Raw genomic sequence first — 72,089 nt, forward strand, 5'->3', positions numbered from 1 at the left:
TAGCCAATCCATGCCCAAGATTACCTCAAACCCATGCATGTCTAAAACCACCAGATTAGCCAACAAAAACCTCCCCTGAATATCCACTGGACAGTCCCTGAGTACCTTTCTACATACCCCTACGGCCCCAGTTGGCGTAGCAACAGACAAACTAATTTCTAATTGCTGAGGCTCAAACCCACACAATTTTACATAATCCCGAGCAATAAATGAATGTGTCGCCCCAGAATCAAATAAAATGGTAGCTTTAAATGACAGTATTGAAACCGTACCTGTCACCACATCTCCCGCCGCCTCAGCATCCCCAGGCGTCAGTGCATAAACTCACGCCGGTGAAGTATTCCTCTGCTGTCCACCTTGAGGTGCCTGGTAGCCTCCTCTATATGGTCGAGAAGCAGCCGCTACCGCTGGTGATGCCTGGCAGTTTCTCATGATATGCCCAGGCTGGTGGCACTGATAGCAGACCACCTCTCTCGCTCGACACTCTCCTGGGTGCCTTCTCAAACATCTGGGACATGTAGGGAGCATCTGTCTACCTTGTACTGCTCGCTCTCCTCCTCCCTGTCGTCATCCTCCTCCGATATCATATCTCCTCCATGGCCCATGACTGGGCCCTGCCTGAAAATCAGAAGGCGCAGGCCTCTTCCTCTAGCTCTGGGCTGCTGCGCCTCGCTGTATGCTGCTCTCAATCACCGCAGCCCTATCCACTATCTCCGAGAAAGTCTGAGCTCGGAAACCTACCACCTGCTCATACAGGTTCTGCTTCAAGCCCTCCTCAAACTTCCTCGCCTTCCTCTCCTCATCTGGCACCATATACGGGGCGAAGCAGGACAGGTGAACAAACCTCGCTGCGTACTGCTGCACTGTCATAGACCCCTGCGTCAGATACAGAAACTTCGACGCCTTTGCACTCCTGACTGTAGCGAGAAAGTACTGCTCGAAGAAAATTTCCCTAAAGCGACTCCACGTCATCGCTATAAAGTCAGGCCTCTGTTCCTCCAGTATTCTCACTGACCTCCACCAGTGCTTTGCCTCCCCGGTAAATTTAAAGGTAGCAAATAATACTTTCTGCTCGTCTGTACATGATAGGATTGCCAGAATGTCTTCTATGTCTTGAACCCAGTTCTCTGCTACCAATGGGTCCGCTCCTCCAGCAAAAGATGGGGGTCGCATACGTGTGAACTACTCGATCGTGCAGCTCCGCTCCCCCGAGCTCCTGGCCATCTCAGCCATCTCCTACTGAGTGACGCTACGTAACACTGCGTCAGGGTCTGTACCACCCATACTAGAAGGTCCTGCTCCATCACCTCCTGCATTCGTGTTAATGTTTCCCCGATCCATCCTGCAAAGGAAACAACTAATCTTAGCATACAATCACTATCACGCAACCCATACACTACAATAACTCATAAATTATTCTTTTATCCACATCTTTAATCCCCATTTAAGATTCAATCCTACCACTCAGAATGGTTTTCCTGAAATCGTCACCCCAGGAAAAACACATAAACAACCTCGGTACTCCTGCCTCTAGGCCGCAAGATAGAATCCTAAATTCTCACCTCATCCTCTAATAACCACTAACTCACATTTCAATCTACCCATCTCCTATTTCTCTCAAAATCCACTCCTATACTCTGGTATTGTATTCCGCTGTCTACTAAAGTCTACAGAACCTAGCAAACTTGGCTCTGATACCAAACTGTGACGACCCGATTTTCGCACAATTTTTTTTAAATAAATAAATAATCACGTCATAAATCCACAACATCCACAAATCGGCCACGTCAACAATCCTAGTACCATTCATACGACCCGACCCGCATTGGATACCGGGTAAAAAGTATTTTATTAAACAACCTAACAGCGGAAGCCAGTATATACACATAAGTCAGAATACAATACCCAGAGTATCAACATACATAAATACACAACACTATCTCATACCCAAAAATAATACAATCCTAGGAAACCACACCTCCCTAGTCAAAACTCACCCTGTATCTCAGGGTCCCAGCTCCCTATGATAATGGAGCTCTACCACCTGGCCTATCTTTGTTCCCTGAAAAATTTAGATAATTTGGGTGAGACACATCTCAGTAAGAAGGAATAGATTATTTACAGTGTGTGGCCAAATGAGTAACGAGAATTCCGTCCCACTAGACTTGTAGAGAATCATCCCTAGATTCTCGTGGTGGTGTCCGTTCGTCAATTGGGCTTATATTTTGCAAGAAATTAAAGAAAAGGGGGGAAATGGCTTACCCCAAGGAATACGCTTACGCCGCTCCTACCACCGATCCGCTCCGGTAGAAATGACGGCAGCGACGAATAGAGTCCAGTGGTATTTTCGGATTTTCGATCGGGCGAAAATCCGTCATGAAATCGAGGAGAGAGGGAGAGAGAACGTGAGGAGAGAGAGAGAGATGCAGAGAGTTACAGAGAAAAGAAAAGAAAAGAAGAAGAAGAAGAATAATAATAATAATAATAATACTTGAATCTCCTGAAGCTTGTTGAAGATTCAGGAGGATAAATATAATAATAATAATAATAATAATAATAATAATAATAATAATATTTAATTAATATTAATAATATTTTTTTTAATAAAAAAAATTAATTTTAATTAATTAAATTTTTTTCTTTTTTTTTAATTCGTTTAATTAATTAATTAATTAATATTTTTTTAAAAAAATATTTAATTTTATTATTTTTTATTATTTTTATTTTTATTTTTATTATTTATTATTTATTATTTTATGTTTATTTTTATTTTGGAAATCAATCCGCTAATCTTTTATATATCTTTTTGGGGTTTTTACATTACATGTACCTGCAAAAGAAATATTGTATAATTACTTACATTTTCCTAGTTATATTTGAACTTCTTGGAACAATTGTGGGTATTTCTATCTGATCTATTCCTCAAACTCTTAAGAAACCTCTTCTATTGCATGATTCCTCCATAGAACCTTTACTAAAGGAATCTTCTTATTATGTAATTCCTGTTCTCTTCTATCCAAAATTTGTACTACTACCTCCTCATAGACTAGCGAATCATTAAGCTCTAATTCACCATAACCGAATATATGAGAAGGGTTTGGCACGTATTTCCTCAACATGGAAACATGGAATACATCGTGCATCCTGGATAACATAGGTGGTAAAGCTAACCTGTAGGCAACCAGTCCCACTTTCTTTATAATCAAACAGACCGATAAACCTAGGGCTAAGTTTACCCTTCCTTCCAAACCTCATAACCCCCTCTAACGGAGCTATCTTCAAAATACATGATCACCAATATCAAATTTTAATTTCCTGCGACGATTATCGGCATAACTCTTTTGTCGGCTCTGAACTATACTGATTCTATATTTGATGAGCAAAACCTTATCGTATGCTTGCTGCACTAGCACTGGTCCCACAACTCGTCGCTCACCCATCTCTTCCCAATATAAAGGAGAACGACATCTTCTACTATACAGAGCCTCAAACGGTGTCATACCAATGCTGGCTTGATAACTGTTATTATATGCAAACTCTACTAGCGGCGTGAACTGAGTCCAACTACCCCCAAAGTCTAGTACGCATGCTCAAAGCATATCTTCTAATATCTGTATCGTCCTCCCAGTCTGCCCATCTGACTGAGGATGGAATGTCGTGCTAAAAGATAACTGAGACCCTAAAGCTTCCTACAAGCTTCTCTAGAAACGTGACGTGAAATGCGGGTCTCGATCTAACACTATAGACACAGGTACTCCATGAGAATGGACTATTTCCTGAATGTAAATCTCTGTCAAACGAGTAAGGGAGTAGCTGATCTTGATAGGAAGGAAATTGGTGATCTTAGTCAAACGATCTACAATCACCTAGATTGCATTCTGGCCATCCAATGCCGACGGCAACCCTGAAACAAAATTCATAGATATGTGACCCCACTTCCACTCTGGGATAAAAAGTGGCTGCAACTGGCCTGCCGGCCTCTGGTGCTCAACTTTTACCTGCTGGCACGTCAAACACTGTGTTACATATTCGATAATCTCTTTCTTCATACCACTCCACCAGTAAAACTCTTGCAGATCCCTGTACATTTTCATACTGCCGGTATGAACTATGTACAAAGATATGTGAGCCTCCTTTAAAATGGTCTTCTTGATGTTAGTATCGGCAGGAACACATAACGTGGAACAAAACCGCAAAGCTCCGTCATCTGACAAACAGAATTCCTCCCCCTGACCATTCTGCACTCTGACTAATATCTCTACTAATTATGGGACTTCCTTCTAAGTAGCTTTAATCCTTTCCTGTAGAGTAGGCTATACCACTAAACTGGCAATACACACTGAAGGATCACTCTCCACCAACTCTATGCCGTGTCTCTCCAGATCCATTATAATTGGATACTGGATATCCATAGTTGCTAATACTGATCTCATAGACTTCCTGTTCAATGCATCAGCTATCACGTTTGCTTTTCTTGGGTGATAACTGATGGTACAATCAAAATCTTTAATAAGCTCCAACCACCTTCTTTGCCTCATATTAAATTCCTTCTGAGTGAAGAAATACTTCAAACTCTTATGGTTGGAGAAAATTTCACATCGTTTGCCGTACAGATAATGCCTCCAAATCTTCAATGCATGTAACACTGTAGCCAATTCAACATCATGGGTAGGGTAGTTCTTTTCATATTCTTTCAACAGTCTGGAAGCATACGCTACCACTCTACTATGCTGAATTAGTACACAACCAAGTCCCTTCAAGGATGCATCACTATAAACAGTATAACCCTCACCCCTTGACGGGATGATCAGCACTGGTGTCTTGACAAGTCTCTGTTTCAATTCTTGAAAACTCTGCTCATAGCTGTCATCTCATTCAAATCTGACGTTCTTCCTAGTCAGTCGTGTCAGAGGCCTTGATAACGCTGAGAATCCCTCGATAAAACGACGGTAATAACCAACTAATCCCAAGAAACTCCTGATCTCCTGGACATTCCTTGGTCTGGCCAATTTACTACCGCATCAATTTTATTAGGATCCACATAAATTCCATCCCTTGAGATAACATGCACCAGAAACACAACCTTCTCGAGCAAGAATTCACATTTACTGAACTTGACGTATAACTTCGTTTCCCTGAGCGTTTGTAAAACTCGCCTCTAATGCATTTCATGCTCTTTATAGCTCCTCGAATAAACCATTACATCATCGATAAAAAAAACAACAAACTGGTCTAAAAATGGATGGAAGATCATATTCATTAAATCTATGAATATTGCAGAAACATTCCTCAGAGCAAACAACATAACAAAGAACTCATAATATCTATACCTGGTCCTAAAGGTCGTTGTAGACACTCTATTTTTGCCCTAGCCAAATAAAACAAGGGGTCCTTTCTCATTGTATTATGATTATTATTATTACCTTATTTTCACTATTATTATTATTATTATTATTATTATTATTATTAGTATTATTATTATCATTACAGTGATTTCTATTGTGGTTATTTACACATTATTATTATTATTTTTATTTTTCACTATTATTATTATTGTTAACTATTTTTCCATATTGATATAAGTAACTTATTATTATTATTTTATTATTATTATTTTCCTATATTGTTATAAGTGGCTTATTATTATCACTATTATTTATTTATTATTATGTTTATTATTATTATTATTTGTTATTTTTACCACTATATTCACCATTATTATTACTATTATTATTATTATTATTATTATTATTATTAACATTCTTATTATTTGGCTAATTATCATTAATTTTTATTACTCTTATTGTCATTTATTATTATCTTTATTTCTATATTCACTTTATTATTATTTTTACCTTATTATTATTATTATTATTATTATTATTATTATTATTATTATTATTATATCCTTATTACCATGATAGTAATTATACTCATATATATTATTTCCAAAAGAAAAAATATAATAAAAATACAATAAACCAAAAAGGAAAAGAGAGAGTTAGGGTTTCTAAATTTTTTTTATATAATGACCCTTTTGGCTTCTCTCCAAACACAGCCGGGGCCGCAGAAAAAACAGAAAAAAAAAAAAAAAAAAAATCCTTGCTGCGCACCCTAATTCTCTTTCCCCGGCTCGATCTCTTCCTCCTTGATTCTCCCCCTCTGCTCTCTGTCTCTCACGCTGCCCCCTCCGTTCCCACAGATCTGCAGCATCAGCAGACTCCCACACCACCACAGGACCACCCAGTGCCTCCAGCAATCCTCACTGCCCTCCGCACGGCAACAGGCCAACAGCACCCGAAGCCAGCCTCTGGCTATCCAGGCAATAGGCCAGCACACCCGACAGTCCAGGCATCGCCGCTGCCGTCACTCCATCTCCTCCGTCTCCATACCAGCCCCGCCATCGCCATCGAGCACTCATGGATTAGTATCTTACGCTCACAGCAGCCATCGTTCATACCATATCAGCACCCACCACTGCACACTCCAGACGAGTCAGCCAGCCCTCCGACCAGCATCTCCGGCGAGCCAATCCCACTCCGACAGCCTCTGCAGATCTCCCCGACGAGTCCCTTTGTAAGTACCCACTGCAATCTCCTATACACACACACCACACACACACGCACACACTCACACCCTGCACACACACACTCTGCTGCCCACTGCAATACACACACACGCATACATAGAACACGCACACATTAACACACTTGCTACATACACCAATTACTCATGCTTTATTTTTACCAAGATTTAGTTTTTGTTTGCAGGTGTTGTATTCAAGTATATATATATATATTGAGAGAGTTTTTTTATTATTATTAATATGTATTGGTGGAATAATATTGTCAAAGTTTCTTATTATTGTTAAGTATTTGTCATATTATTGCTATAGCTATTATTGTGTTTATTATGTAGATTGTTTCATTATTATGTTTAGGTTTATATAGTTGATTTGTATATTTTATATAGTGGTTACGGTTATTATGTTGATATATCTAGTAATATTGTGTTTAGTATTTTAGTGTATTTAACATGTTAGTTTTAAGGTATGTTAAATATTATAGTTGATATTACATATTATATATTTATTACTATCATATTTTTAGTATTTTAATGTACACAATATCATTTATCTTGGTAACCTTAGTATTTTGAGATTATGTTATTATATTGCATATTAGGGTGTATTTAAAATTGATGCATCTCCATAATTTCAATTCTTTCCATGTTTATTATTTTGCATTTGGAATATTAATATTTAGGGTTGTAATTATGTTATGTTATTCTTTAAACATACTTTAAGATTTTTATTAGTTTTCATATTAAGGCTCATTGTTTCATGTTGTTTTATTATCATATATACATATTCATATCTATTATGGTTTGTCATTGTACATATCTATATAATATTATAATTTATTATTTTGTGGTTCATTATCATGTAGTAGTATTGTTAGGGTCTTGATTATTTAATGTTTATATTTAATAGGATTTTAAGTATTTCACATTATCACGGTTTAGGTATTTTCTTTAGAGTTTGGATTATGTCATGTTCATAGTTATTAGGGTTTTGATCACTTCATAGTATCTTGATGTACTTTTAGGGTTGAAATTGCTTCCATATAAATTATGTACTTAGGGTTTTTGGTCATTATTGTACTCACTTTGTATTTAATATTTGTATAGTTAAGGTTGTGTGTTAATTTTGGTTGCCATATTGAATAGATACGTATTAATTTTAGAATGAACTTGTTTCCATAAATTCAATTATTTTCTTGCCCGTTTTATTAGTTTACATATTTTAAATTCGATTTGTTTTCCTTAATTAATTGTTAGCATATGTATGTCTTGTGCATGTCTTTGACAGCGTGTTAATATTAAGATAAATATCATATTATTTAAATATGTATATTATTAGTTAATGATATTTAGTATTGTTACTGTTAATATTATTATTGTCACTATTATTGTCATTTATTATTATTATTATTATTATTATTATTATTATTATTATTATTATTAGTATTGTTATTAGCATTATTATTATTTATTAACGTTATCATTCTTATCATTATTAATAATATTATCACTATTTTTAGTATTTTCTTTATTCGACCTTATACGTACTATGGTATATATTTTGATAAAATATTTTCTTGATTTTTTAATTCCTATGATTTTAATGCGGGGGTATGAGCCTTTGGGCTTCACGTACCTTAAGCTCTGAGGGAATATATGTATATATTTATTATTTATTTATTTATTTATTTTTCATAGGTATTTATAAATTCACAAAAAGGAGTAATTTAAAGACTTATTAGATTAACTTAGGAATAATTTCCAATTAATTAGGTACCGTTCGTAAGAACGGGCGCGTAGGGGATGCTTGTACCTTCCCCTCGCGTAATCGAACTCCCAAACCTAACTCTGGTAACATAGACTCGTTCTACCCCTAACAGGGTAGTAATTATGTGTTCTAACCGCACCAAAAGGTTTGTGGCGACTCCGATAATCCGATTTTTCTTGAAAATATTAAAATTGATTTTTAATTTCGCCGCCAGGGGCACACGCGCGCCCGGGACGTCGCGACAGTCGTCTTCGATACATCTTCCACCTTTACTTTCACCTGATGATAACCTGATCTGAGGTCAATCTTAAAATACACCCGTGTACCCTGGAGCTGGTCAAATAAATCATCTATATGGGGTAGAAGATACTTGTCACGCCCCGAACCCCGAAATGGGACCTAGGGTTGAAAATGTAATCTAACCTATCCCCGTATCATACAAATCACCACAAATACAGTACAAAGGATGAGGGTCCAACCCCTTGGGGTTCCTAGGCACCCTAAACACATCTAAATACAATCGTATACACAGCGAAAAAAGGTCATCTATATACATATGCAGTACCATACCAAAGTATATACAAGAGCAGACACAATGCTCTATCAAAAAAGTACAACAACACATCCCAAAATGGCAACCCACCAAAATTACAATCCTAGCACTTACCTAGCGCTAAACGTGGTACACAGGCCACTACGCTCCCTACACCAGGACGCTAGTTCCGATTACCCGAAGGACTTGTAAAAATGTATGTACAGAAGGAGTGAGACACCTTTTAGTAAGGAAGAACACAAGTTATATTGTTATGTGGCATTTGAGTGTTATTATGATACAACATACACGCAATTAAATGCATTCTAGTACTAATTTACACAGTGCATACACGCACACATACGGAAGTCATTTATACGCAGCCTCGTCACAATGCATACACATGATCAGTAATCCTCAGTGTCATCACACTCTTCGGCCCGAAGTCGACCCGCGACATACGGCGTTGGCTCGTAGCCAACCCACGAACACGGCGCCATCGACATATGGCTAGTCCCCGTCTCCCATGGCATCGTACTAGCGCTAAACTAGTGAATCCACATCCTTCGACCTGATCTGCCGGAATAGGCTCACGCCCTCAGATATAGAGCCGGACACTCTTGCCTACATGGAAGGCGATAATATGCCCTCGGATATAGAGCCAGACACTCTCAGTACTTGGAACAATTTTAGAACCGCGTTCCTACGAGCATTTCAACATATCACACACACATGCATGCTCATATAACCAAACAAACCACACTCATTTGGTAATCTAAATCATGGTTTTCCAAACAAATACAGTTTAAACAAAGTCAAGGCACGGCCATCCCAATATCACAGTATAAATCACACATATACTCGGTTTTCAACAAAACCCGGGATTCAGCTCGTCGCCCGCTTTTTCCTAAAACTGTAATAATGAAAAACCCATAGTTTTTCCCGTTAGATCCCCCCCCCCCCAAATGAGTAGCCAAAACACACATAGGACCATGGACCATAGTTCCACTGAGTCCGATTTCAAAAATAACCAATATAAACATAGTTGCCCTTACCTTAACCCCGTAAGCAAATCCCAAACTCCAACGTCCCTAAACAGCGAGCCGAGTTTCAAAACCTACAAATCACCGTACATAATATGTTCACAAGACAGTTATCTACAAATCTATCATATCAGAATTGAAAATCGAGCCTTACCTCGATTTTACGCCGAAACCTGAAAATCTCCGAAACGAGATTTCGATCCGTAAAAGTTGTAGAGAATCCTTCCACGATCCTTGTGGTAGCTTTTGTTTTCCAATTTTATTAAAGATCGGCGAAGAATTCTAGAGAGAAGGAGTAGGGAGAGGTTTAGAGAGAGAGAGAGAGATAAAAATCTAAGTTTGCTTAGATTGGAAGAAATGAGAATTTCCTTTTATGGCCCTTTGACCCGGGCAATTTTCAATTTTGCCCCTCTCTTAATATTTAAACCCATTTTTTGTATTTTCGGGTTCTTACAATCTCCCCTCCTTACAAAAATTTCGTCCTCGAAATTTGCCATCTCTCATTCCCAGATTCATACATACAATCAAATACATAGACACAACACAAGAGGGAACTGGCGATCATCACAACGTAGTCCCATCATACACATACACATAGACACAACTCAAGAGCGAACTGGCGATCATCACAACACAGTACCATCATACGCATACACATATATACCCTCACTTATGACGGAGGAATACCGTGGTTACGTATACAACAGTCTCAGGAGTTCACAATACTCACACTCCTGATGACTAACCACCTATCCCAACCCACAGTAGGATCATGTACAAGTGCTCAAAATAACTGTGGATACTTCCAGCGTATTTTCGTTTTCAGTTCCCAAGAAGCTTCCTCAACCTCGTGGTTTCACCACAATACCTTCACTAACAGTATCTCTCTAGTATGAAGCTTCTGAACTTTATAGTCCAGAACCTGAACAGGTATCTCCTCATACACTAAAGTATCCCCAATTTCCAACTCAACATAACTAATCACATGTGAAGGATCCAACATGTACCTCCTCAACATGGAGACATGAAACACATCATGGACCCTCGAAAGTGCTGAAGGTAATGCAACTCTATAGGCTACCGGACCCACTCGGTCAAATACCTCGAATGGTCCGATATACCTGGGGCTCAACTTGCCCTTCCTACTGAATCTCATCACTCCTTTCATCAGAGCAATACGCATGTCACGACGTCCTGGGAGCGCGTGTGCCCCGGGCGGCGAGGTTAAAATCAATTTAATATTTTCATGGAAAAACATAGATATCGGAGTCGCCACTAACCTTTAGTGCGGTTAGAACACATGATTACTACCTCGTTAGGGATAGAATCGGTCTACATTACCAGAGTTAGGCTTGGGAGTTCGGTTACGCGAGGGGAAGGTACAAGCACCCCCTACGCGCCCGTTCTTACGAACGGTACCTAATTAATTTGAAATTATCCCTAAGTTAATCTTAATAAGTCTTTAAATTACTCCTTTTTATGAATTTATAAATATACATAAATAAATAAATAAATATAATATAATATACATATATTCCCTCAGAGCTTAAAGGTACGTAAAGCCCGAAGGCTAATACCCTAGCATTAAAATCATAGGGATTATGAGTAAGAAAATATACTCCCAAAATTTTGAAATTGTATGTAGAATTTTTATAGGAAAATACTTAGTATGGGAGGTTTTAATATATATTAACAAGATAATAAACTAATAAATTAAATTACTATAATATATGCAATAATAATAAGGATACATATATGCTATATATACTATATAGTAATAAATTGATTATAGCACCTAATAACTTATCCTAATAATGAACCAACCTAATAGATAGTAATAATACACATATCATCATAATAATAACAATATAACTCATATCATAATAATACTAAACTTAGGATAATAATAATAATAATGATACTATATTATACGTAATAATAATAACGATAATATTAATAATGACAATAATATACTACCATATAATAAGATAATGACATCCTATAAATACAATAATAACAACCCGGAAATAATCAAAACCTTAAAGTTAATATTCAACATATACACATATGGAAACAATTAATACCTATGGAAACAATTTGGACCCTAGAATAAATGTACAAAATGCAATAATAAATATGGAAATAACTGAAATTATGGAAACAAATTGACCTAAAAATTAGCATGTTAATAAACAATAATATATATTTAAAACAATTAATAAAATTAAGGCAACAAATCAAACCTAAATAATATATAATAATAATCAAAAACCCTAAATCAATATGACTGCCCTAATATACAATATCAATATTACAATAATGATCACCCAAAATATACAATATCAATATGACAATGATGAAAACCATAGAATAACTATATAATAAGATCAACTAAATATTAACATGATAATTACAACAATAATAAACAATAATATCACAGGAATACATAATAGACAATAATATTACGTAAATATATATACATGCAAATTAGATATACAATTTGAATATTATGGAACTACAATAATAATATGAAAATATGTAAGCTCATATGCAATAGAATGTGCATGAATATGCAAATAATAATATAAGACAATCACAATAATAATACAAATATACAAATTATACAAAAAAATGTGCATTCAAAATAATATAAATATACAAATAAACATATAAGGCAATAACAATAATATATATGCACATTAGATAATAACTAATAAATGACAACAATAATAATAGTACTCCACTAATATAATAATAATAATAATAAGAACATACCAACAATATATATAATAATAATACTAATAATAATAAGTCAACAATATAATAATATTACTTAATAATAATACAAACAAAGTAATACTAATACAAACAAAATAATACTAATACAAGTAAAATCAATATAATAATGTTAATACAATTAATATAATGGCAATAATAATATTCAAGCAATTTACTAATAATGATATATAAATAATAATAATAATAATAATAATAATATTACTAATAATAATATACAAATAATAATAACAATATGATCAACATATAAAAAAAAACCTTTAATAACAATTTTAATATATATAACAAGTATAAAATAAAGAAAAATTTAAACATTAAAATATAAAGTGTGTGTGTGCATGTGAAAGTATGTGTGTGTGCGCTCACTGTGTGTGTGCATGTACAGGAAAACTTACAGTGGGGGGGGGGGGGTACCGCAGGACTGAGAAGATGCCGGAGACGGCGATGGTGGCTGGAGACTCGTGGGAAAGCGGCGGCGACTATGAGTGGCCGGAGAAGTGGCGGTTCATGCAGCAGCAGCAGGAATACGCCGGAGCTGGTATTATTGGGTGAGCTTGACAGTGGCCAACCGGAGCAGAGGGTAATAGTGGCCGTCACTGAGTCGCCGAAGGACTCTGGTTCGTGGGCTGTGCGGGTGGCTTGAGAAGGTTGCAGAGGGCTGCTGATGGAGTTCTCGGCTGTAGTGGCCGGAGACAGCCGCGGCTGTGTTGGCGACGACCACGGCTAAGGACAGGTGACCGCAGCAGCGGCGACTTCTTGCTGGTTCGTCAGGTGAGTGGAGAAGGAGAGTGATGGAGAGGGAGAATGATAGAGGGGGTCCTGCGTCTGAGCTTGGAGGATGGTGGTGGTCGTGGATCTCGTGGCCGAGGATGATGTGGAAGGAGTTGCCGTGGCCAAGAGGAGGATGAGCAGCGAAGGAGGATTGAGGCGGCGACAGTGGCGACTGTGGTGGCGTGAGGCTATGACTGGTTCAGTGAGGAACCAGGGGAGAGCGGAGAGGATGGATGGCCGGGTTTTTTTTGTTTTTTTCTTGGTCTCCGGTTGCCGGCTGTGCGCAGCCTTGTGCAGCGCCCCCCCTTCTTATAAAAATAATTTTGAAAAAACCCTAAAAACATTTCGTTTTTTGGTTTATGGTATTTTTCTTTTTTTTGGAAATAATATATACTACTATTATAGAAATAAGGAAATAATAATAATAATAATAATAATAATAATAATAATAATAATAATAATAGTAATAGTAATAACAAAGATAAATAAATAAATAAAATAATAATAATAATAGTAATAAATAAAGGCAAAAATACTAATAATAATAAAAAATAATGTCAATAATAATGAAAATAATAAACAATATAAATAGAAATAAAAATAAAAGTAATAATAATAATACTAATAAAAAATAATAATAATAATAAAGAAAATAATAATAATAATAATAATAATAATAATAATAATAATAATAATAAGATTAGTGAAAATTAATAATAATAATAATAATAATAATAAATAAAATAATAATAATAATAATAAAATAACAATAATAATAATAATAGTAATACATATATTGGGCCTGGGTAAAAATGGGGTGTCTACAACGCAGAAATACCTTACCTCCCACTTCAAACTCGAACTCACGGCGGCGAACATCTGCATAACTCTTCTACCGACTCTGAGCCGATTTAATCCTCTCCCGGATCAAACCCACCTTCTCATACGCCTGCTACACAAGTTCAGGTCCTAACACCTAACATTCATAAACCTCATCCCAACACAAAGGAGATCGACACCTCCGACCATACAAAGCCTCGAACGGTGCCACCTCGATACTAGATTGGAAGCTGTTGTTATAAGCAAACTTCACAAGTGGCATAAACTATATCCTGCTACCACCGAAGTTTAACACACAAGCTTGCAACATATCTTCCAATATTTATATCGTCCTTTCCGACTGTCATCAGTCTGGGGGTGGAACACTGTACTGAAAGTAAGCTTCTTCCCCAATGCCTTCTACAAGGTCATCCAGAATCGTGAAGTAAACCTTGAGTCCCGATCTGATACTATGGACACCGGTATCCCGTGCATTCTCACAATCTCATGCATATACAAATCTGCTAGCCTACTCAAAGGATAGCTAACTTTCATCGGTATGAAATGAGCAGATTTCATTAATCTATCCATGATCACCCAAATAGCATTCTGCCCGTGAAGCACTGGTGGCAAACCAGTCACAAAATTCATGGAAATATGCTCCTATTTCCACACCGGAATAGGCAAAGGCTGCAACGGCCTTGCCGGCCTCTGATGTTCAACTTTTACCTGTTGACATGTCAGACACTGCTCCACGAACTGAGCAATCTACCTCTTCATACCAGACCACTAGAAGGTCTCGTGCAAGTCCCGATACATCTTTGTACTACCAGGATGTACCGTATACATAGAATGATGCACCTCCTCTAGAATCATCCTTCTGATCTCATCATCGTTCGGAACACACAGTCTGGTCCTAAACCTCAACACACCTCCTTTAGAGATGTTAAACTTTGTAGCCAATCCCTACTGTACCTTTTCCATAGCCTCTGCCAACTTTGCATCACTAGCCTGCGCGGCTTTTATACGCTTAAATAGGGTCGGTTGGACACCAAACCAGCAAAATAAGTCTAATGATCACCAACCACCAACTCTATACCTGAGCTCTCCAAATCCCATCTGATGTGACACTGAGTTACAACTGCAGATACAGTTGTAGGTCCTGACTTCCGAATCAATGCATCAGCCACCACATTTGCCTTCCCCAGGTGATAACTGATCGTGCAATCGTAGTCCTTAATCAACTCTAGCCACCGCCTCTGCCTCATATTCAACTCCTTCTACGTGAAGAAATACCTGAGACTCTTATGGTTAGTGAAGATCTCACACTGCACCCCGTACAAATAGTGTCGCCAGATCTTCAGTGCATACATAACAGCAGCCAAATCCAGATCATGCATAGGGTAATTCTTCTCATACTCCTTCAGTTGCCGAGAAGCATATGCCACAACCTTACCCTACTGCATAAGCACACATCCTAATCCCTTCAGAGATGCGTCGCTATAAATCACAAATCCACTATCCCCCGAAAGAATGGTCAACACTGGAGCAGTAACCAGCTGGTGCTTCAACTCCTGAAAGCACTACTCGCAATCATTGGTGCACTCAAACTAGACTCCCTTCCTGGTCAATCAAGTCAGAGGTCCAGATAGTTTAGAGAAACCCTCTACGAACCGATGATAGTAACCCGCCAGTCTTAGAAAACTCCGAACCTCCTGCACATTCTTCGGCCTTACCCAGTCAACCACAAGACTTCAAAACCATGTTAATGCAAGTCTAAGAGCTTGTATTTGTAGCCCAAGAGCCTTAGGAGCCGTTAACTAGCCGTTGGGGGGAAGAAAAGATATTTTATTTGGTAAACTAACTATTTTTCACCCGTTAGCCTCATTCTGCCCGTTGGACTCGTCGACTAGGCCCCTGCACTCGTCGGCTAATCATATACTGCAACTTGTCGACGAATCCCCTGTGTTCATCAATGAGGTCCCTGAATTAGAAAGAGTTATCAACGTGAAATTTGTGACATTTTGTCTTAACTTTCTAGGGACACCAAGATCATCCCATTTGGACTTTTTTAGCAAAAGTTATGCCAAAATACCAAAAGTTGTTCAAGACTCAATGCTGCACTATGATAGTGATGATTGCTTTGTTTTTCCTTATCAAAAAGTGTTTAAATGACTCAAAACATTCTTGGAAAAAAAATTATATTAAATATATTAAGTTTAATGAAGATTAAAACTTGTCCAAATGAGTTTCCTTTTGAATATAAGATATCTTAATTAATAAAACACCTTTGAAAACCCATTTTGATATCTTATATGCTTAATATGTCCTTTTATAAATATACTTGATTTTCTTTGAACCTTTAGGACATAAATTTTGTTTTAACACAATTGGGAATAAGTATAAAAATGTTCTTAAAGTTAGGATGTCAAAAACTTGTCCCTTTGAAAACATATTTGAGTTTTAGGATTCATTTGACAAACTCTTGTTTTAACTTAGAAAACTATGAATTGTGAGTTTGTTACTTTTGTGCAGATCCTATATGCTCATGTGTCCTAGTATGCTTATGCAATGACTCAAATCTTACTCAGAAATCATGCAAGACACACACCGCAAGAGTTACAATACGCACTCACTCACACAACCCTTATTACAATTAATTTATACACAATAAAAACTTCAGGATGTGCTTTGGTGCTTCCGAGTCAGCGTCCTTCCAATCTTTCCTATTTGATGTCTACTCGGTCTAATCTTTGCTTCTGATTTGGTACCTCTATGTATTTGACACTTTGTATCTGTACTAGATAAGATCTACAAGGATTGAAAATACTAGGAACAACAAATAGGTTAATATCATCAAAACATATAAACCAAGATAGTGTAGCTATCAGAGCTAACATTCTCCCCCTTTTTGATGATGTCTAATGTGACGACCTGCTTAATTTCCATATTTTTTTTATAATATAATAAAATAAATATCACTAAGCTCGGCAGATCATAATCCACCTGGACCCGTGGGTACCAAGGATACATCAGAACACATAAGGGAAACCTAAGCAACAGGAAACATATAATCACAATATTATTAATACAAAACATCCATCACATTACTATAAATACCAGAGTCATTATATCCACTGTATTTCAGTATATACATCCCAAAAACAAAATCTAGGGACACTTCCCACAAAATCCAATCATCCCTACTAAAACTTACCCTTCAAAAAGGGCAAACAACAACTCTAGATCAGCGGGGCTTTTCCTGCTCTCCTATCTGGGCCTCTTAAAAAAAAAAAACTATACCAGTGTATGGCAACATGAGTATTTCGTGTTATGCATATACTATATAGAACATATTCAGTAACTGTTATATCAAAACTGGGAAAACATACATATCATCAAAACATGGCAGAACATACTGCATTTCTATAAACATATTTCATCTCATATAATAATAATAATATAAAAACATCCCTGGTAGGTTAGATGGCTGTTGTCATATATTACCCCCATATGACTGGGTTGTGTGGCCCGAAGGCGGGACTTAACAATGGTTGGCCGACCATTGCCAAGTCAAAAGTATAGTCTGTAAGTATGATAGGTCTACCACACTTGCTCCGTACACCAGGGGCGATCACACACTTCTTAAAAACCACATCAACCATCCAATCTCACACCACTCCGTACAGGGCGTTAACACAAATATCATGATCATGAAGACCATATACACATAGCAACGGTACTGTGCAAGTACTAGCCTAGACCAAGCCAACCAGGTTTTGATATAATATAACATATATTGAAACTGTGATACATGGATATCTCATATCATTAATTATCAAATCAATCATGTAATTTTGCATATAGACATATATCATGAAAATCATCGGCCCGTATGCCGGTATTACACATTTTATCATAACTCGGCCCGTACGCCGGCAAATCATAGCACTGCCTGTACACTGGCAAATCACATCCATAGCTCGGCCTGTACGTTGGAAAATCATATCATAGCACAGCCCGTAAGCTAGAAAATCACACCCATAGCACAACCCGTACGCCGGTAAAATATATCCGTAGTTCAGCCTGTACGTTGGCAAATCATACACATAGCACAACCTATACGCTGACAAAACATATAAAAATCTCGGCCCGTACACCGATTTCCATTATAAAAATCCGTATTATAATCACATTTCTAGAAAACAGTATTTCATAACATTTTATACTCATACCACACTAACAGATTTTTCATATATTCAACATACCATAGCTCAGCCCGTACGTTGGCAAATCATACACATAGCACGACCTATACGCTGACAAAACATACAAAAATCTCGGCCTGTATGCCGATTTCCATTATAAAAATCCGTATCATAATCTCATTTCTAGAAAACAGTATTTCATAACATTTTCTACTCAAACCACACTAACAGATTTTTCATATATTCAACATACCATCATTTTCAATAGTATTTTCTCAAATATAAATCATATATATGAACATATTTACTTTCCTAAAATCGAATGCCATATATATACATACATTTTCTCAAAAAGAACTAGCTTAGTTTATCCCCTTACCTGATTCTTGAAAAGTCCCTAAGAAAATCTGTCCCGCACCCGCAGGGCTCCCAACTCAACACTCTGAAAACAACATTCCCCATAACTAAAGTTCACAATTTCTAAGCGTATAACACTTTCTACAACTGCCAAAAATCCAAATATTGAGTAGAAAGCCTTACCCTAGATTTGGGATGGTTTCCAACTCAGCCCCACTGACGATTCGCTCCTGGCAGACTTGTAGAGAACTATCCTAGGAGCATCGTGGTGGCTTCAAATTGTCGATCCGGCATAAATCTGGTCCGAAATCGACGAAGGAGAGAGAGAGAACCGAAGGGGAGAGAGAGAGGAGAGAGATTTCTTAATTGGAAAGTAAAATCCAGATTTTTCTATATTTATAGAACTAAATTCGTTGACGAGTCACCTCATTCGTTGACGAATCCTTTAATAATTTCGTCAAGGAGAGAGATTTCTTAATTGGAAAGTAAAATCCAGATTTTTCTATATTTATAGAACTAAATTTGTTGACGAGTCACGTCATTCGTTGACGAATCCTTTAATAATTTCGTCTACGAAATTCAGTCCTCGTCGATGAAATTCAGTTGGCTCAAGCCTCTCTCGGTATTTTTTCTTCGAAGAATTCTCTTAAACCCTCATCGACGAATCCCTTGTATTCATTGACGAATTCCTGATGATTCCCCTCGATTATTCCTTCCAAAGTGCAATGTCGTCGACGATCACTTCATCGACTTCCTCCTTCTGTTACTGTCTTCATTTCCCTTCCTCTTTATTATTTAAATCCCATTATTATTTGGGTCGTTACATCTAACCTATTAAGAATCTACTTAATCTTCGCATTTGTGTTTGTTCTTACTATGACATATTGTGCAAAGATAAGCTTACTTAAAACTACTAATGAGTTGTTATCATCAAAACAAGACAAATAAGCTAACGTAGCCTCTAAGGCTAACATTCTCTCCCCTTTTGATGATGGCAAACCATTGGTGTTCTCCTATTGGGTATATTTTAAAACTCTCCCTGAATTTATGCATATTTACAGATAAGACTAACATTTGCTCCCCCTTACTATATGCATATAAAGTAAAAATATTTATCTATATTTTTCATATCTATTAGAGCTTTAAACATGCATACCATAAAATAGTTCATTTAAGATAAAGCTATAAGCAAAATGAACTTATCATATCACTATATGCATTTTACCCCCACATGCATTTCACTTCACCCCCACACATAGCATCAAACATCTTATTCCTACATATAGGACATCAAAAAGAGAGATGCAATTCAATTTAGCTAAAAATGATTTCTCCCCCTTAATATAAGATTCCATGGTGGTGAGGTGAGTATGTGCCAAACACATAAGCCAATTGTTGGTGCTAAACTATAACATATGAAATGCCTAGATTGGTTTCCTTACTTACTCATGAATGATGATTTCTAAGGTTTATTTCCACTTGATGTTGAATCAATTATTCAATGACCATTCAAAAATGGACATTTTCTAAATAAGCACAAAATATTTATGCTTGTAATTTAAGCATGGTAAATATGTCTTAACAACTTGGCAAAGAGCATGTAGATGTAAACTTGGCTTTATTTGACAATGCTCTTTAGAAAATAGGAGACATGTTCTCCTAATTTGCCACAAATGGGAAAGTATTCTTCAAACATAAAATATTACAAATAAATGCTTCATTTTATAATATCACTTGTTGTTATGATTATTTTTACTAAAATTCAATTCATGAATGCTATGTTTAGATATTCTACTATGTATTCAAACAAGAGCATATATCATCAAAATGAATTATGTGACTAAGAAATACATCTCATTTCCATAAGAGATGGATTTACCTATCATAGCATGTCTTTGAACTTAAATTCAAAACATTAGAAACTTATATGAAAAAAAAAACAAGGTATTTCCATTTAATAAACTTAGAGCACGTGCTATTTATCCCATAAATAATAGCCAACATTTTCAAAAAGGAACCAATTGGTAATGACATATACAATTAAAGCATCACATTGGTTTTATAATTTGAACTCATCAATATTGGCATGATTTTCAAAAGTTCCCAACAATATAATCTAAACAATTCAAAAGTTGGGATTTTTCACTTTGAGCTCATCAAATACTTTTACCTAGGTGGGGTTTAAATCTACTTAAACCTAATTCCTAATCCTAGGTCCTAAGGAAAAACCTCTCAAAATTTGAGATTTTTCACTTTGAACTCATCAAATATTTCAGGCTTCCAAAAATCCTCTCTCGGTATCTTCTCGTTGACGAGACGGGACTTCATCGACGAGGCCTAGAAAAATTTCTCAAGATTATCCCATCCAAAATGCAACGTCGTCGACGGACGCGAACCTTCTGTTCTTGTTTCCATTTCCCTTTCTTTTTATTATTTAAATATCATTATTCTTCGAGTCGTTACATGGATGCCTTGTTTGTCATGGGAAACAACTGTGAGAGAGAGGATGTCTTCAAATTGGGCCCTTACTACCCTCAACCCAATACTGAGCTGTATTTCACAAGTCAAGCCCACCACAGTGTCCAAAATACAAAAATGGCCCAAAAGGGGTGTCTTTCTAATAATAGGCCCAAGGTGGGCCTGCAATACCTTTAAATCACAAAATTGGCGGATGAGCTCAAAATGCTTTGAATGAGTTACTAACTTAGATAGTCCTCTCTTCTTGTGTGCAGGTGATGACAAAGGCTCAATGACAACAACCCAAGAATGAAGACCCAATTTCTTTGAAAATTGTACTTGTAAATGCTTATATATGAGTCAAAGACAATTTGTACAAAAATCTTGATTAATGAAAACTTATTTCAGCATAGTGAGGCTAGGAGAGTCAAAATGAGAGATCCAATTAGGCCAAGACCTTAGATGACACCAAAACAAATTGATTAAGATGCAAAACCTCTAAAGTTTTGCTCTATAATGGTTAAAGAAAATGAGGTGTCTATATATACATCAAAAGGGGGAAAAGCCCATATCAAAATAAGTAATTCACTGAACAAAAATAAGGATAAAAGTTTTCCTAAAGAGCAAATTTTGTTTTTATTGAAATTTCTAGTTATTTTTAGTTTTTCCTAGATTTTGTGTAATTTTTTTTATTTTATTCAAATTTTTTAATAATTAAAAAAAACAATAAAAAGTGATAATAATATTATCCAAACACTATCTAAAATAAATAAAAATAAAAAATTTATATTATTTTAGCTTTTAATAGCAATACAAAAGGATTTTAGGATTTCTTCTCAAACAATAATAAGAATACTTTGAATTTTTTTTATTTTAGCAACAGCAACAATAACAACAACAAATAACACCAACAATAATAAAAATAATGTCATAGAGGGGAAAAAAAATGACTTACTGTTTTCTACTCTTTTTTTTAAAGATTTTCTCCTACTACCAATAAATCTAAAGCCACCTCAAAAAAGTTCTCTTTTTGTTTCTTAGATTTTTTATCTTTCATCTTAAGTTTTATTAGACTTTAAAGAAATATAGACAAATATATTTTTTTTTTAAAAGTATATGAACCGAGTTGGGTCAACCTACCCAACCTAACTAAGTCAAACAAACAAAATCAACGTAATCCAATTTGCATGTCATGTCTATGAGGTTTCCCCTCTTTGGTCCCGCAAGAAAGAGGGAGAATGAGAGATTAAATGTGACGAGAGAAGATCGTTGACGATTGCAATGGGTTGAACTACTACAACTACTAAAAAGATGGTTGGAAAAATGGAAGCTTCACAAGAAAAAAAGTAGTGTATAGGGGTCAAATTCTCGTTCCCAAAGGAGGATATTTTATTATTTTGACTTCTATGCATAGGTAGTTTTTTATTGGGTAAACTGTGCAAACAAGGTGAACTTATAGTATACCTATTCCCGTAAGTATTCATGTACTTGTTATTTAGATGCTAACATGTGGCTAGTGAGTCCTGCTTCTTTTAACATCATACTTATCATAAGTGAGATCCATTATGTATCTCACATCAAAGCAACATGCAGACGGACATCATGGAGGGGTAGGTATGCTATAATTTTATGCAAAGAATGAGAAAAAACAAGAAGAGATCACTATAATGAATGGAAAACTTTTAGCATTCATGCAAGAAAAGAGGAAATTGATAGGTGAAGAAGAAGAAGAAAAGTAGTAGGAGAGAGAAAGAGATCCTTTAAGGCAATTTAAGATGTTTGGAGCTAACTCCAACAAAATTTAGTACCAACAACCACCAAGTACACTCCATGGTCTTAAATTTCCATGAAAATGTCGAAATTTCAGTCGAAATTTTCGATTTTCGTCACCCTCGAAATTGAAATGGCAATCGATTTCCATCTTACATAAATTTCGTTAAAATCTCAATAAATCATCCGAAATTTATCAAAATCTCTAAATTTTATTGAAACTTACGAAATTTGAACTATGCAATGAAACTTCCTTGAAATTCAAATGAGAGATTTAGGAGTGAAATGAAATTTCTCTTTTAATTTATTTTTATCGAAACAAATGATTATTACAAGTGCTTTTGAAATTAAATGAAAAAATAAACATACAACAACATTTTATTTAACCATTCATTTCCATATTATCATTATTTGTATAATAAATTATATTTAAATAATTTATGAATTTCATTTGTATTAACTGATTCACTAAATATGTTTCATGTGCATTATCTTACAAATATGTTTGACACACATGTTATATTATAACTTCTCCACCTTATACACATCATAAATGTATTTACTTGCAATATATTAGTTCTAAAACTTACATTATTATGTCTATTAATCATTTCTAAGGTTTCATAAAAGAATTCCATGTTTTACTAATGATTTCCATTATTTTTTCAAATCGAAATTGAAATTTTCGTCGAAATTTCTGTACTTTTGGAGTTTCGAAATTTAAATCGAAATCGAAATTTAAGACCTTGGTACACTCCAAAACAAAATGCAATGAAAGGGGTTTTGCGGCAAAAGTCATGCCTATGTTGGATAGTTCAAACCATTGCAAAATATATTCTTTTAGGCCCCCTAAACATAATCCCTCCACAGTCCATTATCATCCCTTAGTCTGCACAAACTATTATTTCTTTGTCAGTTTGTATTGCTAAAGCAATGGAATGAAAATAGTATGTATCATAATCCTTTTTTAATGACCAGTCAACTTTTCTTATTGATCCCATTCTTGATCACCCATTTCTCAGGGCTTTTATGTTTCCAGTTTGGCCTACCTTTCCAAGCAAGCCAATCTCCCAAACCTTTAACCGTATAACCTTCTGTAAGAGCTCAATTTCCTTGAAGACAATCCTTGATTCTCTTAGCCACAGCCCCAACTGCACTCCTACTCCATCTCTTCAGATCACCTTTTCTATCTTTGAAAGAGAGGAGACTGCTTCTAAACATTGGAGATGGTGAAACTCTCCCTTTCCAAGACTGGGAATGACCTCACACTGCTACAACAGGTGAATTATCCGCACACAACGTCACTAAACCAGCACTATGGCAAAAAGAAACTTGCGTCATGTTTGGTTTATGGAATGGGATGAGAATCATGAGATGAGAATGGAATGGAATAAAAATAAAATAAAATGAATGGGAAACATACAAAGATCAAGTGACAAATTATTCTTCGCTCTTACACGCTTAAATCAGCAAATGCATTGCTTACTAATTTCCTTAAGCAAAGTAGCCATTTTATCTTGCCAACCCACCCAATGGGGCTGCAGCTTCTACGAGTTTCATCCCAATTAGCTGGTTCAACACTCACTTGAGTTTCCATCAGAAAAGTAATATAAGAGCAGAGTTCTTTATTGAAATCATTAAGCTGACGAGCACTGGAAATAAAATGACATTACATGTTCCAAGGCTTACAAGTTAAAGATAAAGCAAGAAATGGGTAGGAAAGTACATTTATGAAGTATTGCAATCCTCATGTAACCAAAAAATTATTTGAACCGTAGTACAATTTTCTGCAATACAGAGCTAAAATGGATACAGAAAATAACCAACACTTTTCATCCCTAAGATGTTTCCCCACCCACAGCCCCACACCAAACCCCCCCCCCCCCCAAACTAAAAAAAAGAAAAAAAAAAAAAAAGGAATTCTAATCCAGAAAAAAGGAGAAGTTCTTTATTGTATACCAACATTCTGTACAATTCTAGATATGGGAGTTGGTAAGAACTACGAAATTATGTGTATTTCTTTCTGAAATGGGAGATAATAAGTTGCCAAGTAATGCTAAGTGTTTGGTTATTGGGCTAAATACAAAGAATGGCAACTCCTATTATTCCTAGGATTAAAGGATAGTTTACCCATAATCTCAAGGGAGACCATTAGTAGCTTGTGGTGTGCTCCACATTCTTTTCTGATCATCAAAGCTTCCTAACACAGCAGACTGCTCTTTATCACCTAGTCGATTGGCAAATTGATCATAATATGCCGAAGGATCCACTCTTTCCAATATTTTAACTAACTTTCCATGTTTCTTGTCAATAAATATTTGTCCATCTCTAGATTCAACACCGGTTGCAGTGATTTTAATAGGCCTGGAATGAAAAGTCACATTCAGACGATCGTGATCCCCAGCCAAGATCACTGCGCCAAGGATTTCCCCCAAAAATATATCCTGCAGCAAATAGACATTTAATATCAGCAGCTAAAGCAGCAGCAACAAGAAGAGATAGGAACTCCACAGAAAGAGTATATATTTTGTAGAAATCTTTCAAAAGAATTACCCTTACCATGTGTTGATATCTATGATGCTTTTCTTGTAGGCTGTGCAACCTGGACAGCAAATGCCTGGCAAATGCACCTTCAGGTGTCTTGTTTATTCGGAGAAGCTTCTGTATAATCTTAGTAAATGAACTAACTCTTCGCTGGACACCAAGCGGAACAAGGGTGATGTTCAGCCCTGACTCAAATACTGTCTTAGCAGCCAAAGGGTCGAGAAACATATTGAATTCTGCATATTCATTTGAAGGAACTGTGAAGACATTTCCTTTATCCATGTTATCGTATTGGCAGCTCAAGTGTCCCCCAACTACATATACATCCTGCAATAAGATTCATGAACAATGGACAATGATTTAACCAAGAAAATGCATGCTATCAGATAGCATAGATGTGTGTTCCTGTCTCACACAACCAAAATCCATGTTCCCAAACGATAATAAATGAAAAAGAAATCCTGAAGTTTATCACATACCCAAAGTCCATGCTCCCAAACACAACATATCAATTTATTTCTCAGAAAAAAGTTTTCCACAGATCCAACGGATTAATTCACTTAATAAAAAAAGACAGATTAATACAACTCATCAAATTGTAATCCGACGGCAGCAAAACCTTGAGGCTTAACATTCATTCAAACTGATGTAGCAGCCCTAGAGGTGGGTGGGAGGGAGCGTGTGTATTATTTACCTTTTTTACTATGGAAAAAGATATTTTAGTTTTTGTTTTAAAAAAACACATTTTAAAGCTAAATTTGCTTTTGAAAGAGTAAGACTGGCCTAAAGACTTGAGATGATCTCAAAAAACAAAAGATATATCGCTTTTCTGTATTTTGCACGTATCTCAATATTGATATACTTCACTGATAATGGACATGCATGTTTTTGTGCTTAAAGAAAAGAGAACTTTTTCACTCGGTTGCAAGGAGCTTGATTCATTAGTTTATGCTATGATGGACCAGCCCCATATGAATGCATGGGTCAGCCCTATACGAAGGCTTTACAATAATCTCTCATTCAAGATCCTATTTAAGAGAGTTACTTGTCTTTCCATGACTTGATCAACACATTTATGCTTCACAATAAATCTCTCACTCAAGAAAGAAGTTATTTGTAAATTGAGAATTTATTGTTGACAGGAGCTTTTATTTATTTATTTTTTTTTCTTTAATTTTAAAATTTTTTTTTTAATTAGAAGAAAAGAGGATGTTGACCTCTAAGGGAGTTTACTTGCATCCTTGATTTAAGGGAGAGTTCATTTGATTCCCTTAATTTGAGAAAGAGTTATTTTTGAGGGGGTGTATTTATAAGTGTCTTTCTGAATCCTTGTGAAGGGTGTCAGAGAGTATAAAAATATTAGATGCTCTTCTATTCTATCTCTTCCTAATAGTGAAGTTCTCTTGTCATCTTTGCCAATGGAAGTAGGCTATAAATTAAGCCACATAAATCTTGCGTATATTTTCTAGTTAGACCTAGTGGCCAAAAGCTTTCATTCCAACTTTATTTTGATGATAACAACTCATTAACAGTTCTTTAAGGTTACTAACAGTTTTCTTCTAATCCAGTTCAGATGCACAGGACAGCTCCAAAGCAAGCATAAAGAGTTAAGCAAGTCTCAAACCAACAAAGAGCAACATATGACATAATCGGAACTTTGCCACTCAACCAAATCGTTTATGGATCTTGCATAGCAAGCACAAGCTCTGGGTTGTATGTGTGTGAGTAAGAGAGATTGATATTGTAATCTTTTGTGTATGGTGCAACTCAAAAGTACAAGCAAGAGATGGGCAAAATACATATGCATTTAGTTCACGATAGACTAGGACACAGCCACTAGTCTCACACATACATAACAAGTCAAGTAAAATGCACAAGATGTCTAAAACCCTCAAGCATATTTTACTAAACTTAAAACATCTTAAAATAGATTAAAGATCATTTCTAAAACAAAGATGAGAACCTTTTACTTCAAACACAAACTTGGTTGGAATGATTTTAGAAAGAAAAGTAAAGGGCTCGTTGACGAACACAGAGGTTTCGTCGACGAGAACGACACAGCACCTCATCGATGTATACAGGGTACTCGTTGACAAGAATATACCGAGAACACCTAAAAGGTTCAGAGCACCTTCGTCGACGAATACAGGGGACTCGACGACGAAGTCTGTTCAAGGTTCTTCAACGTACACAGGGTACTCGTCGACGAAATGAAACCGAGGCCTATCTAAATTTAGAACCAATGACTCGTCGACGAAGTCGTGACCTCGTCAACGAACGTTGGGCTGTAGACAGCATTTGTTGCACCAAAATGGCTAGTTTTCAGTTGTCTCATATCAATAAATGCCCAATGTCTCTCCAGCGTTCAGCTCGTCCCTTTAGCCTTTAAAATAGGTCCTATGCATTCATTTCAAAGTAGTCAAGTATATTGGTTGTTAAGAACACTTATTGTGCATTCATTCTAGGGTTTCATTGTGTACCTTATTGCCCTCTTGCTCTTGCTTTTGTTTACACTCTATTAACAAAGAGGGAATAGTGTGAGGTTTGCATTGGGATATTCAGCTCAAGAGGAGCATTTCACATTGTATCTACTTCTCTTCAAATTCCTTGTATTGTAAGGCTCTTTGTGAGCTATTGTAAGGTGACTTTAGGTGAGCACCGTTGTAAGAGCTCTTTGTGAGCAGCTGCTTGTACAGGCTTCTCCGCCTGAAGGAGGATCACATAGTGTATTTAGGGAATCCTTGAGTTGGTCTCAAGGCGTGGACATAGGCTCGGTGCCGAGCCATGTTAACATCGCTGCGTTAAGCTTCTCTTCTCTTTTCTCTCTTGTGTTGACCAGTCATTTCTATTTGCTTTATTTATACACAGTGATATAATACTCTTGTTCTTGCCAAGAAATCTGTGTGATTGTAGAAAAAGTTGCATATCCGTGAAATATGTCTATTCACCCCCCCTCTAGACGCATATCCGGTCCAACAAGTGGTATCAGAGCGCTAGTCGCTAGACATTCGGAGTAACTTCCAGGTGCAAAGATCAAAATGGCGGATATGTTTTCCCAAGATCAATCCGTGGATCGTCCTCCCAAGTTCTACGGAATTAACTACCCGGCATGAAAAGATCGGATGTCAAGTTTCATCCAAGCTTATGACTACCGAATGTGGAATGTCATCACCGAAGGAGACTACGTTTTCAAGAATGAGGAAGGCGATGACATACCGATTGGGAAACTTCCCGAGGCTAATGCAAAGCTAGCACAACTAAATTTCAAGACTAAAAACTTCATTTATTGTGCTATAAACGATAAAGAATACAACCAAATCTGTGGATGCAACACGGCAAAGGAGATGTGGGAAAAGCTTCAGGTAACGCATGAAGGAACAACATAGGTAAAGAAGTAAAAAATTTATATGTTAGTTAAAGAATACGAAATGTTTAAAATGGAAGAGGGTGAGTCAATTACTGCTATGTTTACTCGCTTTACACATATTACAAATGGACTAAAAGCTTTTGGTAGAGAATATTCTATGGAAGACAATGTACAGAAAGTCTTTCACTCTCTACCGGAATCTAGGCATGCAAAGTCCACAGCAATTGAGGAGGCAAAGGACCTATCAAAGGTCACTCTCGACGAACTAATTGGGTCTCTCATGACCTATGAAATCAAAAATAAAAACGATACCATAGAAGCTGAGGCACCAAAGAAGGCTACCGGAATTGCTTTAAAAGCTGGAAAACAAAAGGAGCTCGTGGAGGAAGAAGAAAATGATGACAATGATGAAGTTACTCTCCTTACAAGAAGATTCAGAAATTTTTTTGATGAACAAACGAGGTGGCAAACAAAAGGAGAAAGGAGAATCAAGCATAAGGTGCTACAACTACAAAAAGATCGGGCACCGCATGGTTGACTGCCCTCTCTTCAAAAACAAAGGTAACAATCAACAAGGAGACAAAAAGAAGTTCAAAGCCATGAACGCAACCGGATGAGATGAGCTAGATGAAACCTCAACCGATGAAGAAATCGAAGAAGAAGTTGCCAACTTTTGCTTTATGGTGGACGAACAAAATGAGGTAAATTCTGACGACGAATACCTTCCATCATATGAAGAATTAGAAGAAAACTGTAGGAAGCTTTACATTGAATTGATAACTGCCAAAAAGAAAAATAAACTTTTAGAAGAAACTCATGCAAGATGTAAGCAAAAACAAATATGCTCATGTGATACTTTAAAAGAGGAAAATGCATCTCTCAGTTTTGAAAATGAAAAACTTTTTAAGGAGTGTAAAAATTACAAGGAATCTTTTCAAAAAGAAGTTGGAAGTTTGAAAAAACAGATTATGGGAATTCTTCAAGAAAATTCAAAATTGAAAAAGAAGGTGGAAGATCAAAATAATACAATTTACAAATTTACAAATCGTAAGGAGAATTTTGATAAGCTACTTGGAGTCCAAAGAATTGGAATTTTCAAAGAAGGATTAGGGTATGGCTTATCATCATCCGAATCAATCGGTTTTGCAAATCTTTGTGCTAAAAGAAGCTCCTTGTCAAAGAAAATGCCTGCACCTAAACCAAACCCCTTACATGTTAATAAAATTTGCTTATATTGCGAAAGAAAAGGTCATGTACGCTTTATTTGCCCCTTCAAGGGAAATAGAGGAAAAAACATGAAATACAAATAGGTGATTAAGAACACTAACCCCATAGGACCTAAGACAATATGGGTACAAAAACAAATCACTTAATGTTGTGTGTAGGTATGCCTAAAGACCAACTCCACAAGAAATAAATGGTTTCTTGATAGCGGCTACTCAAGACACATGACGGGAGATGCAAGCAAATTCCTCTCACTCACCTACAAGAAGGAAGGATTGGTCACTTTTGGAGACAATGCCAAAGGAAGAATCATCGGTAAAGGTAAAATAGGTAATTCATCCTCGGCTATTGAAAATGTTGCTCTTGTTGATACACTTAAACATAACCTATTAAGTATTAGTTAGTTGTGTGATAAAAGGTTAAACATTACATTCCAATCCACCCAATGTTTGATAAATGATTTAAATGGAAATACCATACTAGTAGGAAAACGTGAATCCAACATCTACATAATTGAGTTTGATGACATTAAAACTTGTGACGTTAGATGCCTGACTGCAACTAATGAAAATTGTTGGTTATGGCATAGAAGACTAGGTCATGCTAGCGTGGATTTACTGCATAGGCTATCATCTAAGGAACTTGTAAATGGCCTACAAAAAGATAATTATGTAAAAGACAAAGTATATGATGCATGTCAATATGGAAAACAAGTAAATCATCTTTCAAAACCAAGAAAACGATATCCACTTCAAGACCTTTAGCATTGATCCATCTTGATTTGTTCGAACCAAATGATATTGCAAGTATTGGTGGAAAACTGTATGCTTTTGTGATTGTTGATGATTTTTCTAGATTCTCATAGGTAATATTTCTTGCAAACAAAAGTGATACTTGTAATGCCTTCATCCATTTTTGTGGAAAAATCCAAAATGAAAAGGGAATGTCAATTGTTCACATTAGGAGTGATAGAGGAAGAGAATTTAAAAACAAAGATCTGGAAGACTTTTGTAACGAAAATGGCTATTCACACAATTTCTCCGCACCAAAAATTCCACAACAAAACGGAGTACTTGAAAGAAAAAATCGAACACTCCAAGAAATGGCTAGGACAATGCTTAACGAACATAATCCTCCAAAATATTTTTGGGTCGAAGCCGTTAGCACAACTTGCTATGTTAGTAATCGCATCATCATTAGATCCAAAATAGGAAAAGCCTCATACGAGATATGGAAGGGTAGAAAACCAAACATTTCACACTTGCAAATGTTTCATATTAAATGATAAAGATCATCTAGAAAAATTTGATTCAAAATCTAATGAGGGAATCTTTATAGGATATGTCATGAATAGCAAAGCGTATAGTGTTCAAAAAAAGAACTCAAACTGTTCAAGAATCAACACACGTTGTCTTTGATGAAACTGACCCTCACACATCCAAAACAACTGTTGACGTGGAAGAAGATGATCAAGTCACCACTATTAGAATTGAAAAGGAACTTGAGCAACTTAAGATAAATAATGATCAAGATAAAAACTGTCAAGACACAAAAATTGATCATCAAGAATCATCACCTTATGAAGAGGCTAGGGAACCAGAAGAAGAAACTTACGAACTCCCTAGAGCTTGGAAATTTAGTAGGAATCACCCAACAGACCTTATCATAGGTAGTCCATCCCAAGGAGTTAGCACTAGATCTCACTTAAGAAGTGAATGTAATCATATAGCTTTCGTATCCCATCTAGAACCAAAGAACTTTGAGGAAGCTGAAAATGATGAAAACTGGATCAATGCCATGCAAGAAGAACTAGACCAATTTGAAAGAAACAAAGTATGGGACTTACTTCCTAAACCCAAAAACACTACAATAATAGGCACAAAATGGGTGTTTAGGAATAAGAAAGATGAAGATGGCAATATTGTTAGAAACAAAGCTAGATTAGTGGCTCAAGGGTATAACCAACAAGAGGGCATTGACTATGATGAAACTTATGTCCCTGTGGCAAGAGTAGAAGCTATTAGGATCTTACTTGCATTTGCTTGCTACAAAGACTTTAAACTATTTCAAATGGATGTAAAAAGTGCGTTTTTAAATGGATATATAAATGAAGAAGTCTATGTTAAGCAACCTCCAGGATTTGAGAGCCACACACATCCCGTATATGTATACAAACTCTCAAAAGCCCTTTACGGACTTAAGCAAGCACCAAGAGCATGGTATGAACGTTTAAGCAAATTTCTCCTAGAAGATGGGTTCACAAGAGGTAAATTTGACACTACATTATTCTTAAAATATAAAGAAAAGGATATGCTAGTCATAAAAATTTATGTAGATGATATCATTTTTGGTGCTACAAATGAGACTTTGTGTCAAGAATTTGCCCAAATCATGCAAAAGACATTTGAGATGAGTATGATGGGTGAATTAACCTTCTTCCTAGGGTTGCAAATAAAACAAATGAAACACGGAATTTCTATTAATCAAGCCAAATACGTTAAGGACATGCTTAGGAAGTTCGGTCTTGATATGGGCAAATCTAAAGTGACCCCTATGAGCATCACAACGAAACTTGACACCAATGAAAAACAAAAGAATGTTGACCAAAAGCTTTACTGCGGAATGATTGGTAGTCTGTTATATCTCACTTCTAGCAGACTCGATATCATGTTTAGTGTTTTTTTATGCGCTACATTTCAATCATGTCCCAAAGAGTCTCATCTTCATGTCGTCAAGAGAATTTTTAGGTACTTAGCAGGAACACATGACTTAGGACTCTTTTACCCTAAGAATGCTCCCTTTGATCTCACCTGCTACTTGGATGCCAACTATGGAGGTTGCAAAACCGATAGAAAAAGCACTAGTGGAACATGTCACTTCCTAGGACATTCACTAGTGTCATGGTTTTGCAAAAAACAAACATCTGTTGCTTTCTCAACCACCGAGGCTGAATACATTGCAGCCAGGAGTTGCCGTGCTCAAGCCTTATACATGAAGCAACAACTTGAGGATTTCAAAGTTTTAATTAAGGGTACTCCAATTAATTGCGATAACACTAGTACCATCAACATCTCAAAAAACCTGTTCCTACACTCTAGGAGCAAACATATTGAGATACGGCACCATTTTATTTGAGATCATGTCCAAAAAGGGGATGTTGAGTTAGTTTACGTTCCTACTGAAAATCAGCTAGCTGATATCTTAACAAAACCTCTCACTGAAGAAAGGTTCAATAAAATCCGGCATGCCGTGGGCATGTGTACTCCCACAGATTAATCTTAGGATCTTCTAGTTGTCCCTCCTCCTCTGCCCTAGAGCTCAAACTAGGTGAACCTCAGCTTTTCTCACTGGCCTCGTCGACCAACACAGGGGATTCGTCGCCAAGAAATATAAGGGCCTCGTCGACGAACACAGGAGATTCATCGCCGAGAAGTATGAGGTCTTTGTCAACGAATACAGGGGTTTCGTCGCCGAAATTGCTTATAACCTCGTCGACGAACACAGGGTCCACGTCGACGAAAACTATCAGGACACTTCAAATATTAGCTAGCCAGCCGCGACCCTTTTCAAACCCTAACCCTAAGCCTTCGACCCCTCTCCATCCTCATGCCCCTCTAAAGCCCTCTTCCTTCCTCCTTCGCACCACACTCTCTCCCGCCATCTCCTCACTCTACCCAACTTCTTCTTTCCCTCGCACCCGCACGCAACCGCACTCCACCACCGACGCCACGTTCGCCCACCATCTCAGAGTTTCCCTCTCTCCTTCAAATGGCTCCCCGCCCCAAATAGGGTGTTCTTCAAACCGAGGCTGGCGAAGGGTCTTCTCACCATCCCCCATCGACCAACCCCGGCAAGCACCCACTGATGTTGATCCTTAATTTGTGTCCGCAGAGGCTGCCTATCGATATCACAACAATATCTCCAAGCAACACATCATCCATGGTAAGATCGTGCCATCCTCGTTCCTTCAGCTTCACTTCCCCACCTTGTTATCCAAGATCCAAGCCGTTGGATGGGATGCTCTCTTCAATTTGGGGGAGCTCGTTTATAAGGAGCTTGTCCGTGAGTTCTATGCTAACTTTGTTCCCTCCCATCGCGGCATTGCAGCGTACTCCATCGTACAAGGCACCCTCATTTGCCTCTTCGACGAAACTTTCTCTCAGGTCCTCGGCTGTAGCCTCTACCCTATTCGGGGCCTCCCAAGGCCTCCTGGCCCACGTGCTACGACTGGTTCAACTCTCACAAAGCCCTCAAAATGATAACCAGTAACCCCTGTATCCCTCCTATCACCCGACCAAAATCTAAGGACGCCACAGTTGAGTTTCGGGTCCTCCACCACATGATCACTTATAATTTTTGCCCTCAAACTAGTGGCCGAGATTTAGTGACCCTCGGCGACATTTTCAGCATGTTTTGCCTATGGGTCGGTAGAGGAATCTATTTGCCCATGGTTATTGTTCAGAACATGGAAGAAAATCTGAAACGACAACGAGGTTGCCTCCCCTATGGTTGTCTCCTCACTACCTTCTTTGATCATTTTGGCCTCATTCGTGCCGGGATGCCTTATATTCAACCTGCGCCCGATGATACCTATACCGAGGCCACCCCGCATCACATGCACTTCGAAAAGGATGACGACACCAACACGTGGGTCAAAACACACGAGCAGGGCCGGGCACCAGTTGATGAGGTCGAGGCAGCAATGGATGAGGATGACGAGGATAAGGACCCTGCGGTTGACCCTATACTGGAGTGCCTAGATGGTATTTTGCTAGCCATTACGCAGTCTGATCTGCGTACCCGTGCCTGCTTTGATTCCATCGATGCGGCCCTTGCACTTTAGGAGAATAGCAATCGCGCCCATTTTAGCTCCATCGACGATTCCCTAGCCGCTCTCCTAGAAAAATTTGATCGCCCACGGGATCAGTACTCAGTGACACACCCCCTATTTTTGGTAATGGCAAAGGGGGAGATGAAGGCCATTTGTAGGATGTTAGTTCATATGTAGTAATGATGTTTCTGGTCTGATGTCGTTAGACATATAGTGATGATGTAGTGACGATGATGACTTAGCTCTTGCTGACTTTGCATTTATTTTGATTTTTTTTAGGCAAATTGATGTACATTAATCATGGATGGACTTGTGTTGAATGCAAAGTACTGAAATACTTGTGATACATACGTCTGTGTGAAATACTGAAATGACTGTGATAAATATGCTTGTGTGGAATACTGAGATGCTTATATACTGAACTGCCAACTATAGGATATTTAATTCATGCAGGTTTAAAAACACGGAAAATGTTTTATTTACAAATGGCATGCTGCCGAAAATTCAATTAAGTCTCTTTTCAAAAACTAAAAATGATTATCACAAAGCGCATACATTAAGGGGGAGGAATTGTTAAAATTCCAACGTTTGCATATAGTAAAAGGGAGCATTTTTCAAAAGAACACTAATGGATTGTCATCATCAAAAAAGGGGAGAATGTTAGACCTAGTGGCTAAGAGCTTTCATTCCAACTTTGTTTTGATGACAACAACCCATTAGCAGTTCTTTAAGGTTACTAACAGTTTTCCTCTAGTCCAGTTCAGACGCACAGGACAGCTCCAAAGCAAGCATAAAGAGTTAAGCAAGTCTCAAACCAACAAAGAGCAACAAATGACATAACCGGAACTTTGCCACTCAACCAAAGAGTTTATGGATCCTGCATAGCAAGCACAAGCTCTGGGTTGTGTGTGTGTGAGTAAGAGAGATTGATATTGTAATCCTTTGTGTCTGGTGTGACTCAAAAGTACAAGCAAGAGATGAGCAAAATACATATGCATTTAGTTCACGATAGACTAGGACACAGCCACTAGTCTCACACATACATAACAAGTCAAGTAAACTGCACAAGATGTCTAAAACCCTCAAGCATATTTTACTAAACCTAAGACGTCTTAAAATAGATTAAAGATCATTTCTAAAACAAAGATGAGAACCTTTTATTTCAAACACAAACTTGGTTGGAATGATTTTAGAAAGAAAAGTAAAGGGCTCGTCGACGAACATAGGGGTTTTGTCAACGAGAACGACATAGCACCTCGTCGATGTACACAAGGTACTTGTCGACGAGAATATACCGAGAACACCTAAAAAGTTCAGAGCACCTTCGTTGAAGAATACAGGGGACTCGGCGATGAAGTCTGTTCAAGGTTCATCGACGTACATAGGGTACTCATCGACGAAAAGAAACCAAGACCTATCTAAATTCATAACCAATGACTCGTCGACGAACACAGGGCTTCGTCAACGAAGGGACTGATAGGGCTCGTCGACGAACGTCGGGCTGCAGACAACATTTATTGCACCAGAACGGCTAGTTTTTAGTTTGTCTTATTTCAATAAATGCCCAACGGCTCTCCAGCGTTCAGCTCGTCCCTTTAGCCTTTAAAATAGGTCTTATGCATTCATTTCAAAGTAGTCAAGTATATTGGTTGTTGAGAACACTTATTGTGCATTCATTCTAGGGTTTCATTGTGTGCCTTATTGCCCTCTTGCTCTTGCGTTTGTTTACACTCCATTAACAAAGAGGGAATAGTGTGAGGTTTGCATTGGGATATTCAGCTCAAGAGGAGCATTTCACATTGTATCTACTTCTCTTCATATTCCTTGTATTGTAAGGCTCTTTGTGAGCCATTGTAAGGTGACTCTAGATGAGCACCGTTGTAAGAGCTCTTTGTGAGCAGCTTCTTGTATAGGCTTCTCTGCCGGAAGGAGGATCACATAGTGTATTTAGGGGAATCCTTGAGTTGGTCTCAAGGCATGGATGTAGGCTCGGTGCCGAATCACGTTAACATCATTGCGTTAAGCTTCTCTTCTCTTTTCTCTCTTGTATTGCTCAGTCATTGCTATTTGCTTTATTTATGCACTGTGATATAATACTCTTGTTATTGCCAAGAAATTTGTGTGATTGTAGAAAAAGTTGCATATCTGTGAAAGACGTCTATTCAGCCCCCTCTAGACGCATATCCAGGCCAACATTTTCTTTCATTTCTTTTTTATTATTCACTTATTTTATCAATTCTCATACTTATCAATCCTAACAAGTCATATAAGAGCGAGGTTCCTAATGGCTTCGATATAATATGACATTTAGAAATTTGATGGTTCTAGTAGTTTTAATCTTAGGCGAGTAAAAATGAGTGTTGTCTTGTGTGAGCGGAATTCAATACTTCTTGAATTCTTCTATTAATTGTGTACATCCCAATCTTACATTAGATAATACAATCAACTATTCTAAACAAGGAAATAATCCCCCTACAGAGTAATATATAATCTTCTAATTTACTCATTATCGACAAAGATACTTCGGATTTTAACACTACCCCTTAAATTGGATCATAGATACTAATCATCTCCAACTTGCTAATGAAATCATCAAAGTTCTGCCGTGCCAATCCTTTAGTAAAGATATCTGCAGTTTGTTCCTTGGTAGGTACATAAGTCATACAGATAGTTCCTTCTTCAACTTTCTCTTTGATAAAATGTCGGTCTACTTCCACATGTTTAGTCCTGTCATGTTGAAATGGATTGAAAGAGATACTGATGATTGTTTTGTTGTCACAATAGAGTTTGATAGGAAATTTCACCGGGACCTGTAGTTCTTCCAAGAGTTTCTGTAACCACAGTCCCTCACATATTCCTTGAGCAACTGCCTTGAACTCAGCTTCGACACTACTACAAGCCACTACATTTTGGTTTTTTTCTTCTCCAAGTTACCAGATTTCCCCAGACGAATGTGCAATAACCGGTGGTGGACCTCTAATCTTTCACTGATCCTACCTAATCTGCATCTGTAAAAATCTCTACTTCCTTGCTTTCACATTTCTTGAAGAAGAGTCCTTTGCCCGAGGAGCCCTTAAGATATCGAAGGATCTTGTACACAACATCTAAATGAACTTCTTTTGGTGAATGCATGTGTTGGCTTACCACACTAACCGCAAATGCAATATCTGGTTTGGTATGTGATAAGTAGATTAGCTTATCGACCAATCTCTGATACCTCTCCTTTTCAACTGGTATGCCATAGTCTTCGATCCTCTTTACTGCTTCAATCGGGGTTTCACTAAGTTTGTATCAAAGCATGCCAGTTTCAATTAGAAGATAAGTTTATACTTTTGCTGAGAGACACTAATACCCTTTTTCATTCTAGCAACTTTCATGCCCAAGAAGTACCACATTTGTCCCAAGTCTTTAACTTCAAATTCAGTAGCTAGAACTTTCTTCAATCTTTCCATCTCTACTGTATCATCCCCAATTAAGATTATATCATCAACATACACTATTAGAATTGTTCTCTTACCCCTTTTAGACTGTTGGAAGAACAAGGTGTGATCTGATTGCCCTTGTAAATATCCTTGGTTCTTTATTACTTTTGCAAATCTGTTGAACCATGCTTTGGGAGATTGCTTGAGTCCATACAAGGACTTCTTGAGTTTACACACTCTGTTTTCTTCGCCTTTCTTATTGAAGCCTGGTGGTATTGTCATATAGACTTCTTCTTCTAACTCGCCATTTAGAAATGCATTCTTAATGTCAAGTTGTTGTAGTGGCCAATCTAAGTTAACTGCCAAGGACAAGAGAACCCGAACTGTATTCAAGTTTGCCACCGGTGCAAATGTCTCCGTATAGTCAATGCCATAAGTCTGTGTAAATCCTTTTGCAACGAGTCTGGCTTTATATCGTTCAATTGTCCCATTAGATTTATATTTCACTGTAAAGATCCATTTACAACAAACTGGCTTCTTCCCTCTCAGCAAATTCATTACATCCCAAGTTCCACTTTTCTCTAGGGCCCACATTTCCTCCATGACAGCCTCCCTCCATTTAGGTATTTCCAGAGCTTCCTGAATATTCTTTGGAATTCTCATCCTATCAAGGTTAGAGGCAAAAGCACGATATCCTGTAGACAAGCTTTTATAAGACATGTATTTTGAGCAGGGATATTGAGTACATGACCTAGTTTGTTTTCTGATTGCAATAGGTAAATTGATGTCATCAGGTACAGGATTATCAGAAGAGAGCTCATGACTATCTATTACCAGATCGAGATTGGGCATGGACTCATGGTTGTTCGGAGCCATCACCGGTTCCAACGCTCTTGGTGCCTCGGGTATGAGATTCTCCCTGTTATTTGTGTTTGGCTTTCTTGAGTAAACAAGTATGTCTGTGTTGTTTTGCTTTCCTGCATCTCCCCCTGAGGTTAAGTGCTCTTTTGTGTTTGACAGGTCAGGAAGTGATGCAATGGGAGGCTCAATAGATGGGTCAGGGAATGAAGCAATGGGAGACTCAATAGATGGCACAGATTCAGTAGTAAAGAAGTCAAAGAACCGATCTTCACTCCATTTCTCCCCTTGAAGAGAGGTCTTTGGGAAATAAGGAATGGTTTCAAAAAAAGTGACATCAAGGCTAACAAACATCCTTTTTGAGACAGGGTCATAGCATTTGTAGCCTTTCTGGATAGGGGAGTAACCAATGAAGACACATTTATTAGCACGAGGATCCAATTTATCTCGATAGTGAACATGAACATGAACAAATGCAGTACAACCAAAGATTTTCAGCGGAAGACTGGAGGGGAGTCGAGACGTAGGAAAATGTTCCTAGAATTTCTGGAGAGGAGTGGAAAAGGAAAGTACTCAACTCGGTATTCGATTAATGAGATGTATAGCTGTTAAGATAACATCTCCCCAAAAATAGTTTTTCATGTTTGTAGTAAACATAAATGCCCAAGCTACTTCAAGTATATGTTTGTTTTTTCGTTCAGCAACCCCATTTTGTTATGGGGTATCCACACAAGAACTTTGATGAACAATCCCATTTTATTGAAGATAAGTTCCCAGAATATCATTAAAATATTTCGTACCATTCTCAGTACATAAAATTTGAATGTGAGTTTGGAATTGTGTTTGAATCATGGAATGAAAACTGACAAAAATGGAACGGACTTCAGTTTTGTCTTTCAACAAGTAAACCCAACAAAGACGAGTATGGTCATCAATAAAAATAACAAACCATTTCGTATAGGAAGGATGGTTTGTATATGGATGATGGGAAAGAAGCACAACAGTGTTTTGCAAGCTCACACACTTCACATTGAAACTAAGAAGACATTTTATTTGAATAGATAGATGAAAACAAACGTTTTAAATATTGAAAATTTGGGTGACCCGTCCTAGAATGTCATAACAAAAGTTCACTATCTCTAGAAATAAATACAGAATCAAAAATTGCAGTATTACATTGTTCACTCAAGCTTGCCTCCTCAAAGTAGAAGAGTCCCACATACGCCTTAGCAGTTCCAATCGTCTTTCCCGATGATAGGTCCTGAAAAACACAATGAGACGAAACAAATTTAGCGGAGCAATTAGAGTCTTTTGTTAACTGGCTGATGGATAACAAGTTGCAAGATAACTTGGGAACATGTAGGACAGATTTTAAAGTTACAAAGTCAGATATGCGAATACTTCTTTTACAGGCAACTGGTGAGAGAGAACCATCTGCAATTTTGACTCTCAGATTTCCAGCATATGGTGAATAGGATGAAAACAAATGATAAGAACCAATCGTATGATCAGATGCACCCGAGTCAATTATCCATGGTGATTTGTAACAAGATATAGTATTTAAGGCTGACAAATAATTACCTCGGTGAGCTAGAGAACTAGTGGAAGACTAACTCGATGTTTGAATTGAGGAAATCATTTTATACAACTGATCCAACTGCTCAAGGCTGAATGCACTACTTGGAGTGGTATTATTGGTTTTTTCGCCTTGTGATTTTTCAGTTGAACTGTCAGTGGTAGCCTAATATCCTTGATTTTTTTGATATTGTCTCGACTTCCAATATGCAGGCTTTCCATGAATCTCCCAGTAGATATCTTTTGAATGACCTGGCTTTCAACAGTGCACGCACCATAATTTACCTTTTGTGATCGTTGCCCAGATCCCGCTAGGCCTTTTGATACAAGGGTCGAGACGTCAGGCCCATTAGGATTTGTACTTAGATTTTGCATGGACAAGTCCGGCCCGATACGATCTCCTTGGGGCCTCAGCATCACTCGTCTCCTGCTCTCCTTCCTCCTTACCTCTGCGAATACTTCTCGGGTTGAAGGCAGAGGTCGTCGACCGAGGATTCATCCCCACACGTCGTCCAAATCTCGGTTGAGGCTGGCCAAGAACTCGAAGACCCGTTCGTTTTTTAGCCTCCTCCTGTATCGCGTGCTATCGTCGGAGCACGCCCATTCCTCTTCGATGCTCAGATCGAGCTCCTGCCAGAGATGGGTCATCTCCATGAAATACTCCGTGACATCTCTATCACCTTGCTTCATCTGCCACAACCGGGTTTTGATTTCAAAGATTTGTGAATAACTCTCGACATCAGAGTAGGTTTCATGAACGGCGTCCCAGACATCCTTCGCCGTAGGCAAGAACAAGTATATTTTTCCAATTTCCGGCTTCATCAAGTTGATGAGCCAAGCCATGACCATGGAGTTTTCAAACCTCCATGTTTACAAGGCGACAACATCGGTAGGATCTGGTCTCCTCCGTTCGCTGGTAAGGTAACCCAGTTTCCCTTTTCCTTCAATCACCAAGTTTATAGATTGAGCCCATTCACGGAAGTTTTTTCCGTTCAATTTCTCCACTGAGAGTGGAAAGGCTGCATTGTCCAGCCCATTCAAACCCCCAGTGGATGTAGCCTCTGAATCCTTATTGGGTTTTCCAGAAGAGGTCGACCCTCTGCTGGTACTACTAGCCATTGTTAGCTAAGATTGAGAAACCCTAGCTCTGATACCATGTGAGCAGAATTCAATACTCCTTGAATTCTTCTATTAATTAGGTACATCTCAATCTTACATTATATAATACAATCAACTATTCTAAACAAGGAAATAAACCCCCTAGAGAATAATATATAATCTTCTACATTTACCCACTTTCCTAATTTACTCATTATTTACAAAGATATTTGGGGTTTTAACATCTTGACCAAAAAGGGTTTGGTGAAAGCATTGCTGGGAAAATAGAAAATGCCAAGTACATTGAAAAATGATCAAAAAGACAAGATGGATAAAAAATCTTTGACAGTAATCTAATTATGCCTTTCTAACACTGTTCTGCGAAAAATCCTCTCAGAAAAGACTACTACCAGTTTATGGCTTAAATTGGAGATGTTGTATATGACAAAGTCCCTTAACAACAAATTATATTTTAAGCACCACTTCTATATGCTACAAATAACAAAAGGTATGTCAATGAAAAACCACGTTGATGAATTTAATTCCATCATTACAGATTTGAATTCAATTGAAGTCAAAATTGAAAAAGAAGATCATGACCTTTTATTGTTATGTTCATTACCCATTTCCTACAAGCATTTTAAAGAAATCTTCTTATTTGTTTTAGATACTATTTCTTTAGAGGATGTTAAATTTTCATTATTCTCTAAAGAATTGTTTGAGAAGTAGATTACAAGAAATAATAGTGAAAGAAAGGGAGATGCTTTGGTAGCCAGGGGGAAGACCATGGAAAGAAATTTAAATCACAAATTTGAATCAAGATCAAGACATGAATATAAATTTTGCACATACTACAAGAAGAAAGGGCACATCAAGTCTGACTGTTGTAAGTTGAAGAACAAGAATAAATAGAATAAACAAGGCCAAAATAAAAGAATAAGAAAGAGGCTGAAGTAAATGTTGTCGATAACGAATCCAAAGAGCTGAATTTGTTCTTTCCACACTAGCGATGCATGCTTTAAAAATCATTTAGTGATGGATTTAGTAAGCTCGTACCATATATGTCTCAATAAAGATTGGTTTTCCTCATATGAATCAATCGCTAGTGGGATTGCATTTATAGGCAAAAATGCAGCTTGTAAAATTGTTGGGATTGGAATGATATGAATCAAAACACATGATATTGTTGCGATAACTCTCACCAAAGTTCGACACGTTCCAAATTTGAAAAAGAATTTTTTTCACTTGGAGCCCCTTGATTTCAAAGGGTATAAGTACTCCATTGAAGGTGAAGTTATGAAGGTCAATAAAGGTGCCTTGTTATTCTAAAAGCAAAGAAATTACCTCATAGTGTATACATCTTACAAGATTCTATAGTTTCAAGTGCTGCTAATGTTTCTCAATCCTTTGTGCTAGATTCTAATATTACCAAATTATGGCGTATGAGGTTGGGGCATATAAACAAGAAAGGGATAACATTACTGAGCAAAAAAGGTGTTCTTTGAGGCCAAAGTATAGGTAAAATGGAATCTTGCGAACATTGTGTGTTTGGAAAAATAGAAGAGAGTTAGTTCAACACTAGCATCCACAAAACCAAAGGTACTTAGAACTACATACATTATGACCTCTAGGGACCCTCCATCCTTCCTTCTAAAGGTGGAGCTTGATACATGCTTACCTTCATCAATGACAACTCATGAAAGACTTGGGTGTTCTTCTTGAACAATAAGAACGAAGTGTTCAATTATTTCAAGCAATGGAGGCAGTAGTTGAGAAACAAACTAAAAAAAAAGGTTAAGCAGCTTAGAACTGAAAATGTATTGGACTTTTTCTCACTTAAATTTGAAGAATTTTGAAAAAATGAAGGCATTATCAAAGATAAGACAATAAGCCATACACCACAACAAAATGGGGTAGTTAAGCGTATGAATAGAACCCTTTAGTAGAAAGCTCGTTATATGCCCTAAAATGCTGATTTATCAAGGGATTTTTGGCTAAAGTCTATTTCTACTGCTTGCTACTTAATAAATCATTCTCAGCCGCTGTTTTAGAGTTCAAGACCCCAGAAGAGATGTGGTCCAGTAAATCTAATGATTAATCTAATTTGAAATTTTTTGAGTGTGGGCATTATGCATATTAGTGAAGGGAAATTAGAGCCAAGAGCCATAAAATATATTTTTCTTGGTTATGCAACTAGAGTGAAGGGTTATAGACTTTTGTGTCTTGATTCCTTGGGTGAATAAATCATTCCCTAGCTACCCTCAACTTTAGAGTTCAAGACCCTGTAATAGATATGGTTTCATACATCTATTGATTATTCTAATCTGAAAATTTTTGGCTATCCTACCTACATGCATATTAGTGAAGGGAAATTAGAGCCAAAAGCCATGAAATGTATTTTTATTGGGTATGCAACCAAGAAGAAAGGTTACAAACGTTGGTGTCTTCGTATGAATTTTATCGCCTTTTTTTTGGTAGAAACTTATGTAGAAGCTCATTGCAACCACTCATGTGAAGTCTGAATACCAACTTGCTAATGCATTTACTAAAGCTTTGGGGGTGCAATCATTTAATCAATTTTTAACAGGATAGGAGAATATTATATCAGGTAACTTGAGGAGGAGTGTTGTTGGTAATTTAGTAAGCATGAATTAGTAAGGGTATTATGGTCATTATGATGTACTTCAACATATATGATAATAGAGAGGGAGACCTATCAGTGTGATTAGATTTTCTAATTACTAAACATAGTTAATAGCATTGACATACACATGTGTGCAACAATTTGATGCATTTGAGTTCCCCACTAAATATGGCTAGAGATTTTCTAACTTAAGGAACAAGACAAGAAGATAGCTAAATGAATACAAAGAGCCTACCCAAGCCCAAGGATGTCAAGGAAAAGCTTGATACCAAAAGGATGATAAGATTCAAAGACACTATACTCCCACCAAGGAATAGGGGAGCTCCTATGCACAAGAATATGAAAGAGTAATAGGGCTTTAAAAAAGCTAAGTATACCAAGGAGACATGATTGTACACCTTGACACGTGAAAAAACACAAAGAGTTTCTATTCTAGCAAGGTAGAAAAAAAAAAATCCAAATTGAAGAAGTAAAGGCAGTTAATGTCGGATATTTTACTCAGGCCACATGGATTTAAGTCAAAATGCCATGTTGGGATAAAACATGTCTCTACAACAACCGGCATGCCAAGAATCCCGCTATCAATTGTCAAGACCCACTTCTCCCACTCTAAGTAACTACAACAACCTCCATGAAAATTCATCTTCATTTAAGGGAAGTATAGCCTTATGAAGAAGGCAAGTCTATTCAAACCCACTTTTTACTCAAGTTAAACCTTTGCAATTCTTTTCTTAAGCGTTCTAAATTTTTCTCAAGGATTGGCCTTCGGTCACCCAATTTCAATTGTTTGTAGGGATTTTCACAAATTGCGACTCACACCGACCAAAAACTACATCTACCATACCCATTTCCATCCTATTGGCTCGAACCCAAGGAGAATCCTCCTTATCATTTTAACTTTCCTTCGAAAAAGCCATATTTGAAGATGTCATAGCCTATTTGAAGGTCTTAGTAGGGTTAGACTCAACATTAATACGAGAATTTGTGATATTATATTTTCAATAGTGCCTCCAACGAAGAACATATAAAAAGGTTGAGTCCATAGGATTCTGATAGTTTAGTTCTTTTATTTCTTCTATGTTTTGAAACTTCATCAAAACTTCTTTGGATATTCCTTATTCAATGCTGGGCTCCTTAAGCTCCTTTTGTAACTGTGATTTGGCTTCTTTTTCATCCAAGCTTCATATGGCCTTATAGATTTTCCTTTAATATGAATTCTCTTTAATATTTAAAAAGCCATTATTAAACTTTCACCTCAAAAATCATGCGTTATGATCGAACTAGACAGCATGGAATTTACCATTTCCATAAGAATATCATTCTTCCTTGCAGCTACACCATCTTGTTTGGGGTAAAGGGAGTCAAAACTTCATGAATTATATTAGTGTGCCACAGTTATTCCTAATTCAGTTTCACAAATTCTAAACTTGTTCATAATCTCACTTTTGGCATGCAAAAGATGTAAAACATACTATCAACAAAATATGTAACAAAATATCCTATTTCCTAAAGTACGTGTGGCATGTAAATCATATGCATCACTATGTACCAATTCAAATATGTTAAAATTTCTTTCATCATCTAAAGATTATGTTCAAGTTATAATGGGTAGCACGTACACTTTTATTTGACATATCACAGCTTAGCAACAATCCCCTCTTAATCATATCATGTACAGTGTACTTTTCTATGATTGACATGTCCTAGTCTGGTATACCATAAACAAGAAGAATCAGTCAATCAACCAAGCAACAACATTAAATTTGTTAATATTAAGTTCAAATTCCATCGTACATGTAGCCTTTTCCAACAAAAATGCTATCCTTCAAGTGAAAATATATCCAATTCAGAACCATGCTTATTAAGCAAGCTACTAGACACTAAATTCAATCTTCGAGTACAATGTGTACACCATTCAAAATAAGAGTCTTCATGAAAATGACAACTTCCATAGATCCATGCCTTGAATTTAAGTAGTAGAATGCCCATGTAGAGATGGTAGCATTTTTCTTTGGTTCAAACAATTCAAATACAATCTAGATTTTGGATATTAGCCTTGTCACACAAGAGGTGATCCACCAAGAAGTGCTATGTTCTAGGATGTTAGTCTCAAATATCATTGCATCAAAACTCTCTTAGAATGTTCTCTTCCTTCTTCTAAAATTGACATTCTTTCTTTTAGCATCCCAATTTGCCCCAGTAGAAACAAGCACCTTCTTTGCTTGGATGACTCAACCATTTCCAATTCCATTTTGAAGCACTAGACACATTTTCTCCCTCTTATCATTAGGACCTTAGACTTAATCACGTTGGTTATTTCTATCCTCTTGGCAACAACATTCTCCTAATTAGCCACCTACTTAGAGGGTAGTATTCTTTTTTAAGTCTTTAAGACTTCTTCAGAATCTTTCCAAGAAGGTGGGAGTTTGTCTTCAATGGAAGTAAAGACAATGGACTCATCTGTTTCATTTTTTTTAGTTTAAGATAATGGGGAGCTCTTTAAACTTCATGAAATGGATACATTGTTCCATTACGGACGTAACGGACCTAGAGTCAACCATCTTAAAATTGTTAAGGCTACTTATGAGAAACTTCTTACCTATGGCATCTTCAGCAGTGAGCATTTCTTCCAATGGATCCAAAGTTCCTTTGAAGTAATCATGTGTTGAGACGTGTCAAAGAGATCATCAATCACAGAGTTGAGAATATGACCATGACATATAAAATTGTCATTTTTCCACTTATTCCTACTTTGAGCAGCATCCAAAACCTCTTCCCCAAATTGAATCAGCCTAGGTATTGAGAAAACACAAACCATTTTCAACATTGCAAGGAGAAGATGCATCCTCTTCAGCCAATGCTTGAAATTTTCTCCAATTTTACAAGATCAGTAATCTCTTCAATGGTAGTAACTGCCATCTTCTTTGCAGTGATCAAAATAAACCTTTTAGATTGTGAGAACAGCGTTGTATAGAATATGGAATAAAGTAGCAGAAAGTGGTTTGAAGACATGTTATAAAAGCCACTTTCTTAAGGGTTTATTTGCTCCCACCATGATCTGTCTGCAATAGATTCAATTGAATTTTTTCTAGGATAATGAAGCCAAAATATTTGTGAAAAAAATGAAAATGAACCCTTGAACAAATATTTATAGGAGAAACAAGACTACAATTTTCAAAATAACTCTCCACTGTAGACAAAATCTGAATGTCATTGCAAAAAGAAAATATGAAAAACTAGTAAGAAAAATAGAATAGCATTTTGGTCACAATATTTGCTTGCAGCATTTTCTGTGTTTTGCAGTCCCAGTCTGTTCTGCATTTATAGACTTTATTGTAACTTTTCAAGCAGCTATACCCATTGGGAAGATCTAAAGTTGCACCATTTTATCTGATGGTTTATTTTGATTACTCCAAATCACACCACTTCGTGACACCAAGTCACACGCATAAATTTAAGTCTCTCAATTATTTCGACGAATATGTGCAAAGTGCAAAATTCGCCCCCAAAGTGCACTGCACACAGATGTGAGGCCCATCTCTGTCTAAAGACTGATATATGTAGAGTATCCACATAAACCAGACAACTAAACCTCTCTTGCTATTCTTGTATATATGTGGAACAAACCCCACCACCTCCTTTCCTTCTATGAAAACCAAAACTAAGTGTTATCTTAAAAAAGCTTTCAACACTCTTTGAATTAATTCGTGAATATACTTCAGTATATGCTTTAAGGAGTCCCTTTTTTCAAGTATTTAAAACGTGCAATAGGCATGGAATTAATAATAATGGAAGTCCAAAAGCACAAGTGAAGGGAAAAGACACAGACTAAAGAAGAAATAATCCAAACAGAAGATATGAGCCAGAGACTGCTATTTCAAGAATACAGTATTTGCAACTTTGGATAATTTTTCTTGTTTAAATTCCTTTTTGACTGCTACCCTGCATCAGACCAATAAATCATACGATTGGAAAGAAAAGAGTGTGAAGCCACTGACCTGAACTAGAGATCTTATGTGTTTTCCCGAAAGAACAATCTTTGCTAGATTAGTCAATGGTCCATTGGTCAGTATGGTGATCTTAGATCCTGTATCTAGTTTTTCCAATACAGATTTCCAAACTTCCATTGCCAGTGGTTGTCGGAGTTCAGGGTGACTAGTATTCCTTGGAGCTCCATATTTTACTGAGTTTTCTGATGTAAGCCTGGAAGAATAACTCAAAAAGTTGAGCCCCGGTCGGCCAAATGACTATATGCAATGTGTTTCAACACCAATCCAATAAAATTCTTGACATAAAAGTAAAAGAAAATCTCAACTGGCTGAACATGGCCTTCAAAAGATAATATGAATACAATGCTTATATTCTTGTGTGATGCAATGACCTTGTGGGCAGGCATGCATATTTTTAAGTAAATAAATTCAGGTCTACCACTCCATAAGTGATACACTTCCATCACCAGCTTCATTTAAGTAAATGGATGGCATTTGTTGGTTTCCTAGAAGTCTATGACAGACCATCATCAGGATTTAAATTATCTGATTACACACAATGCAAAATTTCACCAAACCAAAACAATGAAATTACTGGGGTCCCCTGCCTTCTTTGAGATTAGCAAGGGAAAATCCTAAAGAAGCATTCATTGTTAAAATGGATCATCCACTTTTCATGCTGAAACGGAGCCCTCACTTCTCAATTTATAAAAGAAAAAATGTTCCAGTTTCTGCCAATGTTCATTTTTGGCAGAAGAACTTCAATGGTGGACCATGGTAGAGAGAAAAATATAGGAATGTCTGCAATGATATGATAACACAAATAAATTTAGACCATGATAATAAGATCATCATAAGATGATGACAACATAAAGGTAAATTATATGATTCTGGCCTGCCCAGATATTCACCGGCAAGTGGCAAATGATGCTTCTTGAACTAGCAGATCAGTGCATTTATGTTAAACATCCCTTTTAGAACATTCAAACATAATTAATTTGAGGAAAACAAATCTATCGCCAAAATTAAGAGTAGTTTCTGAATGCATTTGCAACAAACAATAGAACGAAACACTCATGTACCTTCTTGGGCTTCGAGGCAAATTACGAGCTAGCCCATAGAGCGTATCTGAGTCCAGAAATCCACCAGCACCATTTGGAATGGCCTTGACGTACTTACAGTCTCCAACATCAGGAAAAAACCAATCAGACAGGTTCACTCCAAATACATCTCCTAGACCAACAGGAATGTCATCACGGCCCATCATATGCAGAATATCATAGATAACATCTATCGTTGCAGCATTTGCCCAGCCCGTTGGACTCACTAATATTGCCTGGATGCAAGGAGAAATACAATGCACATCGAAACTGCTGCTTTCTTCATATTATCAGCTATCAAAGTAATTTAAATTTTCATTAAGGTCAAACCCAATTTGTGCAGAGAGGTTGTTTAGAATTCACAAAGCCAAATTTAATCTCTTAAATTGCAAGTTATGGGAGAGAGAGAGAGATATGGAAGTTGATTGTCATTTTTGTGGTCCATTAAGACAATAGCTATCAAAAATTAAGTTGATTGTCGTTTTCATCACAGGTTGTGACTGTAACTATCAAAAATCAAACTGAGTTCAGTGCTTGATTTGGTCCTTTAGCTGGATGCCTTCATACATTAAGAGCCAACATGGCCACCAAATCAATTACACAGCTTTTAGAGTTTAATGAATAATGTACTCATGCTCTGACTATGTGCTTCAACAAAACCAGGTAAAAGATAGATACCTCCTGAAGCTATCATTTAGTTAAGCTGTTCAAATAGGCAACGTCAGAAACATTCAAAAAAGAAAAATAAATTATCTCTACCTTGAGATTGATCACTTCCACAGGTACTTTGAGGAGATAGAATAAAGCTAGAAAATCTCCTGCACTCATATCCATGTCAAAGACAACAGCTTTTCCTAGCTTCTTTTCTCTAAAATCTGGTTTGTAAATGACTTCTCGATAATAGGGAAATTGCATCATCAAATTGAACCTCCCAGAATGTTGAGGGTGATTTAGGACCTGTATCTCACAAAGACAAAGCTCTATCATTGATTTACTTTACACGCAAAATGTTTACCTTCAACATGTGCTCTAGTAACTTCACAAAATGGTTGGGAATAGCTTTTGATGCTTCTCTCAATGATCTGGGGTTGTGGATGGTAGACAGCCTTAAACCCATTTCAAGAGAGTGCAATTCCCAAACTTGCTTACGATATTAAGTTAAAATTTTAAAGCTTTGCATATTTCATAAGCAGAGATAATACAATCAAAGTCATAAAAAGTCAAGATGTTAAAGATGAAAACACTTGATGAACTTACATCTAAGAAGCTTTTAAAAAATTCTCTGTTAAGTGGGCTGCCAATATCCTGATTACGTTTTGCTTTTTTGGCAACCAGAACACGCACTGATCCTGTGCCATTTTGTTCTGCTGTATAACCATCCTGCATAAATCATGCAGGATAAAAAACTGAGGCAGTCCTAAAGTTTTAATGAATTGGAAAGGATTAGACCGAAAGCAATCTTTGAAAATACAATTCTTATATTTCATCAGGCCATTGTACCAAAAGCACAATAGTTAAAAGATATGAAGCATCCTTTTTGGTGCGTGAGCTAGGTTCAAACTTCAAACAAAAACTCTTCACTGCAACTGCAAAACAATAAGTAATTTTTAAGTCTCACCACACTGAGCAAGTAAATACCTCACATCTCCCTTTCCCATTCTCTGAAAGGCAAAATGGATCGTGAAGTTTCCTTTGAACATGACCACTATGCACTCCACCCCTTTCTAGTTTGAACTTTGGAATTTTGCGACCATCAAAGAATGGATTGGATCCATCAGATATTCCATAAGGCTTATTCGAAGTAATTACAGTAATGTTCATATATTCCATTTCAGCAAAGTCATTTTCACCATGACGGGCGTGAGAATTACGCATAATAGAGGCTGCTACACCAGATGTAAAGGAATCCCACATAGAATAACTCTGCAGGAATTGAAAATTACAATTATTTTTTTGATTGGTCAAACTTGAACTCTGGATCTCCCACACTCCACCCAACTCTTTACCACTTGACCCAGGCCAAAGGCAAAAAATTCTAAATATAATCATTAACTCAAACCAATTTGCTGAAAATTTATGTAAATTTATAAATGAGGAAATTTTTGATAAATACATATGAAAGGAACTCATCTTTAAGCAAAGAAATTACCGTATAGAATTCATTATCAAACCAAGTGTCACGAGCCATTTTCAAGGACTGGAAACAGTATTGTGCCTCATATGTCTTCTGGCTACTCTCAAATGTCTTAAAAAACTCCTTATTTATGGGAATTGTGTCTGTTGCATCCAGAGGAACAAGTGTGACAGGAATCCCAGAATGGATTACCTGCAATAGAAGGGGGGAAAAAAAGCATTACTGCTAAATGTAGGCTTTTAAGTTTTTACAAATGCAAACCACTATAATTAGCATGATCAGTCTTTGCCAGACAACTGTGTTACCTGGTATGCAGCAAAAGGATCTCCAAAAATATTAAACTCTGCATAAGGATTGCTAATGTAGTCAGTGAACAAGTTACCACGGTCACCACACGGGTTAGGTTTGCTAGAAGAGCCAGCATCATTTGAGCTACATCCGGTAGGATTACTTGACCTCACACCACCACCCATGATATAAATATGCTCAATATTTTTCTTTAGATGTGGATTACTCATAAGAAAAATGGCCAAATTTGTATGGACTCCCGTAACAATTACAGTAATAGGCCCTGCAGAGATTTTGTCAATCATCACTTGTTGAGCAGTTGGCTGTCGAAGCGGAATATATTTTCTGCTTCCCTGATTTCATGATCAATCAATGAGCCAAATAAACAAATACTACTTCCATTGTTAGATGACCAATTTATGAGCCAAAAAGCAAATAATACGGCCATAAAACCGATATGTTACATATATAATTGCTGAGACAACAAGTTTTCTTGTGCTTTGTAGTGAGACTGCCCTTACATATACACAAGGCATATTAATTTAGAATATAATTTTATGGAAGTAAATCATGAAGGAATACATTGCAGGAATTTAAAAGCACAGCCATAACAAGGGGAACCAATTTGTTCCAATACTCCTTGTACAGAAAACCTGAAATCTATGCAAATAATCAACATGATCATACAGTGTAATACCTGTGGGAGGAAACCTTTTCGGATGCCATAGTTGGTATCGATCTTCAATCGTCCTCCAAAACCTACTGGAATGGCTTGCCTATATCTGCAACCTCCTACTGTCGAAATCCCCTAAAAAATGACTCATTAGAAGCATAAGTACCGTCGTCATTTACAAAGAAAAGAAGTAAATAAATCATGGATATGTTATTGTCTTCTAAGTGATATTACAAATGTAAAAAACTACTATAGGCAGTATGACATTTTATAGAGTAGAACTCTTGATTTTGATCCCAAATTCATGAGTCGATACTATGGTGAAACGATATGGAGGAGAATGTATAGCAACTCGAACTTGGTTAAAGAGGGAAAAGGTAGGATACTGGTTGACACCTGCTCAATTATAGGAAGATACCCCCCAACATCTGGTAGTATGGTACCATCTGCTAGAATTCCACCTTCACCTCCCACTCCAACAGCAATATCGTCGCGACCCATCATGTAAAGAAGGTCATACATGTGATTCACAGCATGCCCAGCATCAGTCCATGCATTTGCACTGATGGTGATTCCCTGCAGCATGATAATATTTCAGGGCTACAATATTTTCCCTTCTTATAATTGAGAAAATTTTATTGCCATAAAAGCTTCAACAAAGGATGACTAACACCATAGTTTACAATCTTGTATAACTATGGATTAAACTAGGTAAGTCTGCAATGAGAATTCACAGATAGGAGCTGCCTTGGTTATGTAATTCTAGGAATGAACTACATTGAGAAATGAAATGGTTAATGCATATTTATTTACAAATCAGAAGATTCAAACATTTTGCGAAAAAAGATATCAAAGTAACAAAAAGCTACTTTATATATTATACAACCCTGTAGTAGTAACACTTAAATGAGCTTGAAAAACTCAAATTATCATAAACAAAAGGGGAAAAAAACAAAAGGCAAAGTCAACCCATCTGCTGACTTATATCAGAGTTCCCAGAATCAAAATGAACAAAACATGAATCAATTCACCCAAACTCAATTAGCTTGCCTAAATTGATCCAGCACAATATGAATTAAACTGTGATATAAGTAACAAAATTCAGAGACAAGTGAGTAAGTGGTTGAGTTGCCTATCCGCAATGGCCACTTACTGATTCAAAAAATTCAATATCACAAGCAATAGGATTCCAAATTAACAATAACAAAAATGATAGCGATAACAATGCCAATTAAAATGACAATTGACAACAAGAAGTCAACAAACTAGTAGCAACAACAACTACAACATCAACAACAACAACGACAATAATAATAAAATAATAGAACCTGCAAATCAAATTCTGATCTGTTAAGCTTCAAGAGATAAAACGCAGCGAAGAAGTCATCAGTATCAACATCTGTATCCAAAAGTATCCGACGAGGCCATCCTCCCACGGAGTGACAATTTGCTCCAAGAAATGTGCTAATCAGAACTATGTTCATCCAAATACACCTTCTCCACAACATTTTATTTGGTTTCAACAGCAACCCAGAAATCCTCACTTCAAAAGCAATAAAGCTCAAGGGCTGCTTCGAAAAGCTCCGACTGTTATATCAACCCCACGCCTGAAACAAACATTAAATTATGAGAAAAAAAGAGGATAACAAAACCCAGAACAGAACCAAATTCAAAAGAACGAAATTTTAAAAATTAAACCAAAGGGAAAAAGTGGTTTTTATCAAGAAAATGCATACCAGGATGCGTACGTACTTAAGATTTTAAAAAAAAAAAAACATAACGGAAAAGATGGAGAAAAACTAGAAAGAACAGAGCAGAGAGACCTCACTCCTCAGAGAACAGAGTGAAATGAGAGAAGGGATATTCGCCGGAAGAGGGACGACAAGGCAGAAGTGCCGGGGAGTCTCCGCCGTCAGCAGCCGCCGGAGAGAATAAGAAACGACGGAAACACAATCATTTGGCAAAACAACAAGAAGAGAAATGCACCCAGTTCTCCATTAGTACTGCTAGAATCTTGGGCATGTAGTTATGTGCTCTGTTTTTGAGCATGAAAGAGAAGAGTGTGCGTGGGAAAAAAACAGGGGAGGGGAGTTTGTGATATAAATAATAATTAAACTAAACGAAGAGCGTGTGTGCATATGTATAGAGAGTATTTTAAGGAGTAGGATAAAAAAGAACAAGGCTCGACTTCAAAATCTCAAGTCAAATTTTATGGCTTTTAAAATTCTGATTAATATTAATTAATGTAAAAAATTAAAGTGCTATCATTCCATCAACATTATTTTTTTTATTTTTTTATTTTTTTGAAAGAGAACTCCCACAAATCATTAATTAGTTCATATATATACCAATAGAGAGTTTGCTCTCTCTAGGCTTACATCTTTTTTGCTCTAAATTATGTGATAAAAGCACTCATCTTCTTTAAAGTTTGATAATAAAAAAATAAAAAACAAAAATATCTATTAAAGTTGTAAAAATATCACGAACATCTATTGAAATTTTTAAATTGTCACAAAATTTTCCTAAAATTTTTTTAAAAAATACAAATTTTTCCTAAACTTTTTTTTTTTTTTTTTTTGCAAAATATAAAGAAAAGTTTGTCTTTTAAAAAAAATTTAAAGGAGGTTCCTGAGATTTTTTATAACACCTCAAACCCGAAAATCCGATCTGGTGCGTTATACTTGAATAAACCGTGTTTCGTGGCACCCCGAACCTAGCTGATAAACCCGGGTGCCATGTAATCCATTTTCCTATACCTTTTATTTCATTTATTTATTTGATACTTAGTATTCTATTATCATTTACGCAGCAGAAAACATAAGTATATAATCTTCCAACAATATAATACCAGAGTTTTCTATATCTATCTACATTTCAAAATAAAGCATCCATCCACCTGTATCCACATATGTACATATCTCCAAAAACATAATCTACAACTTTCAGTATTCACAACTCAAAAGATTTAAAACATAAAACTTATACATCCCAAAAGTAACATCAAGTTTATACTATTTTTCTTTCTATAACCAAAAATGTTAGAATAACCCCGAACTCTCTAAGTTCGATCACGTGGAGATCCTGAAAAGGATAACTTTGTATTCGAGTGAGACACATCTCAGTAAGGGAAGAAACAATATATTAAATCAGCGTGTAGCTAACTTGAGATTTATAAATAACACACGTATATGTATTCATCATTTGCATATCATTATCATAATTTCTAAAATCATTTCCTGAACCTGATCAAACACATGCAAGGTATTTTACTCATGAGAATACCTAAGGATTGGGGTGATTACCCGCCCATACAAGTAGCACCCTTCTACTTTGATACTTTAGGCAACCAATAATCACAACTAAAGCATATCAGGGTACTTACCTTACTTAATAAGCCCTTAGGTAAAAAAGTAATTTTGTACTCACACAGTTCATACAAAACTTTACTAGTAAGAGCTCCCAAGAATAAGGAAATTTATCCACCCATACAAGTAATTTCCCTTTGCCCTAATACGTTATACAGTCTACCGTTATCTAATACCTATTAAGACACTCGACATTCTCAACAAGCCCTCAGGCAAAGAGTTTGCCCTGCCCATATAAGTACATATCACACTAGCGTGAATAATGATACTACAATAATATATTACTCTGTCTATCATTTATTTTGGATTTCTCAATTGTTCATGTTTTCAGCTTTGACATCTCATAGCATTTCACTTTACGTGATCCTTTCCCATTTTACATTTCACATTTCATTTCCATTTCATTCATATTTCATTTCATTCTCATTTCCATTTCATTTCCTGCATTCGTACTACAGCTCATTTCAGCTGTACATCAATTAGTCCACATAGATATACGCTATTCTACTACTACAGCTCCTTTCAGCTGTTCATCAATTAGTCCATATAGATATGCACTATTCTATTATTACAGCTTCTTTCAGTTGTTCATCATTTATCCATGGTTGAATTAACAATCACATGCAGTATATTTCCTAACACATTTTCATTCTCATTGCATTCCTTGTATAACCTGCATTTTATACATATAACATAATTCAACACAGAATTTCCATTTTATTTATGCAACACAATTTAGTAATATATTTGAAACATTTTCTATAAAGTAAGTCAATCCTCATTTATCATTCATATACTGAAAGTATACCTTTAATTTCCTACACAATTATCCTGAAAAATCTTTCACATCAGTCCATTTTCACAAATACATATCTAATAAATTATAATTTAAACAGTTGGCATTTTAAACCCATACGGAAACATATACATATATACATAATATAATCCATTTATCCGTTTAATTCATAAAAACCCGGTTTAATATATATTCTCCCTTACCTGTTTTCTTGAACTACGCCAACAAGAACCCCAAATGATGCATGTGACGCTCACTCGAATTTTGAATCAAAAATCCTAATTTAATAAGATAAACCGCAAATAATCTACTATTTTTGCATTTTCTCAACCTATAAACCTTAAATAAGCATCTAAAATCCCAAAATTAAGAATCTTAACCCTTATTTCAACTTTAGAGTGTTTCCTAAAAAGCTCAATTTAGAAATCTGTTCCGCTAGATGTGTAGAGAATCTTCCCTAAAACACCGTAGCGGTCTCCGTTTGTCGATTCGAGCTGAATCTGGGCCGGATTTGAAGAGAGAAGACAGAGGAGACGGTTTCTAGAGAGAGAAAACGAAGAAAAATTGTTTTCTTCGCAAAGAAGCATCACTGGTTCCTTTTATACTCAATGTTGCCACGTGCTTTTGTCAACGAGAAGACAAGCTTAATCGATGAACCACAGAAAGAACTTCATCAACGAAAGGGTGCATTCGTCGACGAAACTTAAAGTCTAAAATTCACTCACTCGAGATCTCTTCGTCGACGAGGGACTGAACTTCGTCAATGATCTTTAAAAAAACACTCATCGACGAAGATAGGATATTCGTCGACGAGGTCTGCTGTTATTCCTCTTTTAAATCTTCCTTCTTCCCTTATTCTTTATTTATCTATCCCATTATTATTTTTCATAATTATTTAATCATTATAATTTTTCCAGGTCGTTACATTTTTGAAATCTTACGGAAGGTCCTATAATTTTTAAAACCTTATGGGGGTCATTTTCTTTTTGTAAAATCTCAAAGGAGGAAAATTTTTTAAAGTTAGATACAAGGATACCCCTCCACTAACTAAATCCCAACCGCTACCTCTACCCGATTGATTCCTCCTCCCTTTTAAAATCCAAGAGGAATAAACACCTAAAAGGATCGAACTCTCAACCTCCTCATAGAGAGGTTAAGAAATGAACCACCGAGCCAATGCCCAGATTCTTGATTTCGATATAATATTGCAAACTTCCTATAAACAAATTTTCCCTCTCATTCTCTTGTCTACAAAGAGGTATTCACCGAGAGTTATACTTTATAGACTCACATGGTACAAACATTTCTCTATTTTTTAATTATCACTTAACATCCTAATTTGCACGTATAAAGATCACGTCAATCGATTTTATGCATTAATAAATATATTTTATTACATTAATTTCTTGTTCATTAAACTGTGTTTCTAAAATTAAGTATTTTTATTCCAATACAGAGCCGTGAACACTACATACTTTAGAGAGGACACAAGCATGAGTATTTATAGGAGATGAATGATACAGTTGTGGTATTTTAAATTTAAAAAAATTTAGCTCCTTGAAGATTGAAATATGATCTTGGATAAGTGTGCAGCAATGGTTTGAATGCTTGAATTCTTTTTTAATTTGTGAGGAATTTACTTAAGTATCTTCATGGATGGCATTGAAGTGTTTTCATGGGTGGAATTGATTTCTTCATGTGGGTGGAATTGAAGTGTTTTTATGGGTGGAATTGATTTTTTCATGATTTACTGTAGTGTCTTCATGGGTGGAATTGATGTCTTCATGAATGGAATTGATTGAGGGGAGTGTGTTGCTAATAGCATCGAGGTTCTAAGTATAAATATAAACTAAATATAGATAATAATTTATTTTAGTTATGAATTGATCGATCCAACCTTGAGTTCACAATTTTTAAAAGCTTCTCAAAAAAATTAAAAGACAGTTATTTAATAGTTGGAAAGTTATTTTACATACTTTTACTTTTAACAAGAAAAACTCATACATAAAAGGGGGCAAAACTCACTCTTAAATTAATTTGATGCATATTTTTAGTTATTTTTATTCATATAGTTTTAAAATAATCATAAGATTATTTGCTTCTATATTGCTAAATACTTCGTAACTTTTTAACAAATCATTAAGTTTGTAATGACAAGTTTAGATTAGAGAAATGTCAAGGTAAAAGTGTAGATCTCTTATTTTTCACAACTTCATTTTTTTTCTCTTGTTTCTGAGTCAAGGGACAAACCAATGGTTTTGGCTTGAGCACAAGATTTTGCCCTTGACATGCTTCTTCTTCTATTGACAATGTAATAATGCAATGTTAGTTCACACATGAGGCTGTTGGGCTTTTGTGAAGCCTAGTTGTGTTTTAATTTGGATGAAGACCCGACCTCTATTTAATTAGAGATTTATATCCTAAGGCTTAGTCCATGGAGCGAAGGCTTGGGCCGTAAGGATTTCTTTCGGGTGATTAGGGTTGGTGTCATTGTACCTGCGAGAGAGCGAGAGGGAGAGCATTATATCGCTGTACTCTCTGTGTTTTCTTCCTGATAATATTGAAATCCCTGCAACTCTGTGAACGTAGGCAAAATTGCCGAACCACGTAAATATTGTCTTGTGCGTGTGATTGATTTTTTCTTTGGCGTTATTTTTCTTCTATTTTGTTTCTCACAGGTTTCGGGAATTTGTTCTCTATTCTTCCCAACAGAGACTTTGTCAAAAATTAAAAATTCAAATCTTCGGATTAGGGGTGAGTATAATTCGGTTTTAACCGAATTAACCAACCAAATTCAATTGGTTCGGTTCGGTTTTATAATTTGGTAAATTCGGTTATTTGGTTAACCGATTGAACCGAATTATGTAATTAACTAATAATTAAATATAAATTATATAATTTAGGTTCCCACAATTCCTTAAATCCATAAATTTCCCAAATTATGTAATTAATTAATAATTAAATATAAATTATTAAGTTAAATTTTGAAAGCATACAAATTATACAATCATTTTTTTTTCCATAATTAATTATAATTTAATTCGGTTAAATTCGGTTAACCGAAATTAACCATAAATTATGTTCGGTTATAATAGAGGGTTAATAAAAAAAAATTCAGTTAATTTGATCAATTGGTCAAATTGGCCGAACCGACTAACTGCACACCCCTACTTAGGATGATCACAAAAGTATGATGAAAAACAACCAATGTGTGTGTTAGGATACCATGCATACAATTAAGGTAGCCTTATATGTATGTTCTTCTAATGAAATGGTTGAAGGGAAGTGGTAATGTTTAGCAAAGCTTTTTCTGTAATGATGCATGAGTAAAACATAGTTTAGTGTTAGCTTAAATATTATAATTTTTGTTTTACAACAAATTCTCAAGAAACTTATGTATTATGCAAGTATGTAGCAAAAAATAATATTTAGTTCAGTCATTTTCAATATTATGTTATGTAATAATGGTTATATGCATCGTTAAAGTATAAACTCATGGTTCTTTTATATTTAAAAGAACAACATGTTATGTAATATTATATTGAAAATATTACATATTCCAAATATTAAAATTTAACAATATTATATATAAATTTTTACATAAAAATCTAATAAATATTCCTCTTTTTCTTTCTTTGTTTATGCCTTAAAAAACGTCCCAATATAAGACCCTTTTTTTGTATTGAAATTTTTAATTTTTTTGACTATGAATTAATTTTTATATGCCATAAATCATTTTTGAAAAAAATTAAAATTCCCATAAGTGCCAATTAAAAAAGTGTCGAAGAAGAATTGGTCATTAAATATACATTTTTTAATTATCAATTAATTGAATTTATTAATCATTATTTTTACATTATTCATATACTTATTTATCGGTTGATATCTAAATAATTTTTGCCCATATATGACGCTTGTTACTTGTAGCATTAATATTCATTCAGGGTAGTAATATTCTTATAAGTAAAAAATATTTTGTATAATCTGATGTAAGAATAGCAGCACTAACAATAAAGCAAAGCAAGGTATTAGATAAAACATGAAAATTCCTAGAGTATAATTGTTAATTTCTCATTGTCCCTATTGATCTTACCTTAGTTTTTATTCACAAATATTTGTTCTATTTAATGCATTTTTGGTTCATCATTTTTGTTTATGTTTTATGAATAATTAGCAAATGTAAGATTATTCATCTCCACATAATATAAAGTTAGGTTTTTTTGGTTGTCACCATTTGTAGAAGATACAATTTTTACAAAATATTGAAGGTAAATATCATGGGTTTAGCTCTTATGTATGACACACTAAATAGTGCACAAGACTTTGTTGGAAGTTTTCAAATTTTAAAATGAAAAATATAAAGATGCATGAATTGGACCATGGCCCAATGGTTCATCTCTTGGCTTCCAAAGAGGAGATTAGAGTTAGATTCCTCCAAAAAGAGGTGTCAGTGGTAATTTTGACCCAATGCCCAAAACGGAAAATTAGCAAGCTCTTTTGTATTTTTTAATTTTTGCTTTTCATTTTTTGCCCTTTCTGCTTTGTTTTACCATTTTTTGATTTTTTCGAGTTATCTGGCCAAGATATTTTAAAATGATAAGATAGAGTCTAACAGTGATTTTGATCTCATGCATGTAAATTGAGACAATATCTCTATCAGTCCAAGTTCTTTTGTTTTCTTTATACCAAATCTGATTACATTGAGCGATTCAGAGTAGTCCAAAATGGTGAAAAAAAAAAAGTAGGATAGTGATTTTGATTTTCGACATATGAATCAAGGCAAAATTCTTGTCGTTTTGGACTTTTTTTGCCCTCTTTCTACCACATTTAACTGCACCGGGTGATTTGAAACAGTTCAAATGGTAAGAAGAGATCTGATAGTTGTTTCAATTTGGGACACACAAATCGAGCCATAACCCTTTAATTTTGAGCTTTTTTATCCTCTTTTTACCAAATCTAACTGCACCAGGTTATTTAGAACAATTCGAAATGGTAATAACAAATCAGATAGTGATTTTGACTTCTATCATGCCAATTGAGACCAAATTTTTTTCATTTTTGCTTTTTTTTTTTTTCTGCCAAATCTAATTGCACTGAATGATCCAGAGCAGATTGAAATGATATGATAGTATCCTTCAATAATTTTGCCCTCTAGCATAAAAATCAAAGTGGAAGCTCCTTTATTTCTGGCATTTCGACTCTCTTTTTATCAAATTTGACTACACTAGCTGATCTAAAACAATCTAAAATAGGAAAAAGCGGTCAAATTTTAATTTTAACTTTTACACAAGAATCGAGATAAAATTTTGACTTTCCTACAATTTTTTTGGTATGTTTATACACTTATGAAATTTTTGGTCATTTTTATGAATCCGTACCTTTAGCTTTATCCTAATAAAATAATTTAAAAAAAATTAATTAGATATTATAATACTAAAAATTGTTTACAATAAAAAACTAAAAATTAGAATACATTTTCAAAAAAATGAAAAAATTCAAAAAAATTAGGATCGACGTGTGCTCGTGCCTACGTGTGGGGTGGGGGGGGGGGGGGGGAGGGGGGCATGTGCACATGCGTGCGGGCATGCACATACCTTAAGCAAAATGATGTCATTTTGGTTTTGCTTAAGAAAAAATACAATGAAATAAGCTGGCACATGAGTCCATGCGCCGGGTATGCGTGCCTAGCACCTTAGTGGAATGACGTCATTTTGCTCATTTCTAAAATTATATTTAAGGGAGCAAATGACGCCATATTTTTTGCGGCAAGCAGGCCCCCTCCCCCTTTTCTCTTTCCTCTCTCTCTCTCTCTCTCTCTCTCTCTCTCTCTCTCTCTCTTTCTCTCACTTCAAACACGCTAACATGCTCTCACTTGACTTCCTTAAGCTCCTTTTCCCTCAAGACACGCCACCTATCACTTCCCGTTATGGAGTGGAGGCCGTCATTCTAGTTGAGGTTGAGCTACCATCCCTATGGGTATTGATGGAAGTGGAATTGGAAGAGGAGGAATAAATAAAAGCAAGGTGCGATCAGCTGAATCTTATTGAAGAGAAAAGATTGACTACTTTGGTCCATGGACAGCTTTGTCATAGAAGGATAACGGGAGACTTCAACAAAAGGGTACGTCCTTGCAATTCCAAGAAGATGATTAGGCCTTGAAGAAGGTTTTACCTATCCATAGTGATCCTCGAGGAAAATGGACCCCAAATTATGAAGGGTCTTATGTCGTGAAAAAAGTCTTTTCAGGGGGAGCATTACTATTAGCTGATGTGGATGGGAATGATCTATTACACCCTATCAATTTAGATGTTGTAAAAATATATTTTGTTTGATGTATGGCGCATATCTTGATGAGATTAATAAAATTTTCTCACCTTTTATTCCAAAGTTGTGGTCAGTGTTTTTTGAAAATTATGATTGTATTCTAATCAAATGATGGGCGACTATCTTTGCCCAACCAGTGTATCTAAAAAGAACTAAATAAATACATTGATGCACCATTTGGCAACCCACTTGAGACCTAAAATTAAACCAGTTTTTTTCTTAAAGTCAGTATACCAAAAATTTTTAGCCCGGGTTTTGGTCTCGTAAAGTTTGGCAATTCATTTTGAGAGGATGGCAAGCCATCTTTCTGCTACCTAAGAAGAGAACCAAAGAAGAAATACCTTGATAACCCCATTGAGCCTGAAACATTTCTTTCTTGAATACACCATCAATAGATCACCCTCACACTGGGGCAATTTCAAGTAGAAGCCCTAAGAAAATTCAAAAGGATAAATGAACTAAGCTACCCTCACAAAAGAAAAAGCGAAACATATAGTAAAAGAGGGGAAATACATAAAAAGATAAAAAATAATCAAGGGCATAAGTGATCCTCAACCAATGATAAAATGGATAATTTTGAGCCTTATTAAATCATTTTCTTCTTTAGCTTATACTCCCAGCCTACACTATGGTCCAAATGAAAGTCCTAACCTGATTGGTATGTACTACTATCTCAAATGAATTGTCAGGTTATTGAAAGTTTGAACTATGTTATGACCTGATCCTAATGAGGTACGTAGACAGTTTGTTAAAATAACAAGTTCATTCAATATTTACATAAGCAAGGGCATATATGTCATTTTGGGGGGGATTTTTTAGCCCTAGTTTCCCTTTTCTTCTTAAAACCCATATCCTAGGCCCCTGTTTCATCATGTATCTTAAATTCCACCCTAGGATCATAACACAAATTAAAATACCCAATAAGACACTTACTATAATTCAGGATGAAAGGGTTCAAATAGGGTTGCAAAAGTCGAATAAAGTCTATTATGCTCGTTCATATAAAGAAAGCAAGAAGGGAAATTTTGGGGTGGTTGTCCATTGATTTATTCTCTAAGATAACGTCAAAACTATATGCATCGAAATACTGGTAAAGCCACTTCCCATTAAAAAGGCACGTAAACCAAGTAAATAAACGGGTTTGTGCATTTCATTTCTATCCTTAATGAGGTTGTATTATCTGATTGCATATTTATTCATTTAAATTGAAAATGATTTGAACAATAAGAGTGCAGTCCTACAAGAAATGTCATGGTCAGAAAAATTTAGTGAAACTCATCTTCAACATTCCCAAGATGAACAGGTCTAGCCAAATAGTTTGGTCACAAGAAGCCTGAGAAGGATGATATACCAAGTCTTGAGGTAGCAAAGTCCAGGGAATTTTATATCGCAAAATACAATTGATGTTTTCTGCATGGGATTACCATTTCGTAAACTGGGGCATCTAGGGCAAAACTAATTTTTCTTCTTAGATTACAATCAGAAATATGTTCAATGAAATTGAGATAAGGAAAATTTGGGTTACAGAGTTTTTTCTTCTGATTGGATGGCTGTCGGGTTCTTAAGCACCCCTAAACAAAGAAGGTTGTGCATGTTCATGCATAACATCATAAATAGGAAACAACATACATACATGTCATCATATCATACACCAACATGTTCATGTCACACAAGTTTTCTTGCAAAAATTTTGTATAGCTTGCATCCCCATTCCCATTCAGTCTAGCCATGGTCTTCCTTAAATTGAAATGGTTGGCATTCTACTTTGGGCCTGAGAGCATCAGTTCTCAAATCCCAGTAGTTCTTTGGGTATGGGGTATCGGTTCTCAAATCAAAGTAGTTCTTTCTAAATTGTTTTTCAGATATTGGGGCATTATTCCCCAAGATTCAAGTAATTACCTCCAAATTTCTTTGTGTACTTCGGATATTTTAGGCTTTAGTCCCCAATATCTAAGTAAACAATTCTAAGTTGTCTTGACTATCTCTTTAACTCGAGTGGTCACTTTCAAGTTGCTTTGACTATCTCGGTCATTCAAGTAGTCACTTTCAAGTTATTCATACTATCTCGTTCATTCGAGTGGTCACTTTCAAGTTTCTTTGACTATCTCACTCATTCAAGTAGTCACTTTCAAGTTATTCTAACTATCTTGTTCATTCGAGTAGTCACATTCAAGTTGCTTTGACTATCTCGTTCATTTGAGTGGTCACTTTCAAGTTACTTTTGTAGCGACTTGAAAATTACACTATATATATATATATATATATATATATATATATAAATGCTCTGATACCATAATTATACTGACTCGAACCCGAAGTGGGATAACGGGTATACCTATCCATAATTCACATCTATGAACCTAACAGTGGAAACATATACATAACATCCCAGATACAATATCAGAGTTCTAATGCCATCAATCATCATGTAAGTATCTCCCATAAACATAATTACAACCCTTGGAGAACAAAAACATTACTATATACATATTAGTACTCACAGGTACTTACTTAAATAGAACTATCTAGATCCCGCCCCAAAGCACTATAGACTTGATTTCTCGTATTTCATGAAATATTAAAATTCTTAGTTGAGACACCTCTCAGTAAGAAGAAATAGATTATTATCAGTGTGTGTGGCAACATGAGTTCTAGTGTATCATAAACATATTCTATAAATAATCAACTTAATTGGTAAATCATGTAAATCCGTGCTCATACATCTATAAGTCTGATAAATACATACTTAATCATAATAAGTTTCTTTGTACATGTAAATCATTTGATATAGCTGTATAATACTGAAATTTTTCCCCTGGATGAATAGCTAGCTGATATCATGTATTACCCCCACATGATTGGATTGTGCGGTGTAGAGACCCGAACCCGTAAATAAGGAAAATAAATAAAAAAAGCGTAAAAAGGGGTATTACAACAGGGTTCGTCGACGAAGGCAGTATGTTCGTCGATAAAGTCCCTTCATTACTTCGTCGATGAAATTCAAAGCGTTGTTGACGAAGGAATACTGAGCGAGCCAAAGAAAATATCTGGATGAGGTTTGTCGACGAAGGTATGGCTTTGTCCACGAACTGAGTGGCTAGCTGGTCGACGAAGGCACCGCTTCGTCGATGAGTTTGACTCGGTCAAAGGCCCTATAAATATCCTTTTTAGTTGCTTAAGGGTTAAGAAAACCTAAAAGCTCTCTCTCTCTCTCTCTAGAACCAGCAAGTTCTCTATCTCTCTCTCTACGATCCTTCACCGTTCATCGTCTGTTTCTACGATTGGAAGTTCCTACGTATATTAGAGGAGGAAACTCTACAGTTATAGCGGATCAAATTTTTGTTTTGAAGATTTTTAGGATTTTTCCAAAAATTGAGGTAAGGATCTGATTTCGTTTTCGATTAGGTAGTTATATAGTAGTCGAGATTGTAGTGAAGTGATGTTCTGTGGTTTTTAGGTGTCAATGATCCCGGGTCGTTGTTTTGGACCAGTCCGTACGTGTTTCTATTTTTGGATTTAAGGTAAGGGAAATTTGTTTACAACAGTCTTTTTGTAAAGCTAAACCACTAAAAAATTAGCTTATGTTGATATGTATGATATGACTGCTTATTTGCTAAATTTCACTAGGTAAAAATGTTGGTTTTACCATTTTACGGTTTTGGGTAAAAATAAGGGTTTTGGCGTATGATCTCCAAACTTTTCAAAACTTCCTTATTTGCATTATTATTAACGTAGGAGATGCCTTGATCCCTTATTTTCCATTTAAATGATGTTTATTGAATTTTATACGATATAGTGGACTTTCGTTCAAACAAGGGTGACATATGTAACGAAATGGAATATGTGAATCTTTGATAGTAATTATCTGAACTATGGGAGCTGGAGTTCCACTTTGCTATATAAAAAATGTGAAAAATAGGTGTTGATTATATACTGAGCTATATACGTAAAAAGTGTTAAACTGAGAGGGTGTGTGCCAGTTTATACCACAATGCGATTGTATGAATTTGTGAAAATACTGGAAATGCACAGATTATTATGTTTTTATTGTAAATTGTATATATGATAAATGGAACCACAGCTTGCTACCAAAAGAGTTGAAAGATACTTCAGATTGAATGGGTTGAAAGATACTCCCGTTACTAAAGGCACGGTTCCGTTGCTAGTAAAGTACCGTGCAACCACACATGTGAATCAGTGTGAGTACAAAGATAGTCGGCTTGTAGGAGTATTGGGACCACTGGTGAAATAATGGACCAGGTGGGGCAGTTGGACTATATAATAGATGCTTGACATTGCCTGCATGAATAGGGCATGTTAGAGTTATCAGTGCACAACCCGTGCCGAGGAGTAAATAGGCATAATTTTGACACACCAAGCTGGTCATTGTTCTAATATTCATATGCATGATTTAAAAACTAAAATGGGCAAAGTCATAGATTTGAGTACCAGGTGGAGAGATAACTCTCACTTTTTATGATGCCAAACCACCAAATATGATTGTTGAGCATCATATGCATGATTGAAAACCATCACATTCAGATTCACAATTAATTACACTCAACTAATTAGCCTACACAAAACCTGCTTACATACAAACAAATACTTACCTGAACCATTATATTTTATGACTAATACTGAGTCCCACTGAGTAAATATGGGTATCTATGATGCATTTCCTCCTCTAGTTTCTATGAGGCTTCCTTAACTGCGTGGTTCCTCCAAAGTACTTTTACTAACGGAATTTTATTAGTATGCAATTCTTACTCTTTCCAATCTAGGATTTGAACTGGAACTTCATCATATGATAAAGTATCCCCAATCTCTAGTTCCTCATAACTTATTACATGTGACCGATTTGGGACGTACTTCTTCAACATAGACACATGGAATACATCATAGATTCTGGATAATGCTGGGGGTAACGCTAGCCTATAGGCAACTGGACCAATTCTTTCAAGTATCTCAAATAGTCCAATATACCTAGGGCTTAGCTTGCCCTTCCTTCCGAATCTCATAACTCCTTTCATTGGTGCAATATTCAAGAATACATTATCCTCTACACCAAACTCCAGCTTCTGTCGGCGGGTATCTACATAACTTTTCTATCGACTCTGAGTTGTTTTTGTTGACTTAATTGGACTTTTCAATCTTGTTTTGATGATAACAAAATGAAGGATGCTTTAACATATGATGTTAAGTGATGTGTTTTAGGTAAAAGAACTCTCAAGGTTGATAAGTTGAAGCTTAATGTTAATCTAGTAAAAACTCCTCAGAATATTGAAGGCAATGAATGACAAATGAAGAAGCTTAAGGGCAAGCAAACCCAAAGTCAAAAGTGAACCTCAAAAGGCTGAAGGAGGTTGAAGGATTTAAGAAGACCATAACTAGAAGAATTGTTGTAAGTACTTCAAAACCAAATGTCATTTAGATATGTGAAGCTCTTATAAAATAAAAAAAATAATAAAAATAAAAAAATAATAAAAATAAAACTAAGAAACACTTTGTTTTAAAGAGCTTAAAACATGTTTTTGAAATTAAAGTAACAAAGGTCTTAAAGAAAGGAAAATTTTCAAAATAAAAAGAGAGTTTCTGATAAGCCGTGCACCTGACAGATGACTGTCTGTCTATGGACAGACGACTGGCAAGTTAAAGGGTTTAATAAAAGTATTCTGGGTTTAAATTTTAACTATGACATATGACTGCCATGTCGTGGTAGACGACTGCCACGTGGAGCAAATTTTAGATCTCAACGGGAACCTTCTTTTAAAATTTTGAATTTCAAAATTTAATCAACAATTTATTGTTTTTTCAAAGTTTACCTAATTTGATATGGACAACATCTTTCAAAATTTTGAATTTCAAAATTTAATCAACAATTTAATGCTTTTTCAAAGTTTACCTAATTTGATATGGACAACATCTTTCAAAATTTTGAATTTCAAAATTTAGTCAACAATTTTAATGTTTTTTCAAAGTTTACCTAATTTGATGTGGATGTTGATCTTTCAAAATTTTGAATTTCAAAATTTATATCAACAAATTAATGTTTTTTCAAAGTTTACCTAATTTGATGTGGAAGTTGATTTTTAAAATTGCCTATAAATACCTCTTTGGATAATGAAAAAATAATATAGAGAAAACACAAGAAAAGAGAGAAATCAGATAAAATTTGAAATTCATCTTGTGTTGAAATTCTTATGAAGTTCTTATTTGCTCACATCTTTTGCTGGAGAGGAATTCTACAATTTTGGCAGATTGAAAATATCAAAGTTCGGTTCTATAGAGAAAACACAAGAAAAGAGAGAAATCAGATAAAATTTGAAATTCATCTTGTGTTGAAATTCTTATGAAGTTCTTATTTGCTCACATCTTTTGTTGGAGAGGAATTCTACAATTTTGGCAGATTGAAAATATCAAAGTTCGGTTCTGGGTTGCAATTCCATTTCTCTTTTAAACGAACCATTGGTGACTTCTAAAAACTTTAGAGCTTCATATATTCTATTTTGCTTTGGTTTTTTGAAGTACAATTTACATCTCAATTTCTACAACCTGCTCTAAATTTTGAGTATTTTTTTGTACGCATAATTTATATTATATTCTTATAGATTGTGACGATTCCAAGTTTGCTGGATCGTTGGCTAGGTGAGTGATTATCGCTTAGAGAGGTGCTGCTCTAACCTTCTGAAGGAGTGTGTAAAGGTATTGTTCCACCCGGTAAAGGAACAGGTTTAGTAAATCCTTTGGTAGTTTTGCCAAAGGCGAGGACGTAGGCTGTGTTGAAGCCGAACCTCGTAAAATCCTTGTCTTACTCTCTCTTTCCCTTACTCTTTATTTTCAGCATATTTATATTGCGTGGATGGTTTAAATTTGAAATCATATACACTACATATATTTGGAAATCAAACAAACTTAAAGTTTAATTTTGATTTGGGTTGCGGAAACCAAAAGGGAGTACGTTGGTTAAACCATACTTTGCGAAAACCATACGAGAGTACGTTACTTGGTTAAAACACCCAAAGAAAATTAACTAAGAGTTTACTTGAATTCTGAATTTTGGGAAGAGTATGGATGTGTGGTTGTAAATCATATAAAAGAAGCAAATTTATTTTAACAAGCATTTCATTCAACTACAGGGCTTGATTCATATTTATAAGGCATACATAAACAAACAACCATCCTAATTTCTTACAACTGTATATCTTAATTTTGGTTTGATTGTTTGCTTTCAAATTGTGTTTGATTAGTTTGGATAGTGTGGTTGATTGAAAGGTTGATTGGTGATTTAGTTGTTTAAGTGCTTGTGTTGTTGATTGTATAAAACAAACCAAGTTATTGTGTGTTTGACAAATTAAACAAACAAGTAAAAGAATTGGTTAAACAATAAAAGAAGTTAAGTATTCTTAAAAGGAATTGAAAAGAAAATTTTTAAATTCCCTATTCACCGCCCTCTTGGGAAGCTATCCTAATTTCAATTGGTATGAGAGCCTAATTATAGCAAAACCTAACAAGTAGCTATATAAAGATCTAAATGGCACAAATAGGAGTAGCTCCCTTTGGTGAGGGTCAATTGTAACGACCTGCTTAATTATCATGATATATATATATATATATATATATATATATATATATATATATATATATATATATATATATATATATAGACTCAGATACCATCTACGTCATTAACTTAAGCAGCAAGAAGCGTAAATCATAATAAACATATCCATACAATATAATACCAGAGTTATATACATATCACTGTTTTCCCAAAATATAAATACATCTCTTCCCCAAAATTACCCTCAACTAGCTAGGGTTAATATAAAAAAATCCGACTTTGTACTCACTTTGCTGACAAGGCACTACAGATGCCCCTCTACTTGCGAGCCTGGTCTGCTCGCCTACTTGGATCACCTGAAAAATGTTTCAACACTGGGATGAGCCAACGCTCAGTAAGAAGAAATATGCTATTACTAGTGTGTGGCAAATGAACTACTATATATTATGAAATCTGTTTCATATAAACATGAATAACTGAGTACCAAGGTACAGTACAAGTAATAAAGCACACCACTCCTTTTCCCTATTGCTTAACATATCAGTATTATGGTTATAATTCAAAATACTTCTAGTGTATATAGTAGGATCCCTGTTTCTGTAAATCAATATGTAAATAATAGTAACTGAAACTGTTCCCTATGGCTATCCGTGTCATGACATGCCCCTCATGACGAGGTTATGCGGCCCGTAGGCGGGATTTACCCTAGTTGGCCAACCGGGAATAAATCACTGAACTCCGTCAGTCGACTTGCCCTCCTCAACCCATATCTGGATGGGGAGCCTAACCTCTTCTAGGGCCTAGGTGGTCGACCGTACCACGTATATCTGAATAGGTGGTTGCACTCATAAAGTAACATAGTATCTGTAGCAACGGTACTGTGCTCTGTAGCTGCAAGTCCAACAGGGTCAGATATCATATAATATATTTCTATATACATGTCTATCTAATTTACCATGATTCTGAAGTACTGAACTAACCATGATACTGTGTATCGTACTGAAATCTGAATAATCATAACATGGAACTTCATATTCGTAATACTGGAATTCGTGTTATCATGGTACTGAAATATCGTAAAATCATGGTATTGGAATTCGTATAATCATAATACTAAAATTCGTAAAATCATGAAACCAAATTCATAAACATATCCCCGTACTATATACATAATCATAAGCCACACCACACTA

General features: G+C 35.9%; 1 protein-coding gene across 1 annotated transcript; it reads right to left on the reverse strand.

Moving 5' to 3' along the window:
- Positions 1–25,033: 25,033 nt before the first annotated feature.
- LOC131152124 (nucleoside hydrolase 3) lies at positions 25,034–54,939 on the reverse strand. Its single transcript, XM_058103782.1, has 13 exons — positions 54,674–54,939; positions 54,179–54,457; positions 53,247–53,426; positions 52,875–52,985; positions 52,195–52,530; positions 51,905–52,081; positions 51,394–51,678; positions 51,013–51,135; positions 50,515–50,712; positions 49,738–49,991; positions 48,665–48,869; positions 25,663–25,974; positions 25,034–25,547 (listed from the first exon to the last, which is right to left on the reverse strand). The coding sequence occupies exons 2-13, from the start codon at positions 54,356–54,358 to the stop codon at positions 25,242–25,244; spliced, it is 2,667 nt and encodes an 888-aa protein (XP_057959765.1). The 5' UTR covers positions 54,359–54,457; positions 54,674–54,939; the 3' UTR covers positions 25,034–25,241.
- Between the last annotated feature and the right edge of the window lie 17,150 nt (positions 54,940–72,089).

The sequence above is a fragment of the Malania oleifera genome, chromosome 3 (assembly GCF_029873635.1).
Source record: "Malania oleifera isolate guangnan ecotype guangnan chromosome 3, ASM2987363v1, whole genome shotgun sequence".
In the NCBI taxonomy this organism is placed as follows: Eukaryota; Viridiplantae; Streptophyta; class Magnoliopsida; order Santalales; family Ximeniaceae; genus Malania; species Malania oleifera.

Bases quoted from the DNA above. Each gene is read 5' to 3' on its own strand.
- LOC131152124 (XM_058103782.1), bottom strand. From the start codon at position 54,358: ATGTTGTGGAGAAGGTGTATTTGGATGAACATAGTTCTGATTAGCACA. The intron at 50,713-51,012 runs GTAAGTTCATCA...TGTGAGATACAG, and splicing joins TTTTTAAAAGCTTCTTAGAT to GTCCTAAATCACCCTCAACA. The intron at 49,992-50,514 runs GTAGAGATAATT...CCTTGCATCCAG, and splicing joins TGGAAGTGATCAATCTCAAG to GCAATATTAGTGAGTCCAAC.